A 72089-nucleotide genomic window follows, 5' to 3' on the forward strand; every position below is an offset into this window, starting at 1 on the left:
CCCAAATTTTTCTTTTCTCCGATTTTATTTGACAGTTAGGTCAGGAGTCAGCTCTCGGGGTCAATTGATCAAATTGCCCCTCGCCGGTTCAACTCGGTTTGCAAATAATTCAATATTTCTTTCGGCTTCCTGACCTAATTATTTGACTGGCTTAACAATTCTTTTTTGTGATTTTCTCTTTTCCACTGTGTTCATAATAGTTTTAAGGATCGCAGCGTCACATTTTACAGTTCGAAATTTGAGTTTAAATCGACTTCGCAATCCTTCCCGAGAAGGTTACCCATCGCTGTGACTCTCGGCTTGTTTAACTTCTTATGTTTTGTTTTTCTTATTTATACTTAACTAATTGACAATTACTAATTATTTGTGTTCAGGGCTTATCTAGTTGTCTTAGGAGTGGTTCTAATCCCCTTAATTGTCTGGACCGACTCCGATCACCGGAACAATGAAATATACCAGGCTATACAAATAGGGGTGTTACAAAAAGACTGATCAGACATTATGGCCAGGTTTGCATACCTCCTGTCCAACCCCTTTAGGAACCTTTTTACCTTCATACTTTTTGTAGCCACTACTGTAGGGGCATACCTGCTCAGTTCCAAAAATTCTGTAGCATATTCATTTACAGACCTGCCATTCTGCCTTAAGGCCTCAAAGGCCCACTGCTTTTGATCTCTGAAGCTTTCTAGCACAAACCTGTTGATAAACAATTCCTCAAAATGAGTCCAAGACAAAACCTCAATGCGAGGTAGTACGTAGTCTATCATCCACTGTCTTGGCACTGGCCCTAATATATGCTGCACACACTCTATAAGCCTCCTATCAGTCAACTACAACTCTATTCCTACCTGTTTGCAGGAATCCCAAAACCGATAAGCATCGTCTAACACATCATAAGTACCAGACACTAACTTCTTGAAATTAATTATTTGTTTATAAGGTTCCCCCCTTGGTGCGGTAGACTGCTGCTGTTGGGGAGGGTGGACTATATACTGTGCCATCATATCGATGGTTCTTTGCAATCCGGCTAAGGTAGCTACCATTGGGTCCATGGGACCCTGAGCCATAAAAGTCTGATCCTAAACTGGTGGCAGTTGCTCTTCTATTTGAGCAGCTCTAGGCCTCCTACCCCGCCTCCTCGGGACAGGCTCCTCATCCTGTGCCGACACCTCGTCAGGCACATCCTGTTCTGGTGCAGTGGCAGCTCTTCTGCTTCTAGACATTTCCCTGAAATTCAGCAGCATTAGCCCACAAAATTCAAAACTGCATGTTACACAACTCTATAGACTCATATTTACACACAATTACATAAAGTAGAAACTAGAAGCAAAGATGACAATGCAAGACAATATGGACTCTATTCTCTGCATGTGACTCATATTTACACGGATCTCACACTTGGAAGTTACCCTGACATTAATTTACTACCAATTGATAGTCATAATATATAGTAATGTTAAGGGTTCTTACCTCCTTGATGATGCGTAGGGCGATCAATAGAGCCTCGTACTGTAACACCCCGAACCTCCGAGCTCTGAATAGTACCATTTTTTGTTTGTGACTTTTACTATTCAAAGACACCTTGTGGACCAAAAAAATAAAATGAAAATTTATTGAGTTAGACACAATAAAAATTCAAGTGATCCAAAAATATAAGGACTCATCAGGTATATTGAAAAAGAGGAATTATGACTTGATTATGGGCATTTTGGTCAATTCATCTCAAGAGTTGACTTTTGACCAAAATGTTAATTAATTTAAGTGAAATTAATGCATTGAATTATGGAATAATTTTTTTTAGGAAAAGAATTCAAGTATAAAGTGAAAGGAAAATAAAAGAAATAAAAATCTAGAATTTTAAGTCCATTTTGACCCAATTAAAATTTTAGGACCAATGGACTTTGGACAACTCAATTAAAATTAATTAAATAAATAAAAAATTGGGATAACTGTAAAAGGAAGCCATCTTCCTCGCTCCCCCATTTAGTTGCCGCCCCACACACCTCCTCTCCCTCTCTCTTTCTTTCTTTCTTTCATCTTCTTCCTTCTTCCTCCATTAACATCCCTCTCCAAATTCAATTCCTCACCTTTCTCCCATGAGTTTTTCCCATCTAAATTGTAGTAGGCACCAAAATAAACATTGATTGAAAGATTACAAGCAAGGAAAACAAGAAATTGGGAGAAATTAAAAGTTGGAAAGAAATCATCAAGAGGTAAGTTTCTTTAATGCCTAATTAGTTATACTAACTTTGAATTAAGTTAACTTATGACGAAATTTCATGAGAAATTGAAAGGAATCTGCATGGAACCTAAAATAGGGTTTTGGCCAATTTGGGAAAAATTAGGGTTTGATGTATTTTAATATAATTGATGATGAAATCAAGCTTAGTTGAAGTAGTATGCACAATTGGGGTAAAGAAATTGCATGAGATTTGCATAAATTTAATTATGGAAGATTAGGGTTCATGAGGAATTAGGGCTTTAGTGCTAGAGAGTGAAATTGATGTGTGTAATATTAAATTATGACTACTTAGCATGAATTGAATGTGAGTTGATGTTAGTTGGTGAAAGAAATTAGTGGAATGGCATGGATTAGGGAAAATTACAAACTTGGGTATTGGAAAATTGAAGGTTTTATGCTAGGAAGTGCCATTGATGTGTTTAATATTAAATTATGGTCATTTGGGGTGAATTAAATGTGAATTGAGGTTGGTTAATGGAAGTAATTGAAGAAATGAAAATTTAACCTAGGGCAGAATTTTACACACTGAGCTCAAGGTGCTTGGCAGCCAATAAGTTGAGCTACACAACTCCAATTGGTGTGAAACCAATTGAAAATGAAACTGGAGACATAGGGCTAGAATTTTTATGAAGATACCCTACCCAGAAAATGACCATAAACTGCCCTAAATGAACCTTGAAACAAGAAGCCAAAATCTGGGAAATCTGAAAATTTACCAAATAAACAGTAAACTTTATAAGGCTATAACTCTCTCTAGAAAACTATTATTTAGGTGATTCTTAAACCGATGGAAACCTAAAACATAGTAGAACATTTTATATGAAGAATGTTAGGCTAAATTATGGACTTAACTTGATCAAATTTCTAAGCAAAGTTGAGTCACCAAATCTGCCAAAATCTAAATCTGCGCAAATTGACCAAATAAACAGTAAAATTTGCATGGCCATAACTCTCTCTAGAAAACTTTGATTTAGGTGATTCTTGAACTGATGGAAACTTAAAACATATTAGAACATTTCATATGAAGAATTCAAAGCCAAATTATGAACTTAACCCAACCAAATTGCTGAGCAAAGTTGAGTCGATGAATCTGCCAGCACATAAACAGTAACGTAAATAGTAAACTTTAAACGGCCATAACTCTCTCTAGAAAACTCCAATTTAGGTGATTCTTGAACCGATGGAAACCTAAAACATATTAGAATATTTCATATGAAGAACTTGAAGCCAAATTATAAACTTAACCCAATCAAATTATTAGCCAAGTTAAGTCATCAAAGCTGTCAAAATCAGCCCCACGTGAATAGTAATCACTTTTTTGGTCATAACTTGAACTACACAACTCCAAATGAGGTGATTTAAAAAGCGAAATAAATATGAGACCTAGAGGGACATTTTTTATGGAAAACACCTCATCAAATTATGATTGAAACTAGGTAAAAATTAGATTCAAAGATTGGGGCACCAAACTGTCTAAAATCTAAAACTCTTTAAAATTTACAAAGCTAACTTTGGATGCATTAGACATTCATATAATGAGTACTTGGCAGCAATTGAGATGAGTATTGAGGTATTCTATTTGTGTATTTTCAGTAGAGAAAGAGGTTAGGGCGGACAAGGAGAAGTAAAGATAAAGGAGTTCATTGAAGGTTTGTGCACAACTAACATTTTTCTTCATTTTTAAACTTGTAAATTATTTAGAATGTGTTTATTTGAATGAGTTTACTTTGAATGAGTTTGCTTTGAATAAGTTTACTTTGAATGAAATATGATTTTTCTCTTGCATTTGAGAAATTTGGGTGTTGCCACCTCTATATGGATTTTATGATGATTTGAATATGTTTATTGTTTTGCAAATGTGATTATTGATTTAGAAACTCTTGAAAATTGTTTTAAAACCACAGTTAGCATGATAGTCCCTTCGAAACTCCCCAGTAGCAACGGCTTCTTGGGGTTTGATATTTGATATGATTATATCCCCCCATTAACAATGGTTAGTGGGGTGAGACTATATGAGTACTCATTAGCTAGCGAGCCCTTCCCTCATTAATAACGGTTAGTGAGGTTGAGATTGCTTTGTCGTGGTGTATAACACGATATTGATCGTGAAATTTTATGTCATGGTCTAAACTGTGTATTGATATTGGCAACATTTATGCTTTGTGAATGGTGATTTATAAAGTATGATTGCTCATTCGAAATGTGATTTGAATAAATGATTCTTATGGACTCAGAAAGCTTTGTGATGCTATCATGATTATGCAAATATATGATTTCTTGTATTTTGACAAGTTGTGTTTTACCTTAAGTTTTAAAGTTATTAGTTGTGTACCACTGAGTGATATACTTAGCGATAGCTTATTTATGTTGTCGCAGGTAAAGGAAAGGAGAAGGTTGCTGAGTGAGAGACTTGGAAGCATCATTTTGGTTTTCATTATGGGTATATATCATAGGTATACCCCTGTAATTTCTTTTTGATTTATTTTGTACCTATATGTATGGATGTACGGACATTGAGCAGTTCGTATTTAAAAGCATTACATTGCTATCACATTTTGAGTTTGTAACTATTTGTATTTTATTTTGAGACTTATGAAAATGTAACTTTTGTAATATTTAGTCTATCATTATTTCCACTGAATGTTTACATTGAATTTTAACTATTCCCATGCAGTTTTCCGCAAAAGAATTGATAAGATAAAAAGCTATAATTTGTTTAAAATCCCTTGTAGCATAATTAATGGGTTATCGGTAGGTTTAGTTTGGTAATTCATTAGGTATACTAAGGGAACATGTCATGCCTTACAAGGGAATAGGTGTGACACGTACTCGACTACGTTGTTTGTAGCTTAGAAGTTCAATTGTGCTGCATACTTTAGTTTTGTGCCTTGAGGGCTTTCCAAAATGATCCCAATTCTGGATCTGTTGGTGTCTGCTACTCCATTGACCCAAGTGCTCCCTATTGCTTTCTATTTTATATCCACTTTAAGCAGTGGTGTGAGTTCGATAATGAAATCAATAAGGACCTATGCCTTTAGGGCTGTTCGAGGCATATACTTAATGTCATAGGCTCCCAATATTACTGACTATGTGGATAGGTGACATGACGTGTTTGGCTTCTGTAAGATCTTCCTTAAGGGGGAGTTTGTGCATACTTCGATGGTGTGGGACTCGAAGTATAGTCTTAATTTTGTGGTTGCTGAGAGCAAGGCAAAAGCTAATTTCACCAAGGTCAAATAGTTAAGTTTAGCTCCTTTCAGGACTTGGCTTATATAGTAAATTGGCCTTTGCTATTTGTCTTCCTCTCTCACCAAAATCAACCTCACAATCTACTTTGTTACTGCAAGATAAAGATATAGGATCTCACATTGTTTGGGCGAGTCTAATAAAAGAGGGTTTTTTAAAAAATTCTTGAGTTCATCGAATGCTACTTGACAGTCTTCTCCCTATTTAAAGCTCTTTCTTGCTTTAAGCGCTTTGTAGAATGGTAGGCATTTCATTGCTGAGCACAACATAAAACGTCCAAGAGATGTTATTCTCTCATTCAATCTTTGAATTTCTTTGATGGTTCTTGGTGGTTTCATCTCTATAATGGCTCTGATTTTTTCAAGGTTGGCCTCTATTTATTTTTCTGAGATTAGAAATCCTAAGAATTTTCCTTCTTTGACTTCAAATGTGCATTTTTCTGGGTTCAGCTTAATTCTGACTTTATCAAATATGTTGAATGCCTCTATGATGTCTTTTGGGTGATCTTCCAAATTTTTGCTCCTTATGATCATGTCATCTATGTATACTTCTATCATCTTACCAATTAGCTTTTCGAACATTTTGCTAACCAATATTTGATAAGTTATACTTGTATTTTTTAGATAAAAAGGCATTACCTTATAACAAAAGATGCCCATGTCCGTCATGAATGTCGTCTTTTTCTCATCTTCTGGATCCATCTTTATCTGACGGTATCCAGATATGACTTCTATTAGGGAGCATACCAAATGTTTTGCTATGGAATTAACTATCTTGTTAATTATTAGTAGAGAATAATGGTCTTTTGGGCATGCTCTATTGAGGTTGGTGAAGTTAACATGCATCCTCTATTTGCCATTCGACTTTTTAACTAGAACCACATTCGTTAGCCATGTTGGGTATTTGACCTCTCTTATGAGACCTACTTTTAATAGTTTTTAGACTTCTTCTATAATGATCTGCTGTCTATCTGCCATAATTTTTCTTTTCTTTTATTGTACTAGCTTCATGTTCAATCAAAATTAAGGCTATGAACCATGAGTGTAGGGTTTACTCTTGGCACTTCTTCCGAACTCCAAGCAAAGGTGAACAATCTCTCAGCAAGCATTTTGATGAGCTCATCCTTGTTCGGACCTTGCAGAGCTGTTGCAGAGCTGTGCTGATTCTGATCCTCTTTCTTATATAGAGCTCTACCTCTTTTATTTGATCTATTGGTTTTAGAGAGAGATTGCTTTTTGGTTTTTCTAGGAGATCGATTAGTAGTGTGATCTTGCTTGCTACTTTGTAGATTGGTTATAGCATTCTTGAGCTGATTTTTGGCTCCTTTTTACCATGGCTATTCCACCTAGGGCTAGAAATTTCAAGCACAAGCAATCCATGTTAATCAAAATGTTATTACCTTTTAAAATTGGTTATCCCAAGATGGCTCTATAGGAAAATGGGATATCCACTACTACAAGTTCCATATGTATTATACACTTGTAAGCTATGTAGCACGGAAACGGGAGGCGGGAGCGTTTCCCCGTTCTGGAAACGTTTCCTCGCCGGAAACGTTAGGACACGGCGAGGAAACGTCTCCGGGCCGTTTCCGTAATTCCTTGAAATCGGAAAAGTGTTTCCCACGCGTTTCTTAAAAAAAAAAAAATGTCGCGCACCTCCAGAAAGAAAGGAGAAGGCAAAGAAAAAAGAAGAAGAAGAAGAAGAAGAAGAAGAAGAGGAGGAGAAGGAGGAGGTGTACCTGGTGGGGGCAACGTGCCGGCATGGTAGGTGACTGTCTCGATGATACTGCCGCTTCTCCTTCTTGGATGGCTCTCCTTCCCCGAATCCTAATACATTATTTCCTATTTGAAAATTTTTTTTAATCATTATTATTTTTTTTTTTTCAATTTTCACTCTATCAAAACTTTAAACCTTTATTTTCAGTATTTTAATATTAATTTTATTATTCTATATATTTATTATTTCATTTATTTATAATTATAAATATATAAATAATCTAATTAATTAATTAAATAATTATTTTTATTATTTTTTTCTTTTTTTAATATTTAAATTTGTTATAATTAGAACTTTATATATATATATATATATATATATATATATATATATATATATATATATATATAAAGTCCTAATTATAACAAATTTAAATATTAAAAAAATATATGTATGTATGTATTTTAATATTAATTTTATTATTCTATATATTTATTATTTCATTTATTTATAATTATAAATATATAAATAATCTAATTAATTAATTAAATAATTAATTTTATTATTTTTTTCTTTTTTTAATATTTAAATTTGTTATAATTAGGACTTTATATATATATATATATATATATATATATATATATATATATATATATATATATATATATATATTTATAAATATATCTCTATATTTTTTATATTTACGCGTTTCCCCCACGTTTCCGTTTCCTATATTTTTGAAAATGATGCCATTTCCCCGTGTCCGTTTCCGCGTTTCCCCGTGTCCGCGTTTCCGTTTCCGTGCTACATAGCTTGTAAGCTTCGTCACTTAATATTACTGTTAAGTTCATGGTTCCATCCACTGGCATGGTATTGTCTCCTAGTTCGACCAAAATGAACATTACTTTGGTGAGATCTGCTCTTTTTAAACCTAGCTTTTCATACACTTCCAATGTGATCAGGTTGACCAAACTGCCTGTATCGACGAGAACTCTTTGTACCATGTATCTATTCAATAAAATATTAATTATCAGAGGGTCAAAATGAGGACTTTTAATGTTTTCATAGTCATTTGGTCTGAAAGTGATAAGATCTTTGGAGAGGGATTCCGTGTCGACAGAAAATACATTTTCTGAACTGACTGCCTCAATTACCCTTTTACCATTATTTCTACAACCTTCTAGTCCTTCTACTATAACATTAATGACTCCGATGGGCTCTTCTTTGTCGTGTTTTTCTTGACTCCTATCTTTCAATTTATCTTGTCTCCCTTCTATTTTAACAAACCTTATGAGTTTTTCTTGACAAATGAGCCTTTTGATTTCATCTTTCAGCTGTCAACACTCATCTGCGGTATGCCTGTGATCATCATAAAAATGGCAATACTTATTTCTGTTTGGTTTGCGATTTCTGGCTTTATTTTCTTGGCAATACTTTTTTCTGTTTGGTTTGAGATTTCTGGCTTCATTTTCTTTGGCCATTTGATTTCTTGGCCATTTTTCCGTATCCACATCAATACTTGGGCTTTGGATTCTGTCAACGGCATGTAAGAGCTATACCAATCTCATCTAAAGGTTATGGAGCATGAACCATAGTCTCGTCAGTCACTGCGTCTTTTTTCATATCTCTTTTCTGAACTTTAGACTACGCGTCTTTCCTCTTTTAAGGTTATTCTTTCATTATCTAACTTGATGTACTTTTTTGCTTATTCCATCAGTTGCTTATAGTCCACTAGCAAATTTTTAATTAGGGAATCCAGAAATCTGTTATTTCTAGAGCCCTTTTTTCTCACCTCGTAGGCTATTTCATGGTTGAGGTTTTTTATTTGCATGGCTTCTGCGTTGAATTTGGATACATACTCCCTGAGAGACTCTCCTTCTGCTTATCGAATCTTCCTCAAGTCAAATGATAATTTCCTGGGTGGAATGAAGCTCGCAAACTTCTGTTTGAATGAGCTTACCAGTTGCTCAAAGTTTTTTATAGAACTGTTCGGCAGCCTTTGATACCACTTCTTGGCAAGTCCTATTACCGTCATTGGAAAACCCTACACAAAATAAAATTATTAACATTTTGTAAAAGCATCATTATACAAAAATTTACCAAATGGCTCCTAGAGTCAAAGGTCCCATCATATTTTTCTAGGGTTGGTAATTTATATTTTGGTGGAAAAAACTTCTAATAATATTTCTTCACTCAACGATGAAGCATCTCCCATTCCATAATCATCGTCCTAAGAACTCTTTTAGAACTTTTTGATTACCCATGCAATTTCTGGCTAAAAGCACTTTGTTTAAAGTTTGATTCATCATCAACCGATTAAACTCTCTTTGCCTTTCCCTTTCTATTTCCAGATTTTACTTCTTTGACTGGCTTTCTAGATTGTATGGTGGTTACGGAAGGTTGAGGTGATGGTATGATTATTGGTGTATCTGGGGTGCTACTCTTAATACTTTGCTCGTATTCTCTCTTTAATGATTCTAGCATGGCTTCCATTTCCTTGATTTTTCTGATCTTTGAATCAGGATCAGAAAGGCCTACTAGTTCGGTTTCATGAGCTGCTGCATTTGGTTGTGGGTCTATTGGCATTGGCAGAGTGTCAATGTCCCTAAAACTTCTGAAGGTGTTTTTCCGAACCTACATCAGCCATTAAACTATTATAAATGAGAACAAAAAATTTCCAAAAAAAACCATGAACAGAGTTTTAATGCTCAAGTCAGTAATCAGATTATGAATCGAGTATTCAATATAAGCAAAATGTGTTTGTTTTGTTTGTATACCTATTTCTAAAGCTTTTTCTTGTTTATATAGTGATTGGGATGAAATCTTGGCCAGGTCTTCACCAATTCCTTATTTAAGTTGTAACAATAATCATCCTCAAATTATGCTGGAAATCATGCATGACCAGTTGCGTGATCTTTGTTTGGTCTAAACTCAATGAGAGTGTCGATCTCTTTGATTTATCCGATCTCGCAAAATAGGTCAGAACGCTCTCATAGATCTCCTTAGGGCTAGGTTCCTTTAAGTGTCCAGTTTTGAGATCGAATGGGTGAGCTCTGCTCTATTCTAAGCTCAGATGGGCAAGCTCTGTCCTATTCTAAGCTCAGATGGGCGAGCTCTAATCGGGTCAATTTATTAGTCTTTTATAACAAGTATGTGGTAAAATAGAAGTGTCATGTGTGACGAGTGAATCATGTATGGGATTTTAAGAAATAGGAACATCTGTAAAAGGTAAAGTGGAATCTTAAGGAAGAGAAAGAGAGTGATCAGTAGATAGAGAAGAAAAAGGAAAAATGGTTTCATTCAAGAAAATATTTCTGGAGACAAAAATATTTATGGAGAAGAAGATATTTCTGGTAGAATGATTAAGAAGAAGAATATCTTTTGTGCCTAATTTATATCCAAGGAATACACATTCTTGGCCCCATGATAAAATTTTGATCTTTGAGTAGACAAAGTTAATGCAAAACACAAAGAACCAAAGACACTAAATTCCTAAAAATTAGGAAGTTAGTATTTCATAAGGAGCTTTATCAGAAAGAAAAGCAATCTGTTTATTAAATGGACAGCATGCAAAATGAAATATGACTAACAAGGTATAGGGAGATGAGACTGAAACATGAGTGATCTTGTAACATTAAGAATATGTAGGTGTTTCCTTTCTACCAATCCATTTTGCTGTGGAGTTTCAATACATCAAGTTTGATGTAACGTGCCTTTAGAAGCATAAAAAGTAGGCATATGAAATTCAATTGCATTATCACTGCTAAAAGTTTTTATTTTGTAATCAAATTAAGTAGCTACCAAAGAAAAGAAAGATTGAATAGCATTTTTGTTTTTAGATTTGGAAGTCTACAAAACAACCCTTGTGTCGAGTGTAATCATCTACAATAGTCAAAAGATATTTGTGATTATGTATTAAAGGTACAGAATAGGGACCTCAAATGTTACAATGGATGAGTTCAAAAGGTTTACAAGACTTTGACTCATTTACAGGAAAAAGATAGCTTTCTTTGTTTGGCTATGTGACAAATTTCAGAGCTATTATTATTGGAAAAAGAAAAATCAGACAAATGGAGGTGAATAGATTTCAATCTGGAATCAGAAGGATGCCCAAGTCTATATTGTCAAGTATCAAACTGAATGAAGAAGTAAGCACAGTGTGTCTTGTGGATTGAGTAATGTCCCACAATCCCTCTTCAACCTCAGCTGAACCAATCTTCTTCAAAGTGGTCAAGTCTTGTATAAAACAAGCATTTTTATGAAAAAGCAAACAACAAGGGATAAGGGAGGTAAGTTTAGTAACAAAACTCAAATTAAAAGCAAACTCTAGAATAAAAAGATCATCTATAAGAATTAAGGAAGCTAAAATATGTACAGTACTAGCAATCTTGGCTATAACTTTTGTTCCATTTCGGAGAGTGACAAACAAAGGACTAATGGGTTTAAAAGAACTAAAAAATTTTAATGAATGAGCAATGTGATTAGTTGCCCTAGTCTCTATAATCCACTTATGAGAATGAGAAAAGCAAGAAAAAATAAATTGGTTACTTAATTGGGAATTAAAGATAGAGACATGATTACTAACAGGAGGTGTGTAAGAGGAAGAACAAGGCTGAGTAAAGGAAATGGGAGGATCAAGCTTAGTTGCTTGAAGCAATGCTAGCAAGCTTTGATATTGATCTTGAGTCAGTGCAATAGTTGAATTGCCAGAATTTCCTTGTGAAAGAGCCACTGGTTCATGTTGCTGAGAATCATCTGTACTAGAGACATGATTAGCAACTACAGTATATGATTTTAGCTCAGAGCCTGGTGGATATCCATCTTTCTTATAACATGTATCAATAGTATGTCGAGGCTTGCCACAATATGTGCAAAGCCTATTATCTCTAGCAGAAACAGAAGAGGACTAGAAAATTGTCTAGTAGGATTGTATGGCTTGGATCTTGGATCTTGCTGTTCATAATTAACAGACTTATTAACAAACACTTTAGGCTTAATAATAAAAGATAATTGTCTTTCTTGTTGCACAACTAGAGAAAAAGCCTTATTAATTGTTGGAAAGGAATCTAAGAGCATGATCAGTGACCTAACAACTGCATATTGATCATTGAGGCCTTTAAGAAATCTAATCACATAATCATTGTCCTGATACTCTTGCATTTTGGCTGAAGCACCACAGATATATGGATTAGTGCAGAAACAGAAAATAATACGCCTAAATTCAATAACTCATCCTAAATTCAATAACTCATCCCAAAGAATCTTCAATTCAGTAAAATATTTCAGTCACAGTATGTTCACCTTGCTTCAATCCATAAATTTCTTCTTTTGATTCTGAGATCCGCAGTTTATCTCCTTGAGAAAATCTCTCTTTGAATCAATCATGAGATGACCATCGTAGTACACCTTTCCCAGGCACTATACAAAGGATCAGTAACAGGAAGAGCCTTCAAAGATCCATCAACAAACTTCAACTTATTCTTAGACAACAACGCTATTCTCATTGCCCGTGACCACGGTACCTGGGGCCTCTGAGTACAAGTGAGGCCAGAATGAAAGCTGAATTCTCATTTAGATGAAGAAAATAAGGACTGTAAGGACTCTGTAAAGGATCATTGGCTGGAGTAGCTATGGAAGCTCAAGAAACAGAAACTGATCTCTATGACAAAATTCTGCAACAAGAAGTAGAAGAAAGAAAGAAAGAATAGGAAAAAAGGCGGGAGCAATTATTGCTCTGATACCATGTGGGAAAATTGAGAAAGCAAGATTCTCATTGAATGAAAAGAAATTACATAATACAGCTTATATATAAGAAACAGAAAAACAGAATATGAATCTTCATAATTTTTATAAAACACAAAATTATATTGGTTGCTATGAAAAATATAAACTATTATTTTTTTATATTCTTATAAAAAAATATTAGAAAAAAATACAAATAAATCATTAAGAGATAAAATTTAATTTAATTTTAATACTATATAGTTATTCAAAATTTCAATATAAACTTAAAATGCGTTTAAAATAATTAATTAAAATATATATATATATATATATATATATATATATATATATATATGTTTTTAAAATAAAATAAAAACTATTTCGCGCAACATGCTGTAAACATGATTAGTTTCTTAATAATTTTAAATATATCAACCAAATAAGAAAAATATGCTGCGCATCTTTTTAATAAAAATTTATTTAACACTCGTAACAATTCAATGATGATAATCAAATGTCACGTGTAAAATGGTGACCTAAGATCAATAAACAGAAAAGGCTAAATAAAATCTCTTATTATTTTTTAAAATAATAAAAATAATTATTATAAAAATTTATAAAGATATAAAATTAATTATTATAAAATCAAATAAAAGTCTTTATCTCATTATGACCACTAATATATATATATATATATATATATATATATATATAAAAAGTATCGTCACAAGTTTGTATCCAACACTATAAAATTAACATATAATATTATTTTGCAAAGTAACACCCTACTAGTTGTAAGTGCTCAAATCATTAGAGGATTGCAATTCCCTAACCCTTGCTTATCTTTTTCTTTTTTTCTTTCATTTTGATTAGCAGATAAGGAAAATTATTGTTTTCCGCTTACAGAGAAAACCGATGAACGTCGCATGCTAAGTGCCAAAGCATACGTGCGAAAAAGATTTAGAAACCCGTTTTGGTTTTGTAAACAGAAACGACTTTGTATAGACAGCCAAAAAACTGAATCAAGATTAACAGACCTATTTGACGATCAACACCCAATCAAAATTTTCACTTATGACAGCAAACATCTATTGGGTTGAAAGTTTGAAACTCTCATTTATGATCTTCAAGCAGATTGTTGGATTAAGCATCTGGATTGCAGTTCTCGGGCTCCTCTGACGGCTTCAATTTCGCCTTCAAGTTTGGACCACGAATCTTGCTACTTCGCAGTTACCCTAGGCAATACGCATGTAATTTCTGGATCAGAATTCTTCAAATCCGCTTTATCAGTGTTCTTGGTTATATTCTTTCTCACGTGCCTTGACTTCCACTAAAATGATATGACCTGCACAATCGCACCACAGGCGGTGACTGACATGTGAAAGAAAGAATATAACAGGATATTGTTCATTCTTGTATTCTTTCATTCATCTATCAATACTCTTTTGCCTATCTATCATCATCAACCCAAGTTGCTATGAGCTAGCGGTAGCACTTCAACATAGAATTATGGTCATTGTGATGTTTGAAAACAAACTAAGAAAGTTTATTTAAAATATGAATGCATTATGAGATCCTTGCAAGCTATAAAACAAAATTCTAACGTCACCTAGTAATTGCATTTTACCTGTACCTTCCTACCAATTTTCTTCATCCTTCTAATGAATGATTTAACACAAAATCATGACGGCTTTCCATCACCACTCTTCAATACCCACGCAGAACCTTTGGATTCACAAAAATCAGTCATAACCTGAAAAGGGGGGGGGGGGGGGGGTGGGGAAAAACAACTTTATTAAGACAAGTACTTGAAGATTATAGTAGAAAACAAAATAAACCATTCTATGTTATTAAATATCAAGATGGTTGCAGCTAGTTATCACCCATTTCATCCACCATAATGTGTCAAAAATTTATGTGATCTAGGACCTTCTACTATAGATTTTAGATATGCAATAAATTTAGGATATTTAATTAAGCAGTGTATTTTACTTATTTAGGTGTTTAAAATGATATAGTATTCTTAATTAGAATTAGTTTCACGTTTTCTTGTTTTGATATATTATAAATACCTATGCCATTTAGGTTTTGTGGTAGAGATTATTATTGACAACTGAAAATTAATCAAAATTTTGGAAGATTTTTTTTCCCCTAGGATAGATTCCTCTAACTTCATAGAAAAGGTTTTTCAAAATGTCCCGACTAAAATCTTATCACCATGGATTTCAAGAGGCCAAGTCTCAACAACTAAAACTTGTGACTCTTCAAACTGTATTTCTTGCTCTACATCATGAAATTCTTGCCTTACATTCTTTTGAATTGTAATTACATTTTCAAGAACTCATGATAATGCTTCCAACTTTACTTCAATCCTATCCAGAGTTTCTTTAAGGCACTTCCCAACTTTCTTGAGATTGAATTCTGAACTAGCATCATAAGCCAAATGGTCTGAACTTATATGTGGCTGAGTAAAAGAAATTTTCCAATTTGCTTGTTGAACACATATTTCTTCTTCCATGAGTCAAATTCTCTCTCCCTAACTAATAAAAGATGTTTGACAGTTAAAAATTCTTAAAATAAGTTAGGATGGCAAATTTTTGCACTCTCATATGCATCCCTTAAATAATATATCTCATTTAATTATACCATGCAAGAATCAATTTCAACTTTTAATTTTGAATTTCAGCCCACATAAAATATCACTAAATACACAATTTGCAGCTGTGATTGTGCATAAAATAATTATTTCTGCACATGAAAAATGTCAAAAATGGAATCCGGATGTCAAAGTTAGCAGCGAAGAATTCTGCCAAAAATGCCAGTGTGGAAGGTACACTGATGTGGTGCTATCAGATGACATGGCACTTGGCGATACTACAGTAGGTTACATGACGTTGACATGCTGAAACAGTAGCAGCTGACGTTGTAAGAACCGGATCTGGTGTAGACAGGCCAGACCAGCAATATGCGATCAGATGAACTTGGGACCCAGCTCTTATGAGCGCATGGAGGGTCAGACAAGCAATCTGTCAATGACAATATGTCAATCGGCGGCCGATGAGACTCGTGTGAGGTGCAGATGTCAGATTCCATCCAGTTATAGGCAAGTTGTGACTCATAGTTACACTTAAAAGATCGTTCGGTGATGGGTAAAGGCTTGATGGTGGTAACGTGGTGTTTTGGTGAAGAGATGATGGTGGAGTGTGATGGATAGTGGTGAGGGCGTAAGGAAACCAAGGCAACAAAAGTGAAGAAGGAAAGCCAAGAAGAAAAGGCAAAAAAAAAAAAAAAGAATGTATTCTCTGGCTAATTTCATAGGCTGAATAGATTCTAAAGCTTTGATACCAAATTGATGTAGAGCCAATAGAACAAACAAAGGGAAAAGAAGTAATTCTCTAAATTTCCATTAATTTTTGCCTTTCATCGTCTTCTCCACAGTTTATCTTCTTTCCCTAGTATATTCTATGCATCTCACAACTTCATCCTCATAGCCAGAGGAATCATTATGCTCACTCTCATGCTTATGTTCGTACATTGACTCTGAAACTGACACAATTTAGACATTAAGAAGCAATGTGACTTTTATCAGAATTGTTAAAATTGATGAGAGTTTACTTAATTCATGAGATTCGTTACATATTGGAAAATCCCATGATTCAAGAGGAGCATTGAAACTTGAAATTCTCCCTCAATTTATGGGTTCTAAATTATTGTATTCTTAATTTAGAATATCACCAAAAGTAAATTGATGCACCCCACATCGGTTTTGTAAGGAAGTCTTGGGTGTTATATACATGAGTTTGCAAACCTCTCCTTGTGAGCTAGCTTTTAAGGTGGAGTTAGACAGGTTCACATCATTTGGTATTAAAGCCTCACTCTACATAGGTCAATGGGCCAGGACAATGTGCAAAGGTTCCCTAACGAACTCAGGAGAGGTCGAGGTGAACAAGTCATGATTCCGATTGCTTCACGAGGACGTTTAGTCTAAAGGATCGGGAATGATGAACCCCACATCAATTCTGCAGGGAGGTCTTGGGTATATATATGGGTTTAAACCTCTCCTTGTGAGCTCACTTTTAAGGTGGAGTTAGACAGGTTCATATCATAAATAGCCTATGAATAATTTAAGGCATATGTATTAAATCCTCCATTATGAATATCAACTCATGTATTGTGCAACTAGAATGTAGAGTGAATGAAAATGTACTCTTTCTTGTTCTTCCCTTCTCCTTCCTTTCCTCCTCTTTATTCTCTTTCAAAAACTTCACAGCTATTAAAGCCTCTCAAACCAAAAGGTCAAGAATTCGAATCCTTGCAACCTCCATGCATTAATTAAATGTTCCAACACAAGGCAAAGTAGGTCTGTGTTTGTTCATGCCTCAAGCCTAGTAACATTCGTATACAAGGCTATGTGAAAGATATAAAACTATTCTTAGGGTCTTCACCTACAAGTTTAAACTTTTAGATTGAGCAGTTTCATAATACAGTATCATAACTCTATTGAGAATTACAGGCTTAGAAGTGTGAATATCAAACTAGTAAGGTCATACATTGAACTGGGTTTAAAATTGGGCTCCCCATCAACAAAATGGCCTATGCCATTATGATTTGGTTTGCCAACACTTAAATGCCCTTCAATTTTCTTGTAAATATTGGTATGAGAATTGTTCCAACAAGTGATATTCCGACACTCCCACTCAAGTGCAATTGAGTTCATCTCAAGCTCACAAGGGCTCAAAAGCCTAGTTGTCACTTGTCATTGCATGGGGTGGCCCATCTATCTTGGGTCTAGCTCCTCTTTACTCTTCCCTCAAGGTCTAGCTCACTAGGCTAGTCCACAGATCTACTTGAGTCTAGCTCACTAAGGCTCAACTCACAGATTTTACTTGTTGGGTTGATGTCCACCATGCTTTTTCAAGTCCCGGATCAACATTGAACTAGGCTTCAAATGGGGTTTCCCATCACAAAAATGGCCTAAGCCATTTTGGTTTGGTTTGCCAACAGTTGTATACCCTTTAATTTTTCGTGTACACTATCGATGTGGTACATGTTCCGACAAGCGATATTCCAACAAGCCCTAAAAATCATAGACCTCTTCTTGTTCTTCCCTTAAAAATTCTGGGATTATTCTTCTTACTCTTCTTTAAAACCAGAGTTTAAAGTCCCTTGCTCTTTTTTCCTTCCAAAGCTGTGGGTTTAAGTCCCAAAACTATCTTCCTCCTTCTAGGTTTGAGTCCCAAAGTTGTGGGTTTTAATCCCAAGTTATTTTTCTTCTGTATTCTTATTTTTCAATTCAGCTTTAGGTTTGAGTCCCAAAAGCAATTTTTTTCCCAAATTCTATTTCTTCACGAATCATAGCCTAGGTATTGAGCCATTCTATAAAAATTCTCTTTCCTAAACACCAAACCAAGGTCTAAAAACACAAACTCAAGAAGACCTCTCTTTGCTTCTCTTGGTCCCTCTGCTTCTAAGGGAAACAATCACTTGAAGCTAGCCCAAACTTTTTGGTGAAGCTTCAAGTCTCACCACCTACCTAGGAAGTAAAGTTGTGTGCTGATTATCCAGATCTAAAAGACCAGCACCGGAAAAGAAGCATGTGAAGCAAACGCGTTGATCTTCTTCTCTAGTCCCAACATCCCGCACTGGCATGTGAGCCCACCTTCGGCCACTGTTTTTCACCAGCATTCTCTCCAATGAAGTCACCTGAGTCCAAGGACTCCATCTAACCATCTAGTCTCACCTGAATCTTACCAGAGAATCATTCATCTTCAAACAGCAGATTTTCATTTATTTTTTATTTTTCAAAGAAGGGAGCTTGATGATAGATCCATAACTTCAGCAAAAATCTCAAGGAGAGTGTTTGAATCAATGAGATTTTACTTAATTTATGAGATTAGTCTCATATTGGAAAATCCCATGATTGGAGAGTTGAAATTCTACCTTAATTTATGGGTCCTTAATTTATAGATCCTTAATTTATGGTATAACCAAAAGTCAATAGTCTAGAAATAATTTATGGTATATATATTGTATCCTCTACTATAAACATGGACTCATGTATTGTGTAATTAGAATGCGAAGAGAATGAAAATGTAGTCTTTATGGTTCTTCCCTTCTCCTTCCTTTCCTCCTCATTCTCTTTCAAGAAACTTAACAATAATAAGAAAACACTATATGGAAGAGTTATTAGTACGAGATCCACTAGATGCACCAAAAAAGAGAACTAAAAGAGAAAGATTTGCTAGTGAAGAATTTGGTTTTACTTTAGTGTTATCCCTAGAATTAGATGATGATTTAGTTCTCCAAAAAAAATTCCTCATTGTTGTTGCCTCATTTTCCCTTTTCACTCTCCATCATCTCTTCACCAAAACACGATGCCACTAAGGGTGAGCATAATTCAGCTTAAACTGAAAAAATCGAAAAACCAAACCAAATTAGAAATCTGGTTCGATTTATTAAGTAATTTGGCATGATTTTAATTTTTTGAAAACTTGGTTTAATCAGTTCAATTCGGTTTTTGAAGAAAAAAAAAGGGTAAAAAATATTATTTGAAAGAAGCTACTACAATATTGTCGTAGGCTGTAGCTTAATGGGAAAGAGGCTCTCTTCATAGCCACAGGTCACATTTTCAATCCCTAGTGTCATCATTTTTATTTTTCTTGTTATAACCTTCACTCTTCATTAAATCTCAGAATTCCATTTTCGCATTATCTCAACCATTGAACTTATGATATAAATTCATCTTATACTTTCATACCCTAGCCTTCATTCTTAGCCTCCACAATGCTTTAATGCCATTTTCACTCCTCTTCCTCTACCAATTCTTTTCTTATTCTTCTCTTCCTCTCAATGCCAATCTCTCTCTTTTGCATGCAACCTAGCTTACAACATACAAATCTGTATATACAACTATAAAGCTACATATACAGCATGCAAACAAGAACCCAGCTTCAATGGCGTGTTTCATGGCAAATCTGCATCTTCAACTACGAACAAAGCCCAAAATGAAGTAAGTAGTGGAAAATCTTGAGATATTAAGAAGCAACTGACGATTAAGCTTGGCCTTTTTTTTTTTGGTTCTTTCTATCATTAGGAATGAAATATGCAAATATGCAACTCAAAGGTTATATCCAGTTCTATTCATAGTTATATTCCTTTCTATTCGGTTTGTATGGTGATTTTGTATATGGGTATTGAATATGAAATCTTGTGGGTGATTTTGTGATGATTTATTGATTGATTCATGTTTCAGTTCAATCTGTATTTTTTTAATTCAAGTTTTAAGATATGTTTCGTCTTCGTCATTCATGAATTGTGTTCTTCGAGATGAGTTTGTTGAACTGTAGGACATAGAATCAATTTTCTGGGTTTTGGGTTGAATTCTTATGGGGAATATTGAGATAAGTATTTTGAATTTTTCTGGGTTTTGGGTTGTCCACATTGGCATTGGAGTGTGAATGCTGGGAATGGAGAATAGGTTCAGTTTATTTCGGTTTAAACCGAACTGAACCGAAATGATATATTTTGATTTGCTTCGATTCGGTTGTTTTAATATTTCAGTTTTCAGTTCCGATTGCTCACCCCTTAGCGCCACCACCAAAAACAAAAAGATGAAGTATAAGAAGGAAGAAAGAAAGAAGCAATGAATAATGAGAATACCTGGGGGGAAAAATCAGTGATACAATAGTTCATGGTGCCTAGGAAATAGAACTGTATAGTCCATTTGAAAGCTTTGAAATATTTAAATAGGTTCCAAAATAGCAGATAAATTTTAACCTATTATATCTGGACACTAGTGACAAGCATCTAGAAAAACCATGTAATCACATTTTGAACCCGTAAGGCCAGGATGAGAAATATTAAAGACGGTGTCTCCTGAGTTCGTGCTAAAAGATTATGGATAAGAGTTTATTCTTCTAGTGGGTTGTCAGATAGGATGAGATAATAAAACCAGGTAATACAGCACAAATAGAGTTATCAGTCATTGACTGCATAAGTTTCCATAATTAGAACCAGTATGCTGACGGGATTATATTCATCCATAAAAGCTACATTCGCTTCGTCTACAGCACCCACTTTAGATGCAATCAATGAATAATTAAAGTTTTTCTCAAGTTTTAGCAGCTTTCACGAAAATTAAGAGCTTATCAGTTCTATCCAAAATTGTAATAATTTTTTTTTTAACCTAGAGCTGAATATCATTCGATAAGTTTGCAGGTACACTTTTCAAAATCACAAGGTTTGAAGGGTTGAAAATTAAATGCGAATCAAGAATATGAAATAAACCATCACCCCACCAGTATAGAAGTTTTAAGAATAAAAGAAGTGGGCAGCATTATTCAATCTGCTTAGACTATCCTGCATCACTTACCTTCGTATATTCAACATTGGTAACATCCCTATGAAGAGCAAGCCTGGCTGCTTCGAATACTTCAGCCTTCTTAAGCTTTGCATCAGGGCCCCTTGCCAATAGAAGATCAATTACTACTTTCCTGCAATGTAGGACACCATTCAGAAACACAAAGGAGAATTAAGGTTAATGTTAACATATCATTTTCTCTTATAATCTCCTCAAACACTAATAAATTCACTAGAAAGTTAAACCTCAGTGGATCATATTGTGGGTGGTCTGGGGATGACTTCAAAACATAAAAACCATGAATATTCGTTGCAACTTGGCTTATGATTTCTTGAAGCTCCTCTGAAGGAGCATCAGCACCAGATGCTGCAGCTACTGCAATTCTAGGATCTGCCTTTGGAAGAGTAGACTGAGAAATGGCCAAGTCCCGCAAACCTTGGCAAATCAATTGAAAGCTGCCAAGAAATTGTCATGCCATTCCAATCAGTTAGTCCATGGGAAATTGCTAAATCTTAAAGTAACCCCATTACTTCCCATACACACTTCAAGAATTGTTCAATGGCTGGAATTACTGTTATGGCTGAAGTTTGATTGGAAAAATAATGAAGTGCATCCAGATGTATTCATATATGCATGCATATATACAAATATCAAAACAACCAAGAATGACTATCAGCTTAAATAGTTGCAAAATGCATTTAAAAATGGAGGGAAAATAAATTTGAAAAGCCTACCTGCAAACCCTGTGATTTTGAAGAACTTTTGGCAGGGCCTTTAGTAAAGCTTCTCGCGTTTCAACTGTTATGGTAGTTTTAGTGAGTACTCTATTTCCACTAGCACTTTTGGTTGTGCTTTTGTCAGAATTCAATTGTTTTACAGGATTATGAGCCACACTGGGCTTTGGCACAGGATTCTTCATCATAGGTCTTCCAGCTCGACTAAAAAAGTCATTTAACTTTTTCTCTATGGCTTCCCAAGCTTCTTCTTGCTTGTTAACAATTTCTGGGTAGAGTTTTATAAATGTTGCATCCATATGCTCTTTGAACTTCCAATCCTTAAAGGAAGGCCTTTCAACTGCAAACACGTTGAGGAAGCTCTTCATATCTTCTTTAAGCTTGACTGGGAAGTTAAGTTGTGAAGACTTGATAACCAAATTCTTGCTAAATAAAAGAAGAACATAATCTCTAGCCGGAGGTTTAGTAACTTCCTTTGTATTTGAATCTGGAAACAGCAATGAAGTCTTTGGAGCCCAAAGTCCCTGAACTAATTGTCCATGCTTCTGAAGAACAGTTAAGACATCTTCAATGGCATCATCAGGAGCATAATGCTTAAGAACACTAAACCGTTGAACTGGAGGCCCCTATCAAAAACAATTTTTAGAGTTGTCAGATAAAGAGAGAACAGAAAGGATGGCTGCTTTCAAAAGTGACTAAAAAAAAAACCCAATAATACATGACCTTCCTATCACAATACTAGAAAAATATGACTGAGAAAGAGAAGCTAGCTCAACCATTTCTTTAACTTTAAAGCTATGCCAATATTTTGAGAAACAACTCAGTCAGGGCCTTCAGACAAAAGTATCTTTGATCATTACTAACTAACAGCATAAACTTTATTGGGATCTCTGATAGGAAAATATTTTTTAGGTCTAGAGTGGAACCTTCAGGGGTAATAGATAACATGCATTAACATCACAAAAACACCTCTCTTTGAAAGACCATATTAAAAATGTTTAGGCGGCCAACAAGGATGTCCTAACAATTATAACATAGATAATGGTCAAACCGCACAAAGACACATGGACATGAACACAAACAATATGCTCAAATGCATGTCCATCCTCATGCGAGATTGTGCAACTTGAAAACCACCTTATCATCAACACAAAATGCATATTCATTTTCTTTCTTAATTCAGAACAAACCTCTAAAAGCAGTTTCTTAATACGTTCTTCCAGTGGCAGTGAAAGCAATAACCTGAAACATCAACAACCACATCTTTAAAATCCAATGAGACAAGCAGGTAAGTGAAAAGCTCTCCTTTTTCATTCAAATGAGAGAGCAATAAGCACATGTCCAATAAGAGAGTAAAGAATATTTCCCCCAATAACGAGGGGAGGGGGGGGCAGGGGGGCGGTGGAGGGAATCTTCCTACTACTATCAACCAGGACAGGCAGCTGAAATATTTTATATTATTCCAATTTTGAAAATCTCAAGCATGTTTGGATAGAGTATATGAAGGTTTTTTAAAATAAGGTAATGGAAGATAAATTTTCAAAACCTCCCCAACCCATTAATTTGTTGGGTTGAAAAAGTGAGGTTTTTGAAAGTTTTAGAACCTACAAAAACCTAACCTCTTTTGAAAAAAACCCTCCTTCTAAACAAATCCACTACATTAAAAAACCATACCTTACCTTCAAAAACTTCCTCCCAAACTTACTATAAATGGTAGCAACCAACAAAAGGCTAATCTCCATAAGCGTAATAGAAGAATAACACAATTTGGTATCTTAGTCTCTCCTGTTCACAAGCTAATAGCAACATAAAATTTACATAACCACTCACCAAATAACGAAATCGTGCAATGAGTACTTCCATCTTTGACCTTCAATTATTGTCAAGTTTTTATATTGGAATTGTATTTTCATGCAATTGCTGCTTTTTCTGATTTAACTTTCTAAGTCTAACACAGTCCAGATAATGTTCAGTTGCTTATATTCTCAAATAGGTACATTGATATTTTAAGCGGAAAAAAAAAAAAAAAAACATCAATAACTTCTACATGTCAAACGACCGTCAACAGTTTTATAGTAAATGTTACTCCGGTTGTAATCAACCCCACAAAAAAAAAATTATCATTTAATTATTCTAACAAAACTTCATTCCAAGGCAGCATAACCTGGTCAACAAAGGAAGATCCAGAAGGCTTTCAAGATCCATGTCCGTACATGTTATGCATGTATGTGATGAAAAAATATGCAAAACATATCGTAACTCATAACACCAATAAGATTAATAAAAAAGAAAAAAAAAAAAAAAAAAAATATATATATATATATATATATATATATATACACACACACACACACATACATACACAGAATTGAAAGGGTGACAGCACCTTCTTGAGGAACCTTTAGATTTAGTATTGTCGTTGGATGCCATTGGACACAATGAACTCAAATAGTCGTACCTTCAAATTGTTAATATCAGATCAGCACGCTAAAAGATTCAGAAAGCATAACCTTAAGCACCTTGCAAAAGCTTAGCTGAACTAGCAAACACTACTAAAATAATGATAAGTAAATCATACGGGCTCATTGTGAACTCCATCGGAGAACTCTCTTGTGCCACCATTTTTTTTAGATATCTAGAAGAAAAATCACTCTTGGAGCCATGATACTTGAGTGAAATCCAACACTGCAATGGAAAAGAAAAAGAAAGAGAAATACAAAGCAGTACAATTAATTTACAGTTTTCAGATAATTTAACCAAAAACATAAAAGAAACTAATTGACAACTTCATATTTGGTTAAATACCCTGCATTATGTTTTGCATTCTCATTATCAAAAAACTTATTCCAATTTCAACATGAAAGGAAGAGAGAGGGCAGAAAATTGAAGAGAAAAAAAAAAATCCTATTCAAGAACAAAGAGCTCCAAAAAGAATGCACAGTGGCTAAATAGCATAAGCCGTTAATTGTTACTAAAAGCTAAAGTATTATTACTTCGGATAAAGTTAAAATTATTAGTCTAATCAAGTACGCCAAATTATCAAAAATCAATGGCTTTTATGTAACTTTCACTTTTAGCAGAACTTTCTAACTGCAATTGAGTAAGCCATGACCAATTTTATGAAGCATAATTGTATCTATTAGTAAGATTCTGAAATTAATGACCATTAAGTTTTTGAGGGTTAATTTATTGGAAGCACAATGAACATGGGAAGAATCAAATTTGTCAAATCCATATAAAATTGTTAATGATTTTTATTAACAAACTTCAAAGACAGATATGATTTATCATTTACAACTAAACATGTCACTTTCCATTAAACTTCAAAGAGTTTGTGGAAATCATGGATTTTCAAATAATTTGATATCACTAAACTTCATATAAAGAAAAACTACAGGGAACAAAATTAGAAGTCCTACTACAACAACAATAACAACAACTAAGCTTTAATCCTAAACGAGTTGGGCTCGTCTACATAGATCCTTTTTCCACCATTCAACTATGTTTGAAACCAATTCTGCATCAATACCCAAATATTATAGATCTTTTGATATTACTTTCCTTAATGTCATTTTAAGCCTCCCCGTTTTCCTACTCACCCTTCTACCACTAACTTATCACAATTTCACAATGGGGCACTCAATGCTTTACGTTGAATAGGACCAAAATATCTTAATCGACCCTCTCATTTTGTCCCTAATGTGTACGCACTTTTTGACAAATGTTGTCCATCCTAATCTCATCCATTATCATATCACTAAACATCCATCTTAACATTTGCATTTATGCCACGCTCATCTTGTGGGTATGCTGTACCTTATATGTCGAACATTCACTCCCATAAAACATAGCAGACTTGACCACAATTCCATAGAATTTACCCTTCACCTGGTCAGAAATCCTGCAATCGCATAACACCCGTTGCACTCCTTTTTTAACCATCTTGCTTTCATACTATGAGTTACATCCTCATTTATTACTGTATTCTTTTAGATGAGAACTTAAATACTTGAAATGGTTATTTTTGGCACCAGAATTCCATCCAATTAAACCTCACCTTCATTCCTTCCACATCAGCTAAACTTACCATGCATATATTTCGTCTTACTTCTATTTAGCCTAAAACCCTTACTCTCAAGGGTCAAGAGTCCTCCACAAGTCCAGCTTTTGGTTAACTCCTTCGCTAGTTTCATCCACTAAAACATGATCTACAAAAAACAAACACCATGAGACATTATCTTGAATATGACTAGTTAGCTCATCCATAATAAATAATAAATACGTATAAACTCAAACGATCCCTGATGTAAACCCACTGCTATGGGAAACTCATTTGTATAAACTCATTTGTATCCCCTCCCAATATTCTTACTAAGGGTATGGAATCGATTGGTTCAGTTTTTGAACTGAACCAAATTAGAAAAACTAAAAAATCAAAATCAACAATTTTACAAACCAAACCAAACTAAAAATTTTCGATTCAGTTCATCAATTTGGTACTCTTCTTCTTCAACAAACATACCCACACAACATCCACAAAACACAGGGTAGAAATAAGAAATATAAAATCTAAATACACAAATTTCACTTTCAAAATCAAGCAAGATTTCACTTTTAACACACTACATTACAACAAATCAAGTAAGAAATCAACAAAAATTACAACAAATAAAGTAAGAAATTAACATAAAACCGATGACTCCATTGAGGCAAGAGCTTCTATGCAAGTAATCAACACAAAATTGAACAAAAAAAAAAATCAATCAACAAAAACGCAAAGCCAAGTAACTCAAAATGAAAATGGCTAGGGATGGTGAGATTCTTGAGCTCTAACCTGCAAGAAGGCTAGAGAGCCAAGAAGACTGACCTACGACGAATGACATGCGAGAGCCGATATGAGTTGCAATGCAAGAGCCATCGAGCCAAGACGTCGATAGACCGACTGTGTAGTAAAGCTGAGACATTGAGACTCGAGAGCAATTTGTTGATGAGGAAAGCCGAGGGCCCTTGACCACAACAAAGTCTGTGAGTCACCAGAAGATGTTACTGAGTGTTGACGACAAAACAAAGGGTCAAAGTCGAAGGAGGCGATTAAAGAGGCTAATGAGGCTTGAGGTTAAAGGAAAGACTGATTGCAAGGGTGAGGAGGAGAATCGCAAAGCTGATAGGCAGTAGCACAATACAGAAATGGATTTGGGAATTGGGAGAGGACTTTGGGATTTTTCTTTACCTTGGAGATAAAACGGCACATATACATAAAATGACGGAGAATTATTCAAGTGTTCAGTAAATAAGTCGGTTCGATTTATTGATTTTTAGTTGAAAAATTAAACCAAACCAAAAACTAAAATGACCTAAATCCCAAACAGACTAGACCAAAAAACGAACTGATTGCATTGAATTAATTTGGTTTGGTTCAATGAACAACACGAGGTCCTTCTTCCTCTCCCTATAAATTTCTATTTATCTTTTTAACAATAAGATAGGTTATGTTGTAAATCTACTAGGCATAAAACCAAAATAGTTCTACAATACCTTAGTATTAAATCACTCTTTCCCAAAACTTCACCATATGACTTATTAGTTTAATATCATGGTAGTTTATACAACTTTGAATGTCTCACTTTTTCTTAAAGGTAGGAACCAAAATGCTCTTCTTCCACTCATTCGGCATCTTTCCAAAATTTAATATGCTTACTTGATTAGCCAAGCTACTCCAACTTCCCCAAAGTTAAATCACTCTTTCCCATAACTTCATCGTATGACTTATTAGTTTAATATCATGGTAGTTTGTACAACTTTGGATGTCTCATTTTTTCTTAAAGGTAGGAACCAAACTGCTCTTCTTCCACTCATTTGGCATCTTTCCAAAATTTAATATGCCAACTTGATTAGCCAAGCTACTCCAACGTCCCCAAAGCACTTTCACACTTTTATAGAGATACCATATGGGCTGCAAGATCTTATCTTCATATTCTTCATGACCTCAAACTTTAACAAACTTGATTCTATAAATGCAGTTAAAATTCTTCTTTGTCAACAGGACATTAAGGGTTCTAAAGTCATACTCATAACTCGCATTGAACAGCTTATCAAAGTAGCATCTCCATCTCTCTTTGATCTCACTTTTTCCCTAACAAAACTTATTGATTATTATAGTTAATGCGCTTGACCTAATTTTGGATAGTTACCCCTCTTTTCCTTCAGTTGTGCTAACTTGTACATCTCCTCTCCCCTTCTCATATCCCCAACTTTTTGGTATAAATTCAAGGTTTTCAAAAGCACTAAGCGCCCTTAATGTGAGAAGGTCCCCCATTGCCCGAGACGCTAAGCGCTTGCTCGAGCGAAGTGAGGCACTAATTTATTATAAAATAATATATAATTAAATATACAATGTAAAAAAGTTTAACATATCACACAATCAATAAATTGTCAAATTTCATATTTATATTACATAATATATTATATGTTTTAAGCTTTAAAATCAAAAGCATTCCTCTAATAACACAAAATGTTAAAGCAAAAACCATAAAGCACATAATATAATCTAAAATTCTAGATGCATAGTTTAATTTCATTTATTATGTCATGCAATCTCAAAATCCTAATTCTCTAATCATGTGGATACCAAAAGGTGAAAACAAATCGGATAAGCTTTTCTCACTCAACTTTTCTTTTTTTTTTTTTTAATTTCTTGTCTTTTTCTTGCCTTGGGGTGCCTGGTGATGCCTCTTTTGGCCTCGCCTGGGCACCTAGGCGACACCTAGTTCAAGGCGCCTTGCCCGGAGGCTTCCCAGGCGAGGTGCCTAGATTTCACCTTGCCCATGCACCTAGGCAAGTGGCTAGGCATCTCCTGACAATACTGTATAAATTTACTAAATATTTATCACGAGCCTCGCTAATTGCTTTCTTACTTTCTCTCCTTGCCAACTTATATTTCTCAAAGGTCTCTAAATCTCTTGTCGTTGATAACTTTTTATGCCATTCTCTTTTCATCTTAATACCTTTTGAACCTCCTCATTCCACTACGAAAACTCGTGAGTGTGGTCCTCTAACTTTGGATATGCCAAGTATATCACTAATACTTTCATAATGCAGCTCCCCATCACCCTCCACGTGGTATCAACATTAACATCTAAATTTTATACACCTTCTAATGAAAATCAACAAGAACAACAAGATCCTAGGAATGTTCGTGAGATGATTCAAGATGCAATTGCACAAGAAGCTCCAATCACAAGAAGCTCCAATCACAAGGACTAGAGTTAAGAAGATGCAAGAGTTGATTGAGGAAGTAGTTGCATAAGAAGCTAAATATGGAGATACAACCAATAAATTGAGGTTACAAGAAGATGGGAAGTGGCTTAATTTGATCCAAGTTTGCGTGGGTGATGCTCAAGAAATATTTGGATAGAATTGATAGATAGTTATGCAAATTTAGTATCTTTTTTTTATCTAGGATAAATCTGAATAGTTTTATTTAATTATTTTTTATCAAATATGTGTTTTGAACCTTATTTATCAAGCAATATTTGACATCTGTGATCGCTGATTTTCTTCTAAAGTTGCGGACAATTATATTTTGTATGGCCAGGCTCATGGCAATAATAACAAATGACTCCTCTTGAGTCCTGATTAGAACTAGCCTCCCCATTAGGAAGAAAAGATTTTCAATTCAAAGGAAGTCTAAGCTTCATTCTAAAGGAGATGGTCCATTTCAAGTGGTGGCCAAGATTAATGACAATGCTTATAAGTTGGATCTTCCTGGTGAGTATAATGTGAGTGTTACTTTTAATGCTGTTGATATTTCCCCTTTTGATGTAGGTGAAGAATCGAGGACGAATCCTTTTGAAGAGGGAAGGGATGATGGAAATCAATAAGAACAACAAAATCCTAAGAATGTTCGTGAAATGATTCAAGATGCAATTACACAAGAAGCTCCAATCACAAGGACTAGAATTAAGAAGATGCAAGAGTTGATTGAGGAAGTAGTTGCACAAGAAGCTAAATATGGAGATACAACCAATAAATTGGGGTTACAAGAAGATGGGAAGCGGCTTAATTTGATCCAAGTTTGCGTGGGTGATGATCAAGAAATATTTAGACATAATTGATGGATAGATATGCAAATTTAGTGTCTTTTTTTTATCTAGGACAAATCTAAATAGTTTTATTTAATTACTTTTAGTCAGATATATGTTTTAGGCCTTATTTATGTGTTTTTGGGCCTTAAGTAGGAGTGCAGCCCACTCTAGGTTTTTAATTAGTTTTAGAGTTTTTTTTTTTTTTTTAAAGTTTAGGGAATTAAGATTTCAGCCGCATACATAAGGCTAACTTAATACTTTTTTAGGGAAACATTACTTTTGATTAAATTAATACAAGAGAGGGATTTTTCCTAAGTTCTTTCTTGAACTAAATTAAATTCTTCAAGGGTGATTGATTTTGTAGGATTTTAACAATCTTGATATTCTTGGTTCTTATTTGATTATAAACTTTGGGTCAAGAATCCTTAATTCTACCTTTGAATTATTTTGGTTTTCAATTTTATATAATTGATAGGTCAAGGTATTCTTTGGTGTTTGAACTTGATTTTAGCTTTCTTGGGATTATAAACCAAACCTATTCGTGGCTTTCAAGACATCATTCTTGAGGTTCGCATCACTTTCTATCAATAGCTTCTCCTTAAAAGCTTTTTGATTTATGCCTTTTAGGTTCCACCATCAAGTTTTCGGTTGAATAAATCTCTTTCTTTCTTCACTTCGCTCTTTACCATCACATCTAAAACCATTAGCTTGTGCTGATTAGTTAGAACCTCACCAAGGATAACATTGCAATTCTTACAATGAGCTTTGTCCTCTCTTCTAGTGAGGGAAAAGTCTATTTGGCTATAGTTTTCTCCACTCTTAAGAATCTGCTACAAACAAAATTAATCACTTGATGTAATTTACAAAATTACACTGCAAAAATTTACCTCATCAGCATCTGAACCTTGATCATTTGCTGAATCCACTCGCTTGATCTACATCACATAAAATAAATAGAACTTAAAAACCAAGAACTATTAAGTACTAAAATCAACCAAACATTAATCCTGATCCATATTGAGGTTGGCAATGATTACTTTCCTCCGTTATACCCAAATTATAGCTATGCTCATAAAAGTTATAAAGCTACTAAACTCTATGTCACTACTAAGGATGGCAACTGGTTATGTACTTTGGGGAATCCAATCTTATGGAACCCTATTTGGAATGATTTTGGATAGTATATAATCAGGTTTAGAATGAGTTTGAATTCTGAAAATAATAACTGTGCCAAATTCAAACCAAATTCGAGTTTTATATGTTAGTTACGTTACTCGAACCCGTTTATATAGATCATCAATTAAATTAAAATAAATATTTTTATACTAATATATATTTTTAATATATTTAAACAAATAGAATTTAAATATTTTATAAGATTATTAAATTTTTAAAATATAAATTATTATTAAAAATAATATTGTTATATAGATTTTTAACTAAAATATATAAAGCTAAATGGGTTAGTATTATCTAGGTAATAATAATCAGACTTAGGATAGATTCGAATATTGAAATTATTAATCAAGGTTTGAATAGGGAGATTTTCACAAGTACCCTGCCTGTTGCCAATTGCCATCCTTATTCACTACTTCACCCCAAGTCATCCCAAGCCAAGCATCATTAAGTATTATTTACACGTGATATCAACAAATTTAGCAAATTTTTGGTTGCCTATAACACCTAAACATGCATAGAGCCATAAACACCTATATAACTGGATTCACATCTACATAATTAAATATAACTGCCCAAAAGTGGAAAGCAAAACTTCTTTTAGAATATGCTAAAAATAGATGTCAATTGCTAATCCTAAGAATGTTGAGAATGAGTTGCATCAAAATCAAAATTCCAATTTCCAATTCAATACTAGCCTTAGTAATGGCATTATAAGATCCCACAAAGTTATACTGGCAATTTAGTTCAAGGGTATGTTTGTGTGTGTGTGAGCAAGAGAGAGAGAGAGAGAGAGAGAGAGAGAGAGAGGGGGGGAGAACCTGCTTCTTTGATGGACCAATAGGCTTCCCTTCATTTGAATCTTCCAATTTTACACCAATGTCAATCTTAGATGCGGCAACGTTCTTCCTTCTTGAATCACTAGAGTTGACATGTTCCAATGATGGGCGAAGCTGGACCACTGCATAAATGGGATTCAAGTGTAGCTGCAAGATGATAAATAAGTAAAAGCCTTTAAGACCACAATATTTTCTACAAGTATTTGAAAATAAATTTACATAAGAAGCACCAATCATGATGTTAATTATAGTTGTAAAACTCAGGATTTAAATTGTAAATCAAAAACCTAATTTTTATGAATTGAGAACTGAACCATTAGCTTCAATAGTAATTCTTAAATTCAATTAGAAATACGCATATATAACTAATAGTTATATACATAGGAAATTAAATATTTTAATAAATTTTGAATAATTATGCGGCCAATTGGACAGGAAATCTTAATGTATCATCTTCGCTATCTTAAGTACAAAAACCAAAATAAACTAGAACTACACCACTCGCAAGCTTCATTTTCACTTTTTCTCAAGTCTCAACTTTAGTGGGCCCCTTTTTCTTTGGAAACAAAAGGAAGACTAAAGAAAAGAAATAAAGAAAAGAAGACAAGAATTAAAGGGGAGGGGAAAAAAGGAAATAATTGAGAACTAACGAGGAAGAGATAAGAGAGGCATTAAAGAAGAGTGGCAACAATTGGAAAAGAAAACAACCTATGACCAAGGGAGGGTGTGTACCAATGCTCCCAAATTGTTGATAGGCCCATTTATTTTAATCCAAAAAATAGCAAGGATCTTAATAAGGCCAAAGGAGTTGAACATTCTACATCAACAATTTGGACACATTGGCCTATTCCCTCCCACAGCTAGCTAAGGCCTTACCTCAATTGAATGTTAGAGGTGGTGTATTGTGCGTATATTTGATACTAAAAGAAAGTATAGCCAAAATTTAAAGAATTTAAAAAATTAAAAAAAAAATCAGAACTAAGGTGTTTTTTTTTTTTTTTCATAAATCCTAAAGACTAGTTTGATTACCACAACTAGAGCATGTTAAACAGCATATCAACAGCACAAATTACATACCTTGTTACCTATTAGAACTCCAAGAGCATATCCAGTGGCACGTGTTGGCATAACAGAAGATGATAAAGTCTAGGCAGAAAAAAAAATATATATATATATATGATTATTCTGTTTTTTATGGCATATAACAAGTTTTAAAATAACAAACAAGGCTAAAAGCACCTAAGCAAATATGATTTTTCAAAAGAGGGATGCATAAAATCAATTGATTAACTAATTAAAATAGATTGAAACGAAAACTAAAACGGCAAGAAAAAAACAACCAGCAATAAAAGATGAAGTTTCCAGCAAAATGTAGAAGTTGTGACTAGTCTAAGAAAATGAAACTCCATATATCTACATTTAATCATGTGCTCATGGTAGATGTTTGATATACAACAAAGTAACAAATGAATAAAGTTTGTATTCTTGGACTCTCAATGCACCCAATTTCCCAGTGATAAAACATGATCAAGACACCGCAGCAAAACTACGAAACAATTATATCTTCTTCAAGCATTTACAATGTGCGGTATATCCATATCATTTTCATGTTAGCCATAACAAAACATGCTAAAATATCATATATGAACGAATATTGAAATTCAAATGTAGATTCAAACCTGTTTTTTCAGGTTGAATTTGCTGGCTTGAGCAGGGTCCCAGTTAGTAGAATCATCTATAGACAAATCAACCTCCACTTCTGTGCTTTGTGGTTTCACTCTAACCTACACAAAACCAAAAGAAACGCTTTATATCTTTATTTCTCCTGAGACAAATAGCAATTAAAAAAAAGTCTCTTTAAAACCAAAATAATCACCTCATCACATCGATCATCCAACTCATAGGGTCTCCAGCACGGCCTCAAAGGATATTGCATAACATATAGCTGAAATAAAAGTTTTCCAAAAACCAAATAAAAGAATGGCAAGTTCAACCTATAGTTACATATGCAAAAGCAATTTATATACATAGGCTTCCTTTGCAATAAATTATTTGCAAGAAAAGAATTCAATTCTCACACAATTCACATACTCATGCTTGATTCCTATTTCTTTGAAAGTGAAATTTTTTATGTTAAAAGGAATTGAATTCTTTTGTTTCAAACATGAGAACCGACTAAAAAGAAATCAATTAAATTGAATTGTTTATAAAATTCAAAGTTTCCAAACAGGGGGTAAGTAAGAGTTTACCTGAGTATCCGAATCTATGGAGGGGGTGAAGAAGACATCAATTTCGCGAACAATCATGTCTCCTTCTTCTTCTTTATCGTCTTCTTGTTTATCTTCACCCATGGGATCATCCAGCTTAGAAATTGCCCCGACCTCAGCCTTGGCATCAATTTCCATTTTCACGACATCATTGTTCGAGGTTAAGGTTTCAATCTTGGGCGTCGCATTCATTCTAGGTTTAATTTCTTCTCCGTCTTCCTTTTTCTTGGCCAACATAGCGTTTCGAGGTTCCAGTTTCGCTGCTGATACGGATTCCTGAGATTCAAAATTTGAACCTGAGTTCTGGGACTCCGGCTTGAAGGACGGCGGTTCTGGTTTTGGTTTCTCTTTGGGCTGCGGCTTGAATTTGGAGGATTTGGGAGCAAACTTGGAGGTTCGTGAAGGGACTTGGCTTGGTCCGTCCAGGTCATCAAGATCATCCAGGTCCATACTTTGTAATCACCGGCGACGGCTGCGTTTGCTTTGGTGTCTCACGGCCACTCGGTGGGTAATGGAGGCTCCGGTAACTGGCAAGGTTTCGTGCAAGAAGAAGACGCAGTAATGCAGAAGTGGAAATGTCAGTAGGACATAAAACTTGGGGTTTCCGTGGAGAAATATATATAGGTCACGCCAAGCGCAGTCGTTTTAAAATTATGTCATTTTGCATTCGCCACAGCACCGCTAAACGGGACCTAAGCACAAGGGCGGGCTTCGCTTCACAAAAATATTAATAAAGAGTCTGGGCCAAAGCCAGATTAGGCTCAGTTTTGTAATCTGCTTCTCTTGATTCCAGAGACTGGTCTGAATTTTTTTTTAATTTTTATGAAAAAAAAAGTCTTAATAATTTTTAGTTATAATAATACAAAAATAATAAAATAAATATTTTTTTAATAACATTTAACATTGTACTCTTTTTTTAAAAGTGTTTTTTAACTCCTAGACCACAAGCCAAACAGACTATAAATGCTTTTGCCTATATAGGCACATGTATTCTTAGATGATGGTCTTTGATAACATGCAAGAAAAGTGTCTAAATTACTAGTAAGATGAGTGAAGAAGAACAAGGAGGCCTACAATAATGTGTTGAAAGATTTATAATTCTTAAATAATGGTCTCAAATAAAATTAAATGAGGAAAAAAATATTTATATAACTAACCTCAACTTATTTGAGACTAAGTCTTAGACATTGTTACTCTGTTACCAGATTTTGTCCCGCAATTTCTTTTGCTGAAATTATCACAGCCAGTTGGTACGTACCTTACTTCCAACGTTTTCCCTTACTTTTTCTAATGTTTTCCCTTGCTTTTCCTGGTTCTTAATAGCGGTGGAATTGAGTCAGTAAAGCAACTAGAGATGACAATAAGTCAAGTATTTGTGACTATCCAACTTAATTAAATTATAATAAGATAGATTTAGTTAATATATATTGGGTTTAAAACAGGTTTAGGGCTGAGAAAAAATTCACGATAGATTTTAGTCAAATTCGAATTTTACATTTTAGATACTCTTTATCTGAATTCATTTATATAAATAATTAATAAAATAAAAAAAAATATATTTTTATAATGATATTTATAAATTTTTTATTATATTTTAAATAAATATAATTTAAATATTCTATAAAATCATTAAATTTCTAAAATATAAATTATTTATAAAAAAATATATTTTTATGTAAATCATTAATTAAAATAAATAAAATTCATATATTTTTTCAAATAATAATAATTAGGATAAAACATATTCAAGTAGTAGTTGAGAGTAAATTTTAATCGATTTTATGATAAATTCAGGCATTGAAAATATTAATTAAATTTAAATTTAAAAAAAATTATTTTCACGAATTTCTATCCATTATCAGCTTAAAAGACAATAAAAGGAACATTAATAAGTAGCAAATTAACTCAAAAAACAGCCTAATTAAATACTTAACACTGATGGTGATTCACTTTGTTGGTATTATACATTTTACATCCAAAAAATAGAAAAGTGAAAGGGTGAATATAAATTTTTGAGTTGTAATATTAAATTGGCTAAATGCATAAAATAATTTAATTACTGGTATACGTCTATATTAAAATAATAAATTAATATATAATTTAAATAGCACTCTTTCTAAATGTAACACATGATATTTTGTATTCTTTCCAAATGTAACAAATGATTTTTTGTATTTGCTTTCGGATTAACCATAGGTGCTTAAAAGCAAGATTAGGGAAAATGGCTTGTTTTGCTGCTGCTGGTTGAATGAAATGCACCAGGATTACGTCCAGAAAACCCAATAAAAATTGACCTCAAAATATCACAAGATACTGAAAGATTGGTAAATTCTTGAAGTTGGAATGTGGGTGAGAAGGAATTAAGTCATTTACGTAATGATAGCAGACTTGAAAAATGTGCTTGATTGCTTGCCCATTATTATAAGTTAATCTGAATGCACTTTGAAGCTTAAAGAATAAAGATGGTGAGATGTACATTTTAATTACAGCCTTAATGGTTCTTTTTATCGTATTAGTCAATATGCTCTTGAGTATATTAAATAATGACGTTTTATAGCAAAGACTAAAGAGGGTACTCTACTGCATATCTTTATCCTGCTGGCTTCTGCACTTGACAACTAATTCTTCTGGTCCCCCAGTTTGACAATTGTTGCTTGCTCCACTATATTGCCTGCGTCTCTACGTTATGCTGACAAAAAGTTCTGAAAGATACATTGCAGAGATCATATTTCAGAAGAAATAAAGAGCTTTAGTTTCTCGCTTCTTCTTTATTTTTCCCTGTTACTGGCATCTGTATTCATGTTCAAATTTCTGACCTTTACATGCCACAAAATTTAGATAATTAAACAATCAATGCTTGAAAAAGTTATATACGACATAACATTAAGGTGCCAACGAAACTTCAAGAGATTGCTTGATTAGTAAGTAAGTGGGTTTGGATTATTAGGATAAATATAAGAGATGTTGTATATGCTTAGGGCAGCTTTATGGGCAGACACAAAGCAATGATCTCTACTTTTAGGCATCACTTGTATCATCCACCTTCGCGTCTCTATTTTGAGTATTGCCATAAGCACTGTTTTACTCAAGTTGTTAATTCAAGTTGTATTAAAGTCGTCTATAAAATTAAGAGATTTTTCAAGGTTAAATCACCTTTTTGAAGTTGCATATTAAAGATGGGCACTTAATAGAGGAGTGAAATATTCACCTTCCCTGCTCCTTCCTTTCTTCTTCATCTAAAGTAAGAAGGGAAAGTGAGAGAAAAGAAATTGTATGAATGATTTGTCATTAACTTGTAGTTTTCTATAACCATAAGGCAGTGAAAGACCTGGCAAACTAGCTGATCGATGAGGCCCATGAGGGTTGAAATTGTGGAGTGGATTGGAAATTTTATGGATGGTGACAGTCATTACACTTAACAAAGGGGACCTGTCTCTCAACTCAATTGTTTTTTTCCAGCAGATTCAAGGTGGTCCCATTCAGTTCTTATCCTTTATAAAAATAAAAAATAAAAAATAAAAATAAAGCCATTAAAGAGTTTGTTGGAGTGAGAATTAAAACATCCCATAATGAAATATTATGTAAAAGATTAAGAATTAATAAAATATTCGTTAGCAATGAATTTTAATCTAAGGATGTTAAGTATCAAGTTCAAGTTGCTAATAAGTTTTAACAGCATTGAAATCGTATTTAAAATTGTAAAATTTTAAATTCATATTTCAGTCAGAATCAATTATACCCAAAAAAAATCTTGAGTTCAAATTTTAAATGAACCAAAATTTGTAAAATAAAAAAAAAATTCATTGCCTAATAATTTAAAATTTTTGATTTGGATTATCAATTTTCACAATACTAAACCTATAGCCTTAGATGATCTAACTATTTTTTATATATAAATTAAGATAATCTGTCCATTTTATAGTCTACAATTTTTTTTTAAAATTTGTGGCTACTCTTTCTAAAAATATTTTTTTCAAAAATCGAATCTGAATTCTCCTCTAAAAATGCAGTTAGTTTTACCATTGCAGTGCAAAGGCTTGTCAATAAATAATCAACTTTCTAATGTGCCTAGATAGAAAGAAATGATAAACCATATTTGCTCCAATCTCTGGGTAGTGGGTACCTTAGATCATTAACATTTTCAATATGATAAACCATATTATTTTATTACACATGTAATTATATATAAAGCTTTCAATTCTAGTATGATTTTGATAAAATTTGTCACTGTGGCCAAATTGGATTGTCTAGTAAGTCTCTTATGTCTTAAAACATAGCACTACCCGTGACTGTGAGTTCCATTTATACCCATGGTGCATCAAAGGTAAAATTATTGGTAGTTGAAGGATGTCTGCTAACGTCATTTGATACCTGTATATTAACAGTTTATTTGGTATTGATATTGAAATACGTCAAAACAATTAAAGTAATTTTTTTTTTCAAATTGCTTCACTTAATATTTCCAATAGTTCTGTAAACTAGTTTAATATCACTGTAGTTATTCAAACTATTTTTTCTATTAACAAGAGTTTCCAAAAAAGTCAGTTTAAACTATAATTTTTTAATTTATTATATTATAACTTATCCTGATTTGATTCAGTGATTGAAAGCATATTGCTCACTTAATAGATCTAATTTCAAATAGGAATGAACTTACTTAACAAACCTAATTTCAACTAGAAAATGACAACAAAATGAGTAGAGATGGCAATGGGTCTAGTTTTTGCTAGTACTCGATCTGACCGAACCCTAATAAGATGAATTTAGATATTATATAATCGGATTTGGAACCGGTTCAAGTTTGGAAAATAATATCCATATCGGGTTCGGATTTTACATGTTGAGATCCGTTACCTGAGTCTATTTACATAAATACTTAATTAAATATATTATATATTTTTTATAATAATATTTATAAATTTTTATATATTTTAGTTTATATAAAATGAAATTTAAATATTTTATGAAATTATTAAAATTTTAAAATAAAAATTATTAATTAAAATAATTTTTTATAGAAAATATTAATTAAAATATAAAAAATTAAACGGATTTAAATTTTTTTTTTAGTAATAATAATCAGGTTGATGATGATTTCGAGTAATTGAAAATAAATTTTAAATGAATTTATGATGGATTCAGATTTTGATATTATTAATCAGATTTAAATTTAATAATATAATTATTGTGAATATTTTACCTGTTATCATCTCTAAAAATGAGTGAAGAATAAAAATCGCTCTCCTGCCTTAAAGGAATTCGAGTTCACTAGGTTAGGTCCAGGTGGAGACTTTCTCTTTGAAAAATGAGGTGGGGCAGATTTTTCTGTGGAGATTTTTTTATTTTTGTTAAATTTATTATTATATAATATAAATTTATTTATTAAAAATTAAATATAAGTTATAATACTTAAATATATAAAAATATTATCTTCTAATAAAAAATGATATATATTATATAGAGTGAGGGGAGAAGGTTTTCCCTTTGTGATTGAGCGATTTATCAAAGCTGCGGGATATCAAATGTAACAGTAGGAGAGCGTTTCGCCTTGCACAATAAAAAAAAAAAAAAAATCCCATATTGCGTTTATTTTTGAATTGACAGGGACAGTTGATTGGAAAGAAGAATATCTAATCATCTTCGCGCGTGACAGAATTTCAATTGCATGGAGTGAGCTGGCCACATGCGTGACTTGGTGCTATCGATGACGCACGATCACCATCATAACTGGGGATCTCGGAGGAGGATTTTAGTTAGCCTAGCAATTCACAGCTTTGATATCCAGCACCATTTGTGGCCCTACTGGCTGCTGCCCAGCTCGTATCTTTTGACATTAGAGGTTGAAAATGGGTATATGATCGATAATATTCTCTCTTGTGGAAAGAATAAGGCATAAAATTATCTATGAAGAAAAATACCAAAGGCAAGCCTCGAATATTTCATGTTCCTTTCAGTGGATTTTTAATTAAGGATTAATAATAAAAAATTCAAATCTTTCTCACAAAATTGTAATTTAATTCTATTATTTAATTTTGATAATTTGTGTCAATTTCAACATATTTGTTACAATTTTATCTAATTGAACAAAATTAAATTAAGAAATTTGATAATTAATTTAGTCAATTTTTATTAAATAATGCTTTAACAGGTTTAAACCATTTATTTTTATATATTTTAATTAATAAGTTTTTGTTAATAATTTATATTTTAAAATTTTAATAATTTTAAAAAATATTTAAATTATATTTATTTAAAATATAATATATATAAAACCTTATAAATATTATAATGAAAATATATATTTTATATTTAATTAATTATTTATAAATAAATTAAGTAATAAATACTCAGTATATAAAATTTAGATCTAACTCAAACCTAATATGAATATTATATTTTAAATATGAACATATCTTAAATCCATTTATATACTACTTGAATCTATTTTAATAGAATTTGATCATGTTTAATACTTAAAAATATTCATATTAATTAAAATTTAAACTCAAAACTTCACAGCATTAGACACAATTTTAGTATCATTAAAAGCTCATTGATTATAAAAATAAATAATTAAAATATATGAATTTTTTTATTAATATTAATTTTTTTAGGAAATATTAATTAACTAATAGTATAAATTTTTATAAGAACAAATTGAAAAAAAAAAAAAAAAGGCAGAAGTGGCCAATCTATTGCCTTTTTCTGGAGAGAAAAAGAAAATGGGGACCCATAACACAGCCTTAAATAACAGTCTTTGAAGTTTGAAATAGGAAAAATAAAAAGCGAAGAAGCACGCAAAGTCAATGCAACTGATGACACATAGAATCAGCAAGAAGAAGAAAAAAAAATGGATGCCTGCTTTTTGGCTGTATATATTTACAGCTTGACGCTCCCCCCCCAAAGTTAAGCTCTTTCGTCATTTGCTTAAAAATAATCAAGGATTAGCAAAATAAGCAATAGTCTAATATTTGTTTACGTACATTAATTATACACACTTAAGAATATGAAATTGCCGTAGAAAGAAAGTGGGTATATATATATAATTGAGTCCAGCAAATTGTTTTCGTTTGTTAATTTGTTTAAAAGTCGTTCTAATATCCACCCATTGGGTCCAATTATTCAGGGATTTGTCCTCCACAATCCTCCTCGACTTTACGGGGGGCAGCTATCGAACCAGCATGATGCATGAAATGGATTATTAATTATTTATTTTTAAAAAATAATTGAAAAGTGGAAAGGCATTTCTCAATTATTTTTTTCTTATTTATAATTTAAAAAAAAAATTATTATATACATCCGGTATTCAGTGTATGCGTAATTTCACTCACAAAGTAAAAGGTTCTACCTTCTAATTTTATATTGCAATTATTTTTATATGAGTACTCAATACATTTTTTTTAATATGTTAAATATACTTTATAATTTGTCCCAATTAAGTAATATTCATATTAATTATAGGGAGAATTATTGTTTAATTATTAAAATTTACTATTATCAACAAGGTAATATTTTTATTTTAAAATTTATATTTGTTAATATATCACTTTAGTTAATAATAAGGTCACCCATGTTAGAAGAAAGAATACAAGTAATGAAGAAAAGGATTGTGTATTTGTCTGTGTATTTGTCTGTGTGTCATTTACAGAGATATTACATCTATTTATACATGAGAATATGAACTAATTTGGACAAGAATAATAATTGCTATAATTATGCTACACAAATCTCCTATAATCATGCTAATTGCTGTAATTATGCTACACAAATCTCCTATAATCATGTTAATTGCTGTAATTATGCTAATTGCTATAATTATGCTAACACCCCCCCTCAAACTCAAGGTGGTAGCGCATGTGCCAACTTGAGTTTGCTTAAGAGATCCTGAAAGCGAGCGGGAGGATGCGTTTTGGTGAATATATCAGCGGTTTGGCTGATAGAGGAGACAGGAATCAAACTGGACGGGTAGAACGACGAAGAGTAGTGCTAGGAGCAGATGCAGGCGCAGGTACTGGATCAACAATTGGTGCAGATTCAACAGAGGCAGGTAAACTGGACGGGTAAAACGACGAAGAGTAGTGCTAGGAGCAGATGCAGGCACAGGTACTGGATCAACAACTGGTGCAGATTCAACAGAGACAGGTAAACTGGACGGGAATGATGAAGAGTAGTGCCTGCCCGTTGCTCTGATGATTCATGATAACTCGACGGATCGCACGGCCATCGTGCCGGCGACGCATCATTCAAATTTCTGCCCTATCAACTTTCGATGGTAGGATAGAGGCCTACCATGGTGGTGATGGGTGACGGAGAATTAGGGTTCAATTCCGGAGAGGGAGCCTGAGAAACGGCTACCACATCCAAGGGAAGTCGGCAAAATGGATCCGTAACCTCAAGAAAAGGATTGTGTATTTGTCTGTGTGTCATTTACAAAGATATTACATCTATTTATACATGAGAATATGAACTAATTTGGACAAGAATAATAATTGCTATAATTATGCTACACAAATCTCCTATAATCATGCTAATTGCTATAATTATGCTACACAAATCTCCTATAATTATGTTAATTGCTGTAATTATGCTAATTGCTATAATTATGCTAACAACCCATTCAAATTTTATTTATTTTACTATCAATTAAAAGTGTAAATATTAAATTAACCCTCGTTCACACCCCCTACATCCTCTCCCCATAATTTATCTCTTCACTCATCTAATGCCACACTCAATCATCAACCACAATTTTTGCATTTCCTCTAGAATTTGGGGCATTTTACCAAAGTTATATGAAAAAAAAAATAACTTTTGTGTAAAAAGAAAATAAATTTCCAAAGCAAGGTAAATTTTACCGGCTTAACCAATTTGTCCAATAAACCAACAGTCATAATGGTGGTATAGTTTACTGACATTTACATTGCTAGCAAACCATTTAAAAGACAATTAAATTTAACAAAAACAAAAAAGTAAGTGGTGCAGATTATCGATAATTATAAGATCAATTTGCTAGCGTGTCTCTCAGTGTGAGCAAGTTACCAATAGTTAAGATTGGTATGTCATGGCAAAGAATCACATAGGTGTGGGAGTCTGCTGGTGGCATGTGGCAGTGAACGGTGGACGACAATGATTGAACAAATCGAGTATATAACAGTCGATAATTGCGCTTCTTCTATCTCCCATTCTCAAAACACTATACCAACATTATGAATGTCGGTATTGTAGTAGAACTTGCAACGCTGGCAAAATTTATCTTGTTTTGGGAATTTGTTTTCTTCATATCTGCAAAAGTTTTTCTTTTTTACTCAACTTTAGTAAAATGCCCTAGAATTTGAAATCTTAATTCAAACTCAAATCCATCTTCACATCTCATAAATTCAAATCCACTAATAACAAATTCAATGAAAAAGAGAGAGAAATAGGAGATTAATGCCCAAATTTATCGTTTAATCCACATTTTCCTCCCTTCTTTGTCTATGATGTATGATCAAAGTTCCCCAAACTCTGAAAAACTATTGAATTTATGGAAATTGCTAGGTAATTTGCAAATTATGCATTGCCATTTCTTTTTCTTCTCCTTTATCCTCCCTTAAGTGAAGAAGAAATCCAGTAAATCCCCTTTTTCATTGACATCTCTCATCTAGCTCACTCTCTCTTCATTGTCTTTATTATACGCATGATCCTATTACCTCACATCTCAAAGTCACTGTGGTTCTTTTCTCCATAAGCACCAAGCCTTATATCTTTCTTAGGACTACCGCCACTAGCTAAGATGCTAAGATGGATTTGTTTATTCTTTAATTTATTTTTACTTTGTTTTCGACTCCCTATTACCAAATTGACATTTTTTTGGTTAATTTTTTTCTTTGTTTGCTACTATGGCTATGTTGTGGGCTTTTCTTTTCTTTAAATTGATTTGAGATTGAAAAAGGAATTGAAGTTAGATGAGGGAGGGAGAAATATGGGAAATAGTAAAAGGAGAAAGAAAGGGAAAAGGGGGAGAGTAGAACCATAAAAAGAGAGAGTGAGAGATGGAGAGAGAGTAAGGGGAGAAAAAGATGTTTTAAATGATGTTTATCTTAGCTTATAAAAATTAAATTATAAACTAATTCAAACTTATAAGTATTTAAAATTTCAAGTAATTACATATTTAATTAAGGTCCTTAATAGTAGCTAACTAACATGTTTGGTAAAAAATAACTTATAAGCACATTTGTTATTAAAATTATTAAAAATGAATGAGATATGTGGTTAAATTTAAAAATTAAATGAGGATAACATAGTAAAATACTTAGTCAAATTAATATAGCATGGGGCTTATAAGCACCAAAATGAAAAGTTAATTTCCTAACTGTTAGAAGTATGTAAGTGTGGAATTCCTACGTCAGAAAAAGATGGGATAAGTGAGAAATATATAAGCAGGAAGTACCCATAGATCCATTGCCTTAATATTTTGGGTTGGCTATGATGTTAAGCCTATGAGTGCATTCTTTTATAAAACCTATCAGGAAGGATTCTCCCTAGGCACTAGGCTCCCTAGATCTCTAACAAACTGATATCAGAGCTTTGTACCCATAATCTAGGCTTTACATATGGTATCATCTTCAATAAAATATGAGATGGAGAAATTTAATGGTGGATCGAGTTTCAATCTATGAAAGATTAAAATCAAATCTTTCTTGATCTTGCAAGGTCTATGAAAGGCAATCAAGGATAACTTTCTAGAGGGTACAAACAAGGTGGAAAAGGCTAATCTGAAGGATGGAGACTTGAGTGTAATTTTCATGAGTGTAACTGATAATGTCCTTTTCGATATTACTGGTGAAAACTCAACGTTTGTGACATAGAAGAAATTGAAGGAGTTGTACTCTGCCAAATTGTTGACCAACCATCTGTATTTGAAGAAAAGGCTTTGCAATATGAGAATGAGGGAAGGTACGCTCATTAAAGAACATCCAGATGAATTTAATTCAGTCATTATGAACCTAAATAATATTGATATTGATATTGATAGTGAGGATCAGGCCCTTATTGTATTATATTCTTCCTCCTATGAGACTTTATTGATACTTTATTGTATAGAAAAGATAGTATTTTACTAGACGATATTAGTAATTCTCTAAAATTAAAAGAGTTAAGAATGAATTTTCTAGAAAATAGAGAAAGATTTAAAGAGGAAGGTTTGGTGAACAGGGGAAGAACATAGTCAAGGGAGGGTTCTTCCAGTAGGAAGAAATCTAAGGCCAGATCTAAGTCAAGAATAGAAAAGGCTAACTATTTTGAGTGTGGAGAGAAAGGTCACTATAGGAGAAACTATCCCAAGTTGAAAAATAAAAAGGGAAAGCAACCAGAAAGTTCTGTGAATGTGGTTGATAGGTTTAGCGATTCTGATGATAATGACAGTGCTGGGGAAATTTTATCCATGAGTTTAGATCATGGATAGAGTTCCTAGATTCATGATACTGGTGCTACTTATAGCATATATACACACAGAAGCTGATTTGTCATTTACAAACGTATGAGTGGTAAGTTAATCGTGCATTACCTGTGGAAGGAATTGTTAACATTAGATTGAGCATGTTTGATGGCGTTGTCAGAACTATAGAGTGTTGGCATGTTCTATGACAAAAGAGGACCTGAATTCTCTTGGGACACTTGACTATCATGGATTCAAGTACCATGTAGAGAATGGTGTTCTCAAAGTGTGAAGGGGCTTTATGGTACTCATGAAGAGCAATTTAGTTTCAGGATTTTATATTATTTAGTGTAGTACAGTTTTAGGGGAAGCTGCTATAGCATCCGAAAGCAATAATCAGAATTTGACTCAATTGTGCCATCTGCATCTTGGTTATATGAGTGAAAGAGGTTTATTTGTGTTGAAAAAGTAGGATTTATTGACAGGTAAAAAACAGAATCTATAAACTTTTATGAATATTGTGTGTTTGGCAAACAGACTAGGGTAAAGTTCGACAAAAAGGCGATGCACAAGACTAGAGGAACAGTGCATTATATCCACTCAGATCTATTGGTTCCTAACAGAATCCCTTCCAAAAGTGCTGCTAGGTATTTTATGACTTTAATTGATGATTACTCTTGGATGGTTATATTTCTTGAAAATAAAAGATGAGGCATTTTCAACCTTTGTAAAGTGAAAAATGATGATTAAGAAGCAAAAAAAAAAAAAAAAATGTCAAGCATCTTAGAACTGTAAAGGGTTAGAATTTTACATTCGTGAGTTTGATACATTATGAAGCAATAAAGGTATAGTGAGACACTGCACTTGTACAAGGACACTACTGTTGGTAGTATGTCCTAGAACATATTATTTTGTATGTATCTTGTACAGATTTTATTAATAAAAAGGCATTTTCACTTTTCGGTTTACATAAACTATTTATGTGTAATTAAAAAGGTCCATTGATAATTTGTTAGAAATCCTATTCTTAAGTTGTTAAGAATATGAGTGACAGTATTTCTAGCGCAAAGTATCATAAACCGGTTCACAATCGAGAATACTTCACAAAGAAAATGACTAATCCAGAAATATTATAATCATGTTTGTTTCTAAGGTATTTATATGAGATATAAATAAGGTGGAGTGGTGAGTCTCATGCCACATAACAAACATGATAGGTACTTATACATGATAAGTAGGCCAAACCAGTGACACATATGACAAACACATAGAGTTCACTCTTGTCAATGCATTGTCATATATTATATCAGTGCATATAATCTTTAGACCTGAGATAACACAGTTATCTTGTATATAGGTGCCTTGAGTTTGATATTGCTTTCATACTTATACTGTGTATGGGTATATGGGCATGTGTTAGCTCCTATTAGTTATATATGGAGATAGGTGTTGATCAAGATAGAATTTGTTATCCTAAGTAAATAGGGATAAAATCCTATGTTCTTTTAATTATTTTTTATGTTTCAAGTTCCTGACAAGGACAGACAGATTTAGTCAGAAAAGAGTTTCTGACAAGAAAATCTAATTAATCAAGAACTAGAATTAAAAAAGAATATAATGTTCATAGTAAATGGGGTTTGACATTAACCATGACTCCAGCTCGAATTGGGATTTTATAACAGAGAGATTCTAGTGCATGGTAACATATGATTAAAGGTTCATTTAAGGTATTTCTTATTACTGTTTGGGTGGCCATGGCATACTATGCTAGGTGTCAACTATGGTCTATGAGATGCTTGAAATGATTTAGAGAAATCATTTACGGTAAGAAAGAGTTTTAATGATATTAAGAGTTAATATCATTTCTCATTGCCAATAAGTAATGAGCCTAGTAAGTCACACATCTATACAAGTTAATCATCATTTAAAATGTGATTTAATTGATTAATTAAAGAGTTTAATTAACTAATTAAAGAGGTTTGGTTTGCAATAAGATTGCAAGGTCTCTAGAATAACTTGAAACCAAATCTAGGTTATTGGATGTATAGTATGAATTAAATTTGTATTTAATTTGATTAAATATGAATTTAATTATGAGAAATTAATTAATGAAGATTAATTAATTAATTAACTTATATTTGATATAAATTGATTTAAAGAGGAGAAATTATAATTTTGGGTTGAGAACTCAAATTAAAAGATAAGGGCAAATTGGTCTTTTCACAGGGTAACATGTGGCACCATGAGATGGTGACACATGGCACCATATGATCTTGCCACTTGTCTTCCTATGATGGAAGACCACATATCATGATTTAAATGGAGCTTGATACTTGGCTTCATAGGATTAAATCAAATAATAACAAGATGGGTCTTGTGATGACATGTGGCAAGAGAGTTAGGGTTTGACCTAAGTATATAAAGAAAAGTTATAAAGAAAAATCAGCCACCTCTCTCTTTTCTCTTATGTTGGATAGCAACATGCTCTCTTCCTTTCCTCTTCAATTTCTCAATTGATTCAAGAAAAAAAAACTTTGATTTCCTCTTGAATTAAAATTATTAGAAAGTGTTTGTAACTCTCAATACATTCATATAACCTTCACAAAGCATAAACCTCAACTCAAAATTGGTTGACAAGGCTTGAAAAGCCAATCTAGGGGCTGCCATTGCAACTTTGGTGTGTGCTTGTGGTGGACAAACTAGAGGGACAACATTTGAGGTCCTAAGAACATCTTAAGAGGCTTTAATTGTGCATCAAGAGGTTAGTACCTAAAAATCTCTCTTTTACTTAGGGTTTAATTGAATTAAATGTTAATTTAGAATCTTTAATGGCAAATGAAATTTTAATACATACTAAAATATGTTTTGGTATGCAATTGGGCATTGGAAATTGATTAGGATCATAAGACACTTGGTATTTAAATATAAAACATGTCCACACATGTAAAAAGATTTAGATCCTATGGCTAAAGCTTCAACAGTTGAGCCATCACCAATCTAGAGTCTAACATCTCGAGCATGCAAGCTACTACTGTTTGCTAGTTTTTGCATATCATAAGATATGTGACAACTGGCACCAGTATCTAAAACCCAAGCTGTATATGAACTATAAGCATCAGCAGCATCTAATAACAAGATATAGACATACCTTCTGAAGGTGTATCCTTCTTGTCCTTCAGAGAAGCAAGATACTCTGGGCAGTTCCTTTTCCAGTGTCCATCTTTCTGACAATGGAAACACTTTCCTTTGCCACCATCAGCTTTGGTCTTCCCTTTCTGTTTGGCTATCTTCTTGGAAGGTCCTGGAACTTGAAGTTTCTTTTTCTTATTGCCCTTCTTCTTGTTGGACTTTCGAGTAGAAGAAGATACAATCAAAGTTACCTCTTTTTCTTTATTGCCCGGCATATTCTTTTGGGCAATAACAAGCATGTTAAGTAAACCAGCTAAGGTGTGTTCCTGCTTGGTCATATGAAAATTTATCACAAAATTCCCAAATTACTCAGGTAGAGACTGAAGGATTAAATCCATTTGCAGTTGGATATCCATGTTAAAGTCAAGATGTTCCAGCTGCTCTATAAGCCGAATCATCTTATGGACATGATCCCCAACATTATGTCCCTCAGACATCCTCATTCGAAATAGCTACTTAGATATTTCATACCTAGCATTCCTACTATGCTCACCATACAACTCTTGTAGGTGAAGGAGGATCTCACTATCACTTTGCATATTTTCATGCTGCTTCTGTAACTCATTACTCATTGATGCAAGCATGTAACTCTTGGCTCTCATATCATACTCCTTCCACTTGTCTAAAGTGTCATGTTCCTCTTGAGTGGCCTCTGGAGGTAAGGGACCAGGAACATTTGAGTCTAGAACATATCCAATATGTTTTAGGTTAAGGACAAGTTTTAAATTTCTTAGCTAATCAGAAAGATTAGGTCCTGTCAACCTATTGTGATTAAGTATGCTTGCAAGGATATTAGATGGTAACGGTTGTTGTGTGCTCATTATTATCAGAAGAATAACTGCAAAAAATAACTAGATTAATTAGTAAATGTATCAAGTAATTAACCAAAATGATTATGGTCTTTTAATTAAATTGGTCCTCCCACTAACTTGGCGAATCCTATACTTCTAAAGTAGGAAACGAAAATCTTAGTTGGATGGATTTCTAGTGGGTGATTGAATTCTTATAGTTTTATTGATCATCCTCAGGTATATCCTTTATTGAAATTACAATAAACTATGAGTGAGTAACTCCTTGCCCGTCACATCTCATGTGAGGTTAAATCCTTTATCTAGCTCCTAATGCTCAAAATTTCAGGCACATCCATTATTAATTCATCTTGCATTAGTTAAGTTGATCCCATTAAGCCAGTAAATGTACAAATAACTTTAATGTCCTCAGGCACATCCATTATTGAGCATCAACTTATTTAAATATTTACAATATCTCATGCCTAATAATTATTCTTAAGAAAATTTCTTAAACTAAATGCATCAAATGCAAGTATTTAAAATTTCTTAAAATAATTGCCTTAATGGAGGGCCCATGATATAATTACTTTAATTATACCATTTCCAACTTAATCATTTGTTTGGAAGATTTAGTAGTCGGCTTAATTACTATTATGGTCTCACTTTGCACATTATCCACTTAGCATGCATATATCATATGCATGCATACATTCCCATACATCTCATGCATACATGGATAAACAATAAATATGGTATGATCATGGACTTTCTAAGGGATTCAATTCTGAGCCACTAAGAATTGAATCAGGGCATTCCTAGGTGCATTTTATTCATTCATTTTACAAGAGTTGCTGAAGGAGTACATAATCAACACTTGATCTTGATTTCCTCCCACTGGTCCCACCAATGCTCTTGACCTCCTTAATCTTCTTGCAATCCAATTACATTATAATCCTTGGCATACCAAGGCGAATTTACAAGAATATGGATTTTAAAGTCCTTAAATAAATGAAATTACAACCCAAATTATTACAACACTTATATACATGCCACCAAAAATAAAATTAATTATTTTACAACCCAAAAAAAATAAAAGAAATAAATCTAATCACATTGGTCTTTTATTGTCTATGATCATCCATCATGCATATTACCATTTAACAATTAAATAAAACATACATACTTAAATTAAATTAAATATCTCATATTCAACTAAAAAATTCAGATTTGAATATCATTCAAATAAATTTAAAAATTCAGATTTGAATCTCATTTAAACAAATTTAAAAATTCATATTTGAATCTCATTCAAACAATTGAATCAAAATTTAATTGTGTGATTAAAATTCTTAATTAAATAATTTAATTAAGCATGGGCCTAATTATGGGCCTTAAATACCAAGCCCATACATCAAACCCAAACCATGCGCACCCTTGGTGTGCACAACTATGCAAGCCGCCACACATGAAGATCTCAACATGCATGCCGCCACCATTGGTTAATCCAAATAGCTTTAGATCAATTCAATCACACAATTAAATCTCAATAATCAATCTAAATTGCAAATATAGTGGCTCTGATACCAATTGAAGGAGCGGAAGCATGAAAGTTGTTCATTAAAGCATTGAATTTCAAAAATTTTCTTCTATGGTTACATGCATCATACCATATCTCTTATGTACTTAATTAATTTCAATGCTCAATTGCATATTAAAACACTTTTAATATGTATTAGGATCTATGTTTTCCATTCAAGATTATGAATTAACAAATTAATTCATTTAAATCTTAATTTAAAAGAGAAGTTAGAGTACTAATATCTTTGATGCACTATGGATGTAATTGGCACTTTTAGGAAGCACCTAGGACCCCAAGTGTTGTCTCTCTAGCTTGTCCACACCAAGATCACCAATGGCCAGCCCTCAATTTGCCTCTCAAGCCTTTGCCAACCAATTATAAATTGGGTTCTTACCTTTAGAGAGGTTGTATGTGTGTATAGGACACTAGAAACAATTTCTAGCAATTTTAATTCAAAGGGATTTGGACAATTCTCTTTGAATTGATGAGAATAGAAGAAGAGGAGAGGGAGAGCTATGTGTGCTGCTACCTTTAAGAGAGAATAAGAGTAAGTGTTTCTTCTTTTCTTTTCCCTTTTATAATTAGGTCATCACTTAAACCCCTTGTCACATGTCATCACCACATTGCATCTTAATTTTAATTGACTTAATCACATTAAGCCAAGTGTCAAAGCTAGATTTAATCTTGACTTTGATCAACTTGCATGATATGAAGACAAATGGCAAACTTATATGATGCCACATGTCACCATCTCATGATGCCACATGTCACCATCTCATGATGCCACATGTCACCATGTGAAATGACCAAATTACCCTTATGTTGTAATTTTAAGTTCTCAATCCAAAATCATTATTTGTCCTCTTCAAATCAATTTATATCAAATATAAAGTAATTAATTAATCTCTATTAATTAATTTCTCACAATTAAATTCGTATTTAAACACTTTAAATATAAATTTAACTTATACTATACATCCAATAATTTTGATTTGGTTTCATGTCATGCTAGGGACTTTGCAATCTTATTGTAAATCAAACCTATTTAATTAATTAATTAAACTCTTTAATTAATATTTACTTGGTGATTATCTTGTGTATGTGTGTGACTTACTAGGCTCATCACTAATTGGCAATGTGATATGATATTAACTCTTAATATCATCAGAACTCTGTCTTACTATAAATGATTTTTCAAAATCATTTTAGGCATCTCATAGACCATGGTTGACACCTAACATAGTGTGCCATGACCACCCAATTAGTAACAAGGAATACCTTAAATGAACCTATAATTATATGTTACCATGCACTAGAATCTCTCTATTACAAAATCCCAATTCGAGCTGAAGTCATGGTTTATGTCAAATCCCATTTGCTATGAACATTATTTTCACTTTTAATTCCAGTTATTGATTAATTAGATTTTCTTGTTAGAAACTCTTTTCTGACTAAATCTGTTTGTCCTGACTAGGAACTTGAAACATCAAGAACAATTAAATGAATATAGAATTTTATCCCTATTTACTTAGGGTAGCAGATTCCATCTTGATCAACACTAATCTCCATATATAACTAGTAAGAGCCAATATATGCCCATATTCCCATACACAGTATAAGTATGAAAGCAGTATCAAACTCAAACCACCTATATACAAGATAACTATATTATCTCAGGTCTAAATATTATATGCACTGATATGATATATGATAATGCATTGACAAGAGTAAACTCTATGTGCTTTTCATATGCATCACTGGTTCGGCCTACTCATCATGTATAAGTGCCTATCATGTTTGTTATGTGACATGAGACTCACCACTCCATCTTATTTATATCTCATATAAATACCTTGGGAACAAACATGATTACAATCTTTTTGGATAAGTCATATCCTGTGTGAAGTATCATCAATTATGAACTGATTTATGATACTTTGTGCTAGAAATATTGTCACTCATATTCTTAACAACTTAAGAATAGAATTTCTAACAAAATATCAATGGACCTTTTCTATTACACATAAATACATTATGTAACTAGAAAAGTGAAATTGCTTTTTATTAATAAAATATGTACAAGATACATACTAAATGATATGCTCTAAGGCATACTACTAATAGATTATGTACTTCTTCAGCAACTCTTGTAAAATGAATGAATGAAATACACCTAGGAATGCCCTGATTCAATTCTTGGTGGCTTAGAATTGAATCCCTTAGAAAGTCCATGATTATACCATATTATTTGTTTATCAATGTATGCATGAGATGTGTATGAATGTATGCAAGTATATGATATATGCATGTTAATTGGATAATGTGCAAAGTGAGACCATAATAGTAATTAAGTCGACCACAAAATCTTCCAAACAACTGATTAAGTTGGAAATGGTATAATTAAAGTAATTATATCATGGCCCTCCATTGAGGCAATTATTTTAAGAAATTTTAAATACTTGCATGTGATGCATTTATTTAAGAGATTTTCTTAAGAATAATTGTTAAACGTAAGATGTTGTAAATATATAAATAGTTGGTGGCCAATAATGGATGTGTCTGAGGACATTAAAATTATTTGTATGATTACTGGCTCAATGAGATTAACATAACTAATGCAAGATAAATCAATAATGGATGTGCCTGAGATTTTGAGCATTAGGGGCTAAATAAATGATTGACCCTCACATAAGATGTGATGGGCAAGGAGTTGCTCACTTACAGTTTATTGTGATTCCAATAATGGATGTGCCTGAGGATGATAAATAAGACTATAAGAATTCAATCACTCACTAGAAATCCATCCAACTAGGATTTTTGTTTCCTACTTTTAAAGTGTAGGATTCGCCAAGTTAGTGGGAGGACCAATTTGATTAAAAGACCATAATCATTTTGGTTAATTACTCGATACATTTACTAATTAATCTAGTTATTTTCTACAGTTAATTTTTCTGATAATAATGAGCACACAACAACCACCACCATCCAATATCCTTGCGAGCATACTTGATCATAATAGGTTGAGGGGACCTAATCTTTCTAATTGGCTCAAAAATTTAAAACTTTTCATGAACCTGGAACGTATTGGATATGTTTTAGACTCAAAGGTTCCTGGTCCCTTACCTCCAGAGGCCACTCAAGAGGAACTAGACACTTTGAACAAGTGGAAGGAGCATGATATGAGAGCCAAATGTTACATGCTTGCTTCTATGACTAATGAGTTACAAAAGTAGTATGAAAATATGTAGAATGCAAGTGAAATCCTCCTTCACCTGCAAGAGTTGTATGGTGAGCATAGTAGGAATGCTAGGTATGAGATATCTAGACAGCTATTTCCTATGAGGATGTCTGAGGGACAGAATATAGGAGATCATGTCCACAAGATGATTCAGCTTATTGAGCAGCTGGAGCATTTTGATTTTCACATGGATTTCCAACTACAAAAGGATATGATCCTTCAGTCCCTGCCTGAGTCATTTGGGAATTTTGTGACAAATTTCCATATGACAAAGCAAGAGTGTACTTTGGCTGGGTTGCTTAACATGCTCTTTGTTGCCCAAAAGAATATGCCGGGCAATAAAAAAAAAGAGGTGATTTTGATTGTATCTTCTTCTTCTGTTGAAAAGTCCAAAAAAGAAGAAGGGCAATAAGAATAAGAAACCTCAAATTCCTGGACCTTCCAAGAAGATAGCCAAACAGAAGAGTAAGACCGAAGCTAACAAAGGCAAGGGAAAGTGTTTCCACTGCCAGAAGGATGGGCAATGGAAAAGGAACTGCCCAGAGTATCTTACTTCTACGAAGGACAAGAAGGATAGACCTTCAGAAGGTATGTCTGTGTCTTGTTATTTAGATTTTGATGATACTCATAGTTCATTTACAGCTTGGGTTTTAGATACTGATGCTAGTTCTCACATTACTTTTAATATGCAGGAACTAGCAAGTAGTAGCAGCTTGCAGTCACGAGATATTAGACTCCGGGTTGGCAATGGCTCAACTGTTGAAGCTTTAGTCATAGGATCTAAATCTTTATACATGTATGGACATATTTTTTATTTAAATAATATTTTGTATGTACCTAATGCTTTTAAGAACATCTTTTCTATATCTAGTTTGACTAGAAATGGCTATGAATTTCAGTTTGCAAATGATGTTTGCAATATTTATTTTAGAAATAAATATGTTGGCTCGGGTTATATGCATGATGGACTTTGTTATTTAGATTATAATGTTAAATACAAATCTAATGCAAATAATCTAAATAAATATAATGCCATGATGAAAATCAACTCAAGTTCAAAATATATTTGGCACTTAAGATTAGGTCATGTTGCAGAAGATAGGATTGCAAAGTTGGAGAAAATGGGGATTTTATCCTCATTAGGTTCTGAACCCACTCCAACTTGTGAATCCTACCTTCAAGGCAAAATGACTAGATCACCTTTTGTTGGACAAGGGTTAAGAGCTGAAAATATTTTGGAATTGATACATAGTGATGTATGTGGTCCATTTAAGGAAATGGCTAGAGGCGGTTTTCATTACTTTATTACCTTTACTGATGATAAATTAAGGTTTGGGTATTTGTATTTGATGAAATACAAACATGAATCCTTTGAAAAGTTCAAAGAATTTAAATGTGAACTAGAAAATCAAACAGGAAAAAGTATTAAAACTCTTCGATCAGATCGTGGAGGTGAATATTTAAGTACTGAATTCGATAAATACTTGAAAGAGCATGGTATTTTCTCCTAGCTAACTCCTCCAGGAATGCCACAATTAAATGGTGTGTCTAAAAGGAGAAATCGTACCATATTAGATATGGTATGCAGTATGATGAGCTATACTGATATACTTGTCTCCTTTTGGGGATTTGCATTAGAATCAACTTTACACATCCTGAATAAGATTCCATCAAATTCAGTCTCTTCCACACCTTATGAGATATGGCTCGGAAAAAAACCAAGTCTTAAACATGTTAAGATTTGGGATTGTCCAGCTTATATTAAAAAGCTTCTGATAAATTGGAATCCAGATCAGAAAAAGGTCAATTTATTGGATATCCAAAAGAAAGTTTTGGATATTATTTTTATTTGCCTAAATTACAAAAGGTTGTGGTAAGCAGAGATGCCATATTTCTTGAATAAAAGTTTATTCAAGAAGGTGGCAAAGGAAGGCAAACAGAGTTAGAATTACAGAATTCTAACCAACCAACAGATCAAATGGATATAAATCCATCTAGTCAACCTACACCTATTGATGAAACATCTATAGTAATTCGTCGCAGATCGACCAGGATATCTCACCCACCAGAGAGATATGATTTTCTTCATAAAGATGAACAAGAGTTGTTTACTCATGAAGAAATAGATCATGGAGATGATCCTCTTACCTATGAAGAAGCTATATCATATATAGACTCTTTAAAATGGATTGAAGCTATGAAATCCGAAATTTATTCCATGTATAAGAACCAAGTTTGGGACCTTGTTGACCCACCTGAAGGTATTGTACCTATAGGGAATAAATGGATTTTTAAGAAGAAAATTAGTTCTGATGAAAAGGTAGAGACCTATATAGCAAGGCTAGTTGCGAAAGGGTTTCGTCAAAGGCAAGGAATCGACTATGAGGAGACTTTCTCGCCTGTTGCCATGCTTAAATTAATTAGGATTTTATTAGCAATAGTTGCATACTATGATTATTAGATTTAGCAAATAGATGTCAAAACAGCTTTTCTCAATGGAAACATTGATGAAAACATTTTCATGGAACAACCTAGGGGTTTTGAATCCCAAGATGGTTCCAAGGTATGCAAGCTAAAACTATCAATTTATGAGTTGAAATAAGCTTCGAGGAGTTAAAACATCTGTTTTGATGAAGTCATTAAATCATTTGGTTTTATCAAAAATATGGATGAGCCATGTGTATATAAGAAGGTTAGTGAGAGTGCTGTCACTTTCCTTGTTTTATATATAGATGACATTTTATTGATAGGTAATGATATAGATATGTTGACAACTGTCAAGGTATGGTTATCAAATACATTCTCTATGAAAGACTTAGGGGAGGCAACCTGTATTCTTGGAATTCGCATCTATAAAGATAGAGCGAAAAGAATAATTGGTTTATCCCAAAGTCTATACTTGAAAAATGTGTTAAAGAAATTTAACATGCTTGATTCCAAGAGAGAATTGTTACCAGTAAGAAATAGTATCCATCTTTCTAAAGTGATGTCTCCAAAGACACTAGAAGAAAGAGATAAAATGGCCAAGATTCCATATGCTTTAGCTATTGAAAGTTTAATGCATGCAATGTTGTGTACTAGGCCGGATATCGCATATGTTATTAGTTTGATTAGCAGGTTTCAATCCAATCTAGGTTTAAAACACTAGATAGCTGTCAAGAATATCCTTAAGTACTTGAGAAGAACTAAAGATTTATTCTTGATTTATGGAGGTGGTGACTTGTAATTGGATGATTATACTGATTCTGATTTTCAATCAGATATCGACAATAGAAAGTCTACCTCTGGGTTTGTGTTCATTTGTAATGAAGGTGCAGTTAGTTGGAAGAGTTCCAAACAGAGTACGACTACTGATTCCACTACAGAGGCCGAGTACATTGCTGCATCAGATGCTGCAAAAGAGACTGTTTAGATGAAGAAGTTTGTGACAGAACTTACAGTAGTTCCTTCTATTGAGTCAGCAGTTTCTCTCTATTTTGACAATAATGGAGCGGTCATACAGGCTAAGGAACTCCAGTCTCACCAGAAATCTAAACACATAGAAAGGCACTACCACATTATTAGAGAGATAGTTGGGCGAGGCGATGTAACCATGCAGAAAATAGCATCAGCCGAAAATCCAGCTGATCCATTCACAAAGCCTATGTCACAAGCTCAGTTAGACCGAAATCTTGAGAAAATGGGTCTAAGATATCATTTTGGTAGTATGCCCATGAATGGCTCTAGTGCTAGTGGGAGATTGTTAGTAGCATGTCCTAGAGCATATCATTTTGTATGTATCTTGTACATATTTTATTGATAAAAAGGCATTTTCACTTTTCGGTTTACATAAACTATTTATGTGTAATTGAAAAGGTCCATTGATATTTTGTTAGAAATCCTATTCTTAAGTTGTTAAGAATATGAGTGATAGTATTTCTAGCACAAAGTATCATAAATCGGTTCACAATTGAGGATACTTCACGAAGGACATGACTTATCCAGAAATATTGTAATCATGTTTATTTCCAAGGTATTTATATGAGATATAATTAAGATGGAGTGATGAGTCTCATTCCATATAACAAATATGATAGGCACTTATATATGATAAGTAGGCCGAACCAGTGACGCCTATGATAAGCACATGGAGTTTACTCTTGTCAATATATTGTAATATATCATATCAGTGTATATAATCTTTAGACTTGAGATAACACAGTTATCTTGTATATAGGTAGTTTGAGTTTGATACAGCTTTCATACTTGTACTGTGCATGGGTATATGGGCATGTGTTGACTCCTACTAGTTATATATGGAGATAGGTGTTGATCAAGATAGAATTCGTTACCCTAAGTAAATAGGGATAAAATCCTATGTTCATTTAATTATTCTTGATGTTTCAAGTTCCTGGCCAGGACAGACAGATTTAGTCAGAAAAGAGTTTCTGATAAAAAAATCTAATTAATCAAGAACTGGAATTAAAAGAGAACATAATGTTCATAGAAAATGGGGTTTGACATTAACCATGACTCCAACTCGAATTGAGATTTTATAATGGAGATATTCTAGTGCATGGTAACATATAATTAAAGGTTCATTTAAGGTATTCCTTATTACTGATTAGGTGGCCATGACATACTATGCTAGGTGTCAACCATGGTCTATGAGATGCCTGAAATGATTTAGAGAAATTATTTACGGTAAGAAAGAGTTCTAATGATATTAAGAGTTAATATCATTTCTCATTTCCAATAAGTAATGAGCCTAGTAAGTCACACATCTACACAAGCTAATCACCATTTAAAATGTGATTTCATTTATTAATTAAAGAGTTTAATTAATTAATTAACGAGGTTTGGTTTGCAATAAGATTGCAAAGTCCCTAGCATGGCTTGAAACCAAATCTAGGTTATTGGATGTATAATATAAATTATATTTGTATTTAATTTGATTAAATATGAATTTAATTATGAGAAATTAATTAATGGAGATTAATTAATTAATTAATTAATATTTGATATAAATTGATTTAAAGAGGAAAAATTATAATTTTGGGTTGAAAACTCAAATTAAAAGATAAGGGCAAATTGGTCTTTTCACATGGTGACATGTGGCACCATGATATGGTGACACATGACACCATATCATCTTGCCACTTGTCTTCCTATGATGGAAGACCACATATCATGATTTAAATAGAGCTTGACACTTGGCTTCATAGGATTAAATCAAATAATAATAAGATGGGATCTTGTGATGATATGTGGCAAGGGAGTTAGGGTTTGACCCAAGTATATAAAGAAAAGTTATAAAGAAAAATCAGCCACCTCTCTCTTTTCTCTTATGTTGGACGGCAACATACTCTCTTCCTCTCCTCTTCAATTTCTCAATTGATTCAAGAAAAAAAAAACTTTGATTTTCTCTTGAATTAAAATTATTAGAAAGTGTTTTTAACTCCCAATACATTCATACAACCTTCACAAAGTATAAACCCTATCTCAAAATTGGTTGACAAGGCTTGAGAAGCCAATCTAGGGGCTGCCATTGCAACTTTGGTGTGTGCTTGTAGTGGACAAATTAGAGGGACAATATTTGGGGTCCTAAGAACATCCTAAGAGGCTTTAATTGTGCATCAAGAGGTTATTACCAAAAAATTTCTCTTTTAGTTAGAGTTTAATTGAATTAAATGTTAATTCACAATCTTTAATGGCAAATGAAATTTTAATGCATGCTAAAATATGTTTTGGTATGCAATTGGGCATTGAAAATTGATTAGGAGCATAAGACACTTGGTTTGGTGGAATAATTGGGGCTCTTGGTGATATCATAATACTCAAGTTAAGAAAAAGACTTACGTTCAAGGGGAGCCAACCCAATAAATCAAATGTAGAAGAAATTCATACTTGATGGGGAGATTGTTGGGAATATGCAAGTGTGAAATTCTCATATTGGAAAAAAATGGAATGTGTGAGAGACATATAAGTGGAAAGGATCCATAGACCTATTATCTTAAGGTTTTGGGTTGGATGTGGTGTATGTGTTCTTTTATAAGACCCATCAAGAAAGATTCTCCTTGGGTGCTTTGGGCTCCCCAGATCTCTAAGGCTAATTTTGTTTTTTAAATTTAATAGTTTAAAAAAATATTATAAACAAATAAGTAAATTTATTTTTAGTAATTATAAACAACTAGTTTATAAGTTAAAAGAAACACCCACTTAAAGGTAAAGCTGGTATTATAATACATTTTTTTCTTATTTGACTTTATTTTTATCATTTGATTGATGGCAAAATAATTAAAATTTAAACAAGAAGAGCTTATAATTGATACATTTTAAAAATATTTGACCATTAGATTGAAGTCACGTTGGCTTCAATGAACCAAGGAAGCAATATATACTCAAGGAAATTATACCCATACACAAGGAAAGTAGATCCATATGAGTGCTTGACGAATGCCATATTACCTGATTAGTTCTGCAACCGGATCGGTGGCATATCGAGAAGAAAGCCCAAAGGATATTGAACTCTCAACCTCTAGGGAAGCACTTAAAAGGAGAAGCATTCCTAGCAACTAATGGGAAGAATCATTTACTGACATAGGGACAAGTGCATTTAATTAGCCGAATAGCCATAATGCTACATCCATAACAAATGTCATCATCATTGACATAGTAATTGCCACAGATGGAGTGATAGGACACTTGTAACTAAAGACAAACCCCAGGTATGTTCCATTAAAGCTGAAAGCTACTACCCAATCTTACATTTGGCACGCCCCTATTGGTCTAATTATTGATATATAAGGTCACACTTCCTCAAGGTAAAACATTCAAGCTCTACTCTTTTAGCTTTCATTCTCTTTATCATTTCTGAAAGTGTTACTAACTTAGTCATTGGAATGCTAGTGGGGAAATATCACCCCTTTGGCTTTCTAACCTCTGCCTGTCTAATGGATAATACCTAATTTCCCTTGATCCAATTGATGCCAGTCAAACCCACTTACAGGCCATCCATATTTCACAACGAATACTTGTATGCCTTGTCTCATACCATTTGACCATAACCACGTGTTATTCATCCACGATACCCCCAGTATCACACATCATCAATAATTAACTGAAGTAACATGCAAAGACTAATTAATATAATTTTATTTGTCTCATTAATAGACTAAAATTCAAATGTAAGAGCCACCGCTTTAAAAATAATTTTAATAATATTGAGTTAAAAATTTATTAGTTATATTTTAAAATGTCTATTTATGTTACATTTTTTAAACTTTTTAAACAATTATATACAAAAGTATGTGTAAACCTCATTATCATTCCAAAGCTTCAGAGTTTGCTCAATATTCGAGTTCAAACGGTTGCTAAAAGAGCTCTCTAGTTTTTCGTTTATCCTAAGGTTCCATACCTTTTTCCTTTGCTGCATCAAGCGGTCTTCTTCTACCCCTCTAGGCAAGGGAAAGTTGCCTTTCTTCTTTGCCTGGTTGAGTGGGTTCTCTCTCCACCTCAGGTGGGAATGTACATAGTTTTTTGGTGGTTTTTGGAGTGCATGCAACTAGTTCAAAATCGAAGAGGGACTTGCTATGATGGCTGTGGTAGTTTTGGTGGTGCTATTTCTTTGTCTGTGTTTGCATTGAGGTTATTGCACGCAGGGGTTCCTTCGAAGCTTCTGTACTAATTATCTAGATTGATGGTTTGGGTGGATCTGCTCAGGAATGTGGGCTTTCATTGGAAATGACATCTTGGGGTCTCTTTCGACTCCCTTTGGTGTTCGCTGACACTTTATGAGAGCTCTATTTTTCTCTCCATTGTTAACAATGAAGATAACTCCATGCTCAAGTTAGCTTCCATGATCTTGTGCGTTTGATATTTGTTTGGAGCTTTAAAGGTGCTACTGGACCCAAGGGAGTTGTCGTGGTACAGGCTTTCTAATTAGGCGTCTAAGCCACGGATAACTTGAACGACATGCTTCAGATGGTGTGGTCTCCCTCCCAGTGAAAGTCATTTAGTGTCGAGCAGCGATGCTTTCAGGCGTTCTTCATCCAAATTTTGGAATTGGATGCATGACCCATCGCAGCTAAGGCTCTAAAGGTTGTTTATTGTCTATGGCCTTTTAGGGGCTATTTATACGGATAAATTTTGATAATTGTTCTTGAATTTATCTAGTTGTAATATTATAGTCTCTCAACTTAAAAATATAACATAAAATTTTATTAACTTTCAAATTTTACATCGTAAAATCTCTCTAAGTTTCGATTACCGATTTTTCAGTTAGATGCTGATCTGGACAGTTCTAATATAGAGCTTAGTCAGTATTTCTCTTTTCTTTCTTACGCTATGTGTAAATTGAATCCTTCTTCTCTCTGTAGACAGAATAATTTTTCACATATAGAGAAAATAATTTTATATTTTACATAAGAGATGAGAGAGAAATATTGACTAAGCGCCATACGGGCACTGTTCACGTCAGTTTCTAACTGAAAAATTAGTAATTGAAAGTTAGAGTAATTTTACTATGCAAAATTTAAAAATTTAAAAAATTTTATGTTACATTTTAAAATTGAATGACTATTATACTTCGACTATATAAGCTTAGGAATCATTATTAAAATTTATCCCTGTTTATGCTCTTATTATTCTGCCCAAAACCAAAGTAAGGATTTCTTCTTTCTTTCCTTTCTTAGTGGAACCGGAGTACCATTTCACAAAGTTTAGTTACCATAAATACGTATTTTAATCCTTGAAGATCAACTTGAAAAAGGCATCATTACCTATGTTAATTTAGTCAATTAATCAATTATTATTTCTTTTTCTCTTCACTTTTGAAAACTATATATGCCAGGATTACGTGTCTCTCCTGATTAGTTATGATTTTTTCCCGCCATCTTATAATAGATTTTTTTTTTATCAGTTTATAATGTTCCTTTAGTTGTTCAGTAATTAAAAATAAATACTGTTATTGAAAGGGGAGAAAATCTTCACAATATATGTCCAGCTATTACAAATCAATTTATTATATAATATTTTTTTAATTTAATTAAAAATCAATTATTAATTTAATTTTATTTAATAAAATAAGACAAATTAACATGTCAGCGTAGATAATTCTTCAGATTAAGAATGTTCAAATATTAGTTTTGATTAATATTTTATTTAGTTATATGCCTTTATTTGATAAAGAATGTTTTTTAATTTGTGCATTTTACTTCTTACTCATCGTTTATATTTATGATTTAATTTTTATATATAATTTAAAAAAATTATATTAATTAATTAATATATCTAAAAATATTTTAATTTTTTATTTTTTAAAAAATTAATATATTGTAAAAAAAAAAATAAGATACTTCTAAATTAATGAAGGCTATATATATATAAGACTAAAAAACATATAATTAACCAACGGCGGAGGTCCAGTGGGGTCAATTGATCCACTGAAATTTCTGAAATATTATCAGGTATTATTAAAATTTTTTATAAATATGTATTTTTTTTTTGTCTTAATGCCCTTGAAAAAATTTCCCTATAGTCTATATAAAATTGGACATATAAGAGTGCCAAAATTTTGTTTAGAATATATTAAAATTTTATAATTATTTGATCATTTATTGAATAAATATTTTCTAATGAGATTATTACATTTAACAACTGCCTAATTATAATGTATGAGTTACAGTGCAGCATAAAACTCATAAGTGCATGGATTGTACCTTAGTAATATAAAAGTTATTGTTCCCTATAGCATCATATTGAATATTAAACTATATAGAAATTTTAATTATCTAGACGATCAAATTCGATATTGATAATAAAATTTAAACTATCACTCATTAATATTAAATATAAACTAATTAAATAAATGTGAATATCAATTAATAAAAGCATTCTAAAACTAGTGGTTCACGTTCCAATTAATTACATATTCAATTCAATTCAATTCACTCTATAAATGGGAAATCATTTTTTTAAAGGAAATTAATCATAAATTATCTTAAGTACTCTCATAAGACAGTTAAGTTGTATCTCAACCAACTTAACCCCCTTACTTTCTTAGCAATTAAATTAATTAAAACCCATTAAATTCTTTGATTAATTATTAAATCCACATAGAATTGCAGCCTATCTCTACATCAAGAACACTAAGTTCAAAATCCTATTTATCCAATATTAACTTTCACTTTTCAATCAATTAATATTTACAATAAATACTAAGTGGGTACCAACACATAGTATGTATTAAGAACACAAGAAATTTAATAAAAAAAAAACGAAATCCCAATTTATCAAATTAAATCAAATTAGATCCATAATTAAATTAAAAATACTACATCCCTATCCTAGAATAAAATAACTACTTACTCATGTTGAGTTTACAACAAGTTCATAAAATAATAAAAAAAAGACATCAGAAAAAATTGAACAAAAGAACCTAGAATGAGAAATTGCTGCCTTCAAATTTTGGAACTTTAGCTAAAATCTCCTCTGAAAATCTTGTGGATTCGTTTATTCCTTTAGTTCTCACAAAGGTAATGTTCTCTCTTGACAGTAAAAAGATCAATCCCCCTCAAAAACTCTGACTTATAGTATTTATATATGGTAAAAAAAAAAAAAAAAAAAACCCTTGTTTCAGTGTCTTCAAAGCCTTAGAAAACCTCTAGGAATGGCCAAGAATCATGGGTGGTCGAATTAGATTTTTTGTCACTGAAAATAGCACGGGCCATGTAAATTTATTTACATGGCCTTGCCCCATGTAGCTCACCGGACCTTCAATTTTCAATGTTTTTGCAACTCATAAGGTTACATGAGCCGTATAATTTTCTTTTTCTAGGCAAGCAGGCCATGCTTTTGATAACACAAGCTGTGTTATTTCTTATTCCTCCTTACACGGACCATGTTGTAATTGTACACCACGTGTTTTCTTCTAGGACCTCCAAACTTTATTTTTTTTAGCTTCGACACTTCTCCAATCTCATCCATGCCTTCTTGAACTGTCAATACATACCTAATAAAGGCCAAAAATAATGAGATGAGACCAATTTAAAACAAAATTAAAAAAAACTATAAAATTTGAAAATAAACATAAAAGAGACTAAATACTGGCAAAATGCAATGAAGATTAACCCTAAATGCCTATGTGATTTCATTATATCAAATACCCTCAAATTCAAACTTTTGTTTGTCCTCAAGCAAAGAGAAACTAAATGCATATGAGAGGTTTTTTCCTTTTAATATAATAAGAATTGAAGTACTAGACTTTTTAAAGACAACCTCAAAAAGATCAATATGTCAACAACTCATCAAAATGCTAAGAAGTCAAACATCCATTGTACGTACCTGTACTTAGCAGAGTGGAAATCACCAACCTAAAGCATATATATACATACTAGTTATAGGAAATTGCTTTAATTAAATAAGCACATGTACACTTAGTAATCCTTAATGCTTATATATAAATGTATTGAATTAATTTCTCAAGTCCCATAGGTAGACTCCTAACCCTATCTCCACTAATGCAGCACACACTATCAAAACATCAAAAGGTCCTTTTATAAGTTTGTAATGAGGTTAAAGGGTATTAATGCGGCAGTCAATGAAAATGATTAAAGGTAATTAAAGTGTGAGAGCAATTAATATATAAAATATCAAAACATACAAGATTTTTTTTTCTTTTCTTTTTTTTTTTTTTAATTTTATGGAGAGAAGAAATTTATGAATTGCCTCTAGTGCTAGCGCACTTCTTAATACTTGAATAGGAACTTTATTTATAATTTTTGGGTTTGTTACACTTGTCCCTCTTTGGTTTCGACCCTAAAACTCATTCTTTAAATACTTGGGTGGATTAATTTTTTGTAATTTATTTCCATAAGCTAGTAACTTTATTTATTTCTTCCTCCACTTTCTTTTCCTTTTTTTTTTTTTGTGTATCTCTCACTTTTACAAACAACCTCTTTCATAATGGTAAGATAAGTGTTTGGGCTAAGGGCTTCGTGGATAATGTGGGTAAGTAAAGAATGAATTAAAGGGTAAAAATGTAGACTTAAATTGCTTACAAGGGATTAGAAAATCATAACTATGCACATATACTTGCTCTAAAAACTTACAATTTTATTATAATGGAATGATGCACACATCCCTAGGAAAAATAATCTACACAAAGCTAAATGTCAATTCCATTATGAGCATTCTCCCCCATATACTTTTCTAAGCAATCCTCATCATATCAAAAGAGTCAAAATATTGGCAAAAATTTTATTGATATTATAACTAAAATGCAAAAAAGCAAAATTTTTCTAAAATTTTCTACCCTAAAATGCAAATTTTATTGTGCCTACAAACTCAAAATTGACATTATCCTTAATGTTATCAAGATATCAGAATTAGCTCAAGAGCAACTTCATAAGCACAATCAATAAGAAAAAAAAAAAAACTAGTAAATACGGAATACTCCCCTTCAAAGCATGCCTTTCTCCTAGCTAGAAATGCCCTTACTTGCTTCTTTTAATTTTTAGTTGATCCTACAAAGAGAACAAATATCAAAAAAAAGTTTGGGAATGTGATAAAAATCAAAAGAGACAAATAAAAGGAAAATATTAAAAGTAAAGCTTGAGTTGCCTCTCAAAAAGTGCTGATTTAAGGTCATTAGCTTGACTCCTTTTAATTATCATGGCGGCTTGAGTACAAAGAAGTAGACCCCACACTTGATAGGTGCTTCAATGTATTTGTATTTCATCTTCTTTTCCATTAACTATGAAAATACCTTTTATCTTATCTCAAACTCCAACCACACCTTAAGGAGCAACTTTAGAGGCCTTAGATGAGCTAGACTTCTTTAGCTTAAGATGAGAGGACTTAAGATAAACCTTGGGAGCTTTACTCTCATTAGAAAGTAGGCGATATAGTTGAGTTTTGCCCAGTTCATCATCTTTTCTACTTTGAGAGTGAGAAATGACTTGACTTACTTCTAACCATTTTGCACTAACTACAGTTTTTTTATTGTCTTTTATGACATCCATTCGAAAATAAGAGTTTACTGTAGCAATTATTTAGAAGCGTCAAATAGATTGAATTATACCTCCTCTTCTCTCACCTTCAATGTCAATCTCCCATTTTTCACATCAATATTGGCCCCAGTAATAGCCAAAAATGGTCTTCCCAATATTACCAAGATTTTTGCATCCTCTTCCATATCTAGCACGATAAGATCAACTAGGATAAAGAACTTACATACCTTAAATGGAATACTCTCTATAATCTCTATATAGAGAGAGGGTGGTTAGTTTGAGCTCTCTTAATTTTAGCTTCTCACATATTGATTAGGGCATTAACCTCACACTAGCACCATTATCACAAAGAGCCTATTAATATTTAATTTGCCAATAAAATAAGGATTGGAGAAACTACCTGGATCTTTAAGCTTTGGAGGAAGCTTATTTTGAAGAAGTGTACTGCACTCTTCAATTAATACTATTGTCTCATACTCCCTAATTCTCCTTTTGATGGATAGGATATCCTTTAAAAACTTTGCATATGATCGCATTTGGGAGATTGCTTCCATGAAGAAATGTTAATTTACATGGCCTTCTTAAAAATAGCACAGTCCGTGTAATTTGGGTTAATTTACATGGCCTTGTCCTGTGTAGCTTAATGGACCTTCAATTTTTAGCATTGCTATAGCTTCTAAGGTATACGGGCCGTGCAATTTGCTTCTTTTAAGAACACGGGACGTGCTTTTGATAACACGGGCTATGTTATTCCTTTTTCCTCTCTACACAAGCCGTGTTATAATTACACACCCTGTGTTTTCTTCTGGGGCCTCGAAACTTTATTTTTTGGCTCTGACACTTCTCCAATCGCATCTACTTTTTCGGACTATCAATACATCCTATAAAGGCCATAAACAATGAGATTATACCAAATTAAAATAAAATTTAAAAGAAAACTAAAAACACTTGAAAATATACATAAAAGAGACTAAATACTAACAAAATGTAATGAATATTAATCCTACATGCCTATATGATTTCACTATATCATAAAGTTTAAAAACATTATCATATTTTAATATGAATGCATTACTTTTGTGTTTTAAGGAAAAGCGCACTTTAGTACCATGTAGTTTGCATGTTTTGTTAATAGGAACCTAAAGTTGTTTTTTTTTTTTTTTTTGGCACTTAAGGGCTTGTGTTATTATGCTGTTAGTAATTAAGGACAAAATTGTTGACATCAATGTATGCTGACGTGGTAAGTCTCCCTGTGCTCTTAAATTAGCATGGCAAGTGAGCCCCACCTATGTTGTTGTATAGTCTACCTATTGGTTTCCTCACAATAGGGGGGAAATGTCCGCATATTTTATTTGCTCTCATTCTTTTTGACTTGGCACTGGATGGATGAAATGACTATAAACAACCAAATACATGAAGTCCGCATGCCACGCTGGTTAAAGAGTACAAGAAGACTAGCCACATTAGCATATGTTGACGTCATTTACTAATTTTGTCCTTAAATGTTTGCAATGTAATAACACAAGTCTTCAAGTGCAAAAATGAAAACCTCAGGTCTTTATTAATAAAACACACAAATCATAAGGTATTTAAGTGTACTTTTCTCTAAATTTTAATTGATTGGTAATTACTAATATTTGCATATATATATATATACATTAATTAGAAAATAAATAAATAAATATTTTGTGAGAAAATGTGTCAAAATTTCAATTTATTAAACTTTTGTTTTGAGATGAAATGTACAATATTCAATTATATTATTCATCATATCCTTATGAAAAATTGATAAAAAAATAATTATATATATAATTATATATATAATTATATAAATATATATAATCATATCCTTATGTGTAATAGATATATCTGTTTATTAACAGACACATCTGTTATGGTACTTCTCTAAACAGTTATGACTGTTTTTATGTAATAAATATGTTTATTTATCAACAGACACATCCACTTGCTAACAAACAAATCTATTCATAATTTATTTATGAAAATTAAAATAAAATAATTATTTAATTTTACATACATGCGTACCAAGTGCCATAGTAGAATAATATATATTTATTTAAATATATATACAATTCTATATATTTCACTTTCTTTTCATTTCTTCCCTTGTATTTTAACAATGTGAGAATTTTTTTCTCTCTCTACATCTAATATATAGGCTATTTATAACAGTGAATAGCTATGATAAAAGAAATATGCATCCATACAAATAGGAATCAACAAAAAACACAAAAGGAAATCTGAATCTAAATAGAAGAGAAAAACTCTCCAACACGAAATAAAAGAAAAGAATATTAGAATTAAAGGAAATTATATTTTAAAGAAGTTAATTGATTTATAACTTTTATTCTAATAAAAATTTCTAAATATTTGATAACTTAAATAATAATTCATAACAAATGAAAATAACCCTAACTATTGATAACATTTTTTTATAATAAATAAGAAATTACTTTATATTAGACATACAATTACTTTAATTATTATCATTATATCTTTTTTCAATAGCTGATTCTTATTAAAGTTTATAGGCAAGTTGAACAAAGAAGTTAAATACAAGTAGGATTAAAAATTTTAAAATCATAAGAATAAAAAATATTATTAAACTTATTTTGTAGAAACTTCATAAAATTATATAAACAAATAAAATTAAAAAAAGTAATAAAAGAATGAATTTATTTGCAAATAATTAAAAAACACACAATGTTATTTTTAGGCATATCATTAATGACCTATTCATATATTTGTTGCTAAAAAAGCTAGGCAAATTGATATGTCTATCATAAAAAAAATATATATATTAGCGACAATTTAATGTGGATTATATATATATATATATATATATATATATATATATATATATATATATATATATATTCAGACGCTGACTTAAACATGGAGGTGGCCAAAATTAAAGGAATGCGTTTTGATTTCAGTGCAATAATGGAAGGGGACTCTGTGTGTTGATCTCAATTGTATGCATGAAATTAGCTAAAAATGGGCAATGGTATTACAAATAGTGAAATTGAATAATGATCTTATTACAATAGAAAAACTTGAGTGAGGAGAGAGAAGAAAGAATAATTTTACACATGGCATGAGAGGAAAAAGATAAATGTTGACTAAGTATCAAGTTAGATTTATTCACATCAGTGTTTAACTAGGATATAAGTGATTGGGGGCAAAGAAATTTTATTGTGCAAAATTTAAAAGTTGAGGATTTTATGTTACATTTTTAAATTAAGGGCTATAGTATTATAATCGTATAATTCAAGGAGAGTTATTAAAATTTATCCATAAACTCTAGCACTCGCTTCTCTTTCCAAACTTGCATGGGAGAGAAAAATAAAAAATTAGAATCGAAATTAATAGATAGAATTATACTCTAATTTTAGTTTTTAATAGGGTTAATTGTTAAAAAAATCCTAAAATTTGACAATTTTTGCAATTAAACCCTGAAGTTTTTATAATTGTCAATTAAACCCTCACATTTGATTGATATCTCAAATTGACATGACCATCAAAAAAATATTAGTATGCTTAAGAGGTACTCCACGTCAACTACCATATCATCACTATAGAAGCCACATCAAAAACCTAAAATTAGAGTTAATTGCAAAAAAAAATACCATGAAATTTATCAATTTTTGCTATTAAACCCTAAAGTTTGCATAATTGTCAATTAAACTTTCACATTTGATTAATGTCTCAAATTGACCCAGTCGTTAATAAGAAGAAAATGAAAGAAAAAAAAAAGATGATTAAGAAAAAAAGATGATTAAGAAAATATATTAGAAATGAAAAAATAATTAACAAAATAGATAAGAAAGAAAAAGATGATGAAGCAAATGAAAGAAAAGAGAAGAGAGAGAGAGAGAGAAAAAGAAAATGAGTAGTAACTTATATAAACAAATCGATTGTAAAGAAAAACAAATATAGAGCGAAATTTTTTTGGAGGAAAATTTAGCAAATGATGATTAGTATAGATTTAAGCCAGTTACAAAAATTGATTGCTATTTATCAATCGATTGCTAAATTTATAGTTTTTTTTTAAAGGCTCTAAATTTGCAATTAATTTTTTATCTGTTCATATTAACAACCAATTTTCGCAATCAGCTTAAATCGGTTGCTAATAACAACTGATTTTAGCAATCAAATGTAAATGGGTTGCTAAATTGTAGAATTAATTAAAATAATTCTTTTATTTAGCAATCGATTCTTAAATCGGTTGCTAATAGTAATAATTTTAGTAATTAATTTCTTAATCGATTGCTAATTATATATTCAGAGTTTTTTAATATTGATTAGCAATCAATTATAAAATAGCAATTAATTTTTGAATTAGTTGCTAAATTTTTAAAAATTAACTATTTTATTAAAAGAACCAAAATTACAAATCAATTGCTAATAGCAATCGATTTTAATCGGTTGCAAAAATCAATTACAAAATTGATATTTTTTTTTTGCAGCATAAAAAAA

At 32.4% G+C, this 72089-nt stretch overlaps 1 protein-coding gene across 3 annotated transcripts; it reads right to left on the bottom strand.

The window, feature by feature from the left end:
- Positions 1-13752: 13752 nt before the first annotated feature.
- On the bottom strand, positions 13753-34997 carry LOC110650134 (uncharacterized). Of its 3 annotated transcripts, XM_058150142.1 has the most exons (14): positions 34370-34997; positions 33997-34065; positions 33800-33904; positions 33198-33266; positions 32103-32267; positions 30993-31040; positions 24600-24706; positions 24408-24479; positions 23212-23263; positions 22022-22647; positions 21533-21742; positions 21300-21420; positions 14556-14681; positions 13753-14273 (listed from the first exon to the last, which is right to left on the bottom strand). In XM_058150142.1, the coding sequence occupies exons 1-13, from the start codon at positions 34835-34837 to the stop codon at positions 14610-14612; spliced, it is 2184 nt and encodes a 727-aa protein (XP_058006125.1). In that variant the 5' UTR covers positions 34838-34997; the 3' UTR covers positions 13753-14273; positions 14556-14609. The 3 variants fall into 3 exon arrangements, with proteins under 3 accessions (XP_058006125.1, XP_058006127.1, XP_058006126.1); XM_058150144.1 differs by lacking the exon at positions 33198-33266 and having other exon boundaries at positions 34370-34985; XM_058150143.1 differs by lacking the exon at positions 30993-31040 and having other exon boundaries at positions 34370-34985.
- Positions 34998-72089: the final 37092 nt, after the last annotated feature.

Source organism: Hevea brasiliensis, chromosome 7 (assembly GCF_030052815.1).
Source record: "Hevea brasiliensis isolate MT/VB/25A 57/8 chromosome 7, ASM3005281v1, whole genome shotgun sequence".
Classification (NCBI taxonomy): Eukaryota; Viridiplantae; Streptophyta; class Magnoliopsida; order Malpighiales; family Euphorbiaceae; genus Hevea; species Hevea brasiliensis.

Bases quoted from the DNA above. Each gene is read 5' to 3' on its own strand.
- LOC110650134 (XM_058150142.1), bottom strand. From the start codon at position 34,837: ATGGACCTGGATGATCTTGATGACCTGGACGGACCAAGCCAAGTCCCT. The intron at 23,264-24,407 runs GTGCTGTCACCC...TTGATGTTTCAG, and splicing joins TCTAAAGGTTCCTCAAGAAG to GTTATTGCTTTCACTGCCAC. The intron at 21,421-21,532 runs GTTTAACTTTCT...CCTACATTGCAG, and splicing joins CCACAATATGATCCACTGAG to GAAAGTAGTAATTGATCTTC.